General features: G+C 45.9%; 1 protein-coding gene across 1 annotated transcript; it reads left to right on the forward strand.

The window, feature by feature from the left end:
* The first annotated feature begins 42,119 nt into the window (after positions 1-42,119).
* Positions 42,120-44,064, forward strand: NKX2-2 (NK2 homeobox 2). The gene is made up of 2 exons (XM_039222283.1): positions 42,120-42,429; positions 43,377-44,064. Exons 1-2 carry the CDS (start codon positions 42,171-42,173, stop codon positions 43,937-43,939), a joined length of 822 nt encoding a protein of 273 aa, XP_039078214.1. The 5' UTR covers positions 42,120-42,170; the 3' UTR covers positions 43,940-44,064.
* Positions 44,065-70,006: the final 25,942 nt, after the last annotated feature.

The following is a 70,006-nucleotide window of genomic DNA, read 5'->3' on the forward strand; positions in this document are numbered from 1 at the left end:
ATCATGATGCCATCAGTGTGTCTTTTCTTCTTCAGCTGGGGTTAATTTCTCTACCACCCAGCAGCCTGGCTTGTGCCAAAATTCACTTCTGGTTCCTGATGCCTCCCGTGTCACTGATTGGTGCTCCAGAGTGCTGATACTCTAGTGTCTTGACTGTCTACTGCTCACTCCCCTCAGGCTAACAACACTCTGAGTTCACTCAGCTGGTCAGGTCTAGAGAAGGTAGAATTTTCCCATTAAGAGCTGAGGAGCAGCTGTAGGAGCAAATACCTTGATCAACGAAACAGAACTCTTATCAGGCCTTTAAAAAATTGTTTTTACATTTTTTTTTTTGAGAGACAGAGTGAGACAGTGGAAGGAGGGGTTGGGGGGGGAGGAAGAGACACAGAATCTGAAGCAATCTCCAGGCTCTGAGCGAGCTGTCAGCACAGAGCCTGACGCAGGGCTCCAACCCACAAACCGTGAGATCATGACCCAAGCTGAAGTTGGACTTTCAACTGACTGAGCCACCCACGTGCCCCTGACTAGGCCCTTTTATATATGAGCCTCTTCTGTGACAAAAGGGGCCGGTGGACCTTGCCAAACTACCAACTAGACACAGTTCTGGCCAACGGGGTAGAAGTGGATATTGGCTACAGATTGCATTAGTTAGGAAATGTTGCTTTCCTGAGGCAAATATGGCTCCTGACCTAATTTTCCTGATGTGAAATGATGGGAAGCAAGATGTGGTGCTGCCATCTTTCCCCAGGGGGCAACAACATTCCATCCAGAGCATGGAAAACCTGATCCATCTGGGAAAGTGGCTCTGTGGAGCCACGGCTCTGTGGAGTCTGAGTTTCAGCCCCAACAGCCTCTCTGTGGAACATGGGATCACCTACAGGTGACACCATAGACCAGCCTACCAAGCCAAGCTTATTTTCCTCTTCTCTTCTTGTTGACTATTTAGTATGTATCCAATTTTGATATTACAATTATTGCTCACATATCTGTGAACTTGTAGTTTTGGGCACATCTCTCTTAGGATAAATTCCTAGAAATGGAAATTAATGAATGAAAACTATTGTTAGAATTTTAAGACAAATGCCAAGTTACCAACTTATATACACCACGGTTTATGAGAAGGCATATTCCAGTGATGTCCAGGACTATTGCCAACATTTAATCCGAAGTGCATGAGGCACTGCACAGGAGATTAAAATATAGTGATAAATGAGTACTTTGTACTTTTTAATAAAGAATAACAAAAATGTCAATTCTTTATATTTTTAAGGTTTATTTATTTATTTTGAGAGAGAGAGAGAGGGAGGGGCAGAATGAGGGAGAATCCCAAGCAGCTTCCGCACTGTCAGCGCACAGCACGAACCATGGGATCATGACCTGAGCCAAAATCAAGAGTCAGACACTTAACTGACTGAGCCACCCAGGAACCTACACTCTTTATATTTTTTTAAAAAATCCACAACATTGGGGCCACTGGGTGGTTCACATAGGTTAAGCATCTGACTCTTGATTTTAGCTCAGGTCATGATCTCACAGTTCATGGATTCGAGTTCCATCTTGGGCTGTGCACTGACAGCGTGCAGCCTGCTTGGAATTCTCTCTCCCTCTCTGCCTCTTCCCCTCTTATTCATGCATGCATGTGTGCTCTCTCTATCTCTCTTAAAATAAATAAATAAACTTAAAAAAAAAAAGCCTTTTAGGGGCGCCTGGGTGGCTTAGTCGGTTAAGCGTCCGACTTTCACTTAGGTCATGATCTCGCGGTTCGTGGGTTCGAGCCCCACGTCGGGCTCTGTGCTGACTGCCGGCTCAGAGCCTGGAGCCTGTTTCAGAGTCTGTGACTCCCTCTCTCTGACCCTCCCATGCTCACGCTGTCTCTCTCTCTCTCTCTCCTAGAAATAAATAAAACATTAAAAAAATTTTTTTAAAAAGCCTTTTAGAAAAATTCACAGCATCATTTATGAACAGCAACAGAAAAGATGGGTCACAATGTTACAATAAAGCATTACATGGATGTTTTGCCTCACTGGGTTTATTTAGATCTCTGGCACCAAGCACAGTGCTCAGCACATAGTAAGTGCTCAACAAATGTTTATACAATGAGTATTACTTACAAATAACATATATATGCATGAAAGTTATAACTCCTTACAGCTGTGTCAGAAGTTGAAAATGGTTTGCAAAGGAGGCACATCCATTCACAGGTATCATGCATCCATAGATAAATAAGCAGCTGCAGAATGCATCACAATTTTCAAAGCAGCCTGCAACAAGAAAGGTACCACCATTCCATTCTCCAGATGGGAAAAGTAAAGCCTCAGAGTGATTAAGTGACTAGTGAAATATATTTAAAATTTAAATGTCCTTAAAATGACTTGTTCACTCAATCCAAGCCTCCCTGCTCTCCTGGCGGTCTTGGAAGTGGGTTTTCTCCACCTATTCCTTAAGTTGACGAGATTAAACCAGCCAGCACCCCACCTCCACTGGTTTCCATCCTGGCCTCCCCCACTGTCTTCTCCCACATGCCTCTGGCTCACCAGAACCCCACAGCAGTAGACATGCTCTTTTGAATTCCCTTTCCTTCTGCATCCTGAGTTACTCCGCCTTGCTATTCTCCGAACTTAATTTGAGAATATTTGTTCAATTTGAGTATGTTTTTGACCTGCCAGGTATCTGTGAAACAAAATAACTCCTACTGATAGCTTCTTATCAAGGGTAATTTGAAACATCCATCATCGACTGCTGAATGTCAAAATAAAGGTTGAGAGAAATTCCTGTTTCCCTAAATATGTTTTCTTTTCACTCTTGTCAGCAATGCTGCCAATCCTGAAATTACAGTGTGCCATGGAAGCCCTCAGAAATTGAGGCTTCAGAAACTGCTACAATGAGAACATACAAATCAGCCTGTGGGTCCTTGAGGCCCTAGGTGAAGTCACCCCTGCCAGGCTGCTCTGCAGGCTTCCGGGCTCATTAGGATCCAGAACACAGTGAGTGTCCTGGGGAGGTAGCCGTCCCTCCTTGCAATCTTGGTTAGAAGTTTAACTCTAAATTAGCTATTCTGTGCTTCTGTCAACATACTCTTCTGTATGATGATGGTTAAGCAGAATAAGGGAGATAGAGATAAATATACATTAATAACACTTGCTGTTTAAACAACCCCATGATTTTCATCAGAGAGAAGTTAGAGTGTGTGTGTGTGTGTGTGTGTGTGTGTGTGTGTGTGTTTAGTTCATTCTCTCAGCAAGTCAGCTACGAAGAGTATCTGGGTACACCTGCAAACAGAGACCCAGTAAGAGATGGAGGTAGGGACAGAGATGTGAGCACAGACTTCCAAGCCCTAGGAAGGAACTTCTATCATGGTGATGTTACTCTCTCTGCCATCTTGAAGAAAAGTCAAGTGCTTCTGTGTTCCAGCAGAAGCTGTCTCCTTGTCCATTGCCAGTGATCAACCCTGGAATAGTTCTGGAATTCTCTTTAGACAAGACAGGAAAGAAATCCAGTTATTTCAGAAAATCAACAAATATATATTAAACACAAACCAAATGCAAGGCCATTGCTATGCCTGAGGGTATATAAAGATATGCAAAATATCGCCGCATAAAGTGAAGGGAATTGTGGGGAGCAAGACTCAGGATGGGATGGTAGATATGGCTGGCCCTTCAGAGGGGCCCCATAGCCCTCAGGATGGGGCTCCATTTCTGGCCTATAACTGCCTGGAGACAGTGGTGTGGGGAGGATGGCCATTGGACCTCTGTGCATCCCTTTGAGAAGGTCACTGACTTCAGTCAACTTGCTGACTATGAGCCACTCCAAAGGCCTACTACTCCCATCACTCTCATCAGACGTGGTTCTGGTTCTGGCCACTGAGACTGACATCTGTGAGGTAGGGCTCAAGGCCAGTTTTGCATTCCCAATAAATACACAAATCAGCTGGTAATGTGTTTGCCCTGTGGCAAGTTTCCCTTCTACAGAACTGAAAAGCAAATGTGAGGCTGAAGAGGGGGAGCAGCAGCCATTCAGTAGCCATGAGGCACTATGAATGAAATCAGAATTCAAAGGAACTGAGCCAAAGAAGAGACCTCAGCTGGGCGCCTGGGTGGCTCAGTCAGTTAAGTGTCCAATATCGGCTCAGGTCATGATTTCACAGTTCATGAGTTCTAGCCCCACAGCAGGCTCCACACTGATGGAACGGAGCCTGTTTGGGATTCTCACTCTCCCTCACTCTCTGCCCCTCCCTTGCTCTTGCTCTTGCTCATGTGTGCTCGCTCTCTAAATAAATAAATAATAAACAAACAAACAAACTTTAAAGAAATAAAAAGAGAGAGAGAGAAAGACCTCTGCCAATCTCAACTACCTTCTCAAGACTTCTATGACAAGGGGACAGGGCCCGGCTGTCAGCTCTTATTTGCAGCACAGTTCACCCCTGACAGAGACACCAATACACTTAGGTTACGCAGCCAGTGGAGAGAAAGGGAGAAAGCCCCTGAAAAATCTTCCATTGTTCTACTCAGGAGGGGACTTCAACAATCACACCTCTCTCTTCAGCCAACAGCCAATGGAACTTTGGGCCAAAGGATGAAGACTTGCAAATTCTCAGGGCAAAAACTGGAGAAATGGCTGGTGACTGCAAGGCTTTGATTTCATGTCCTACATGCGGCCTCTAGGGCACTAAGCTCAGTGTGGCAGCTACATGGTGACGTGGCTGAATCAAAGCAAGCTCTCTGATAAACTCGGTGCTGCTTGCTAACTAAGCCACTCCAACCAACCTGAACAGACTGCATTTGGGCATTCCTAACACAGGAGCCCTTTCATCTCTGGATAACACTCAACTTCCTCTTTCTCATGAGTCCATTCTCATAGAGAAGCAAGGCTCCCTGGGCTCCAGGCACAGAAATAGGCCATGGGTGTGAATTGCACTTTGTGACAATAGCTCTGAACAAGAGCATTACGTTTTTCTACACTTAATCAAATTTTTTAAAATTGTGGTAAAACACACACCCACATACACACACAATTTATTTTTTTTAAAAGGTAAGCCTTTATTTAAGATTTTTAAAGTTTATTTATTTATTTTTACTATAATTTATTGTCAAGTTAATTAATATACAGTGTATACGGTGTGCTCTTGGCTTCAGGAGTAGATTCCTGTGATCCATCACTTATATGAAATCCCCAGGGCTCATCCTAAAAAGTTCCCTCCCCAATGTACATCACCCATTTTCCCTGCCTTCCTGACCCCCACTCCCTTCCACCCTCAGTTTGCTCTGTGTATTTAAAAGTCTCTTATGGTTTGCCTCCCTCTCTGTTTGTAACTATATGTATTTTTTTCTTTCCCTTCCCCCATAGTCTTCTGTTAAGATTCTCAATTTCCACATATGAGTGAAAACATTGTATATTGATTTTTGAGAGAGAGACAGAGACACAGAGAGAAAGGTAGAGAGAGTCCCAAGCAGGCTCCACACTGTCAGTGCAGAGCCGGACATAGGGTTCGAACTTACAAACGATGAGATCATGATCTTAGCCAAAACCAAGAATCGGACGCTTAACTGACTGAGCCACCAGGTGCCCCTCAAGTAAGCCATTTTTAAGGGTGCGACTCAGTAGGGTTAAGTGTATTCACACTGTTGTGCAAATGTCCAAATTTTTCATCTTATAAAACTGAAACTATATACCCATTGAACAACTTCCAGTTACACAACACCCAAGCCCCTGGCAGCAACCATTCTACTTTCTATTCCTAGGAATTTAACTACTTTAGTAATAATTCCAACTATATGAAGGGGAATCATGCAGTATTTGCCTTTATGTGCCTGGCTTATTTCAGTTAGCATAATGTCATCAAGTTTCATCCATGCTAGAGACTGTGTCAGGATTTCCTTCCTTTTTAAGGCTTGAATAATAGTTCACTGCATGTACATACTACATTTTCTCTAACTCTTCATCCATTGGTGGATATCAGGATTGCTTCCTTGATCAACTTCTTATTTCTCTTATCTTTCAAACCATCAACCCCTCCTGAAAAGATCATTCAGAGGTCCTTCCCTTGGATACACACTATTGGTTTCCATCTATTATTTCCACTTGAGCATAATCATTTAAAAGTAAAAAAGCCTGGACACTTGAATGTGTTCAACATAATGTTTTAGTCATACAGGTGAAAGACAGGATGTATGCAAAAGTGAGAACATCGTGAATGGCAGCTGTGGTCATTCTAAATAAATCATTCACAGACCACAAGGAAAATAATCTAGCATTTCAAGACAGTATTTGAGACCCATAGACTTTCTCTGCCCTTATTCCACGAATTTAAATGCATACTTTACATGCTATCAACAATAGCCAAAATGGGGCACCTGGGTGGCTTAGTTGATTAAGCATCTGACTTAGGCTCAGGTCATGATCTCATGGTTAGTGGGTTCGAGCCCCGTGTCATGCTCTGTGCTGAGAGCTAGCTCAGAGCCTGAAGCCTGCTTCGGATTCCATGTCTCCCTCTCTCTCTGACCCTCCCCTGCTACTCTTTCTCTCTCTCTCTCAGAAATAAATAAAACATTTTTTAAAAATTAAAAAAATAGCCAAATTATGGAAAGAGTCCAAATATCCATTGATTGATGAATGAATAAAGAAGATGTGGTACATATATACAATATAATACTACCTGGTGATAAAAAAGAATGAAATCTTGCCATTTGCAACAACGTGGATGGAACTAAAGTATGTTATGTTAAGCAAAACAAATCAGTCAGAGAAAGATATCATATGATTTCACTCACATGTGGAATTTGAGAAACACAACAGATGAACATAGGGGAAAGGAAGGAAAAATAAGATAAAGAAAAAAAAAAAAAGAAGGAGGAGGAGGAGGAAGAGGCAAACCAGAAGAGATTCTTAAATACAGAGAACAAACTGAGGGTTGCTGGAGGAAATGTGGGTTGAATGTGGGGTAAATGGGTGATGGGCATTAGGGAAGGCACTTTCTGGGATAACCACTGAATGTCATATGTAAGAAATGAATCACTAGGTTCCACTCCTAAAGCCAAAACTACACTGTATGTTAACTAACTTGTTTTTAAATTTTTAAAAATTTAACAAAAATAAACATAAAAGAAGAAAATAAATGCATACTTTGTTATGAATGGTAGATTTTTAAAAATTGTTTTAAGTTTATCCATTTATTTTGAGAGAGTAAGAAAGAGAATGGGGAAGGGGCAGAGAGAGGGGGAGAGAGAGAATTCCAAGCAAGGGCTCCCCGACGCAAGACTCAAACTCACAAACCAAGAGATCATGTCCTGAGGCAAATCCAAGAGCCAGGTGCTTAACTGACTGGTCCACCCAGGGGCGTCTATGAATGGTAGATTTTAAAACATGGCTGTCATATTTTGCAGCTCTCCCCATCAAGATCTAAGGTCTAGTTTCCCAGCCCTTGAATCCAGGCTGACTTTGATAAATAGAACATGGCAGAAGTGACAATGCAACATGTTCCAGAGTTGAGGCCTCAAGAGAACTTGCAGTTTCCACCCTTGTCCTCTTGGAACACTGCCCGGAAACCACTATGTGAGGCAACAGGTGAAACCTCCCGGCTGGTGGGAGCCATGTGGGAGAGTCATCACCAACTGCCAGCCATGTGAATGAGGCCATGGTCGACCTTCCGGCTTAGCCAACATCCAGCTGAACGCAGCTGCACAAGTGATCCCTGCTGAGGAAGCCAGCAAAGAAACACAGCCCACCCACAGAATCATGAGAAATCATGGTCCAAAAAACAGCAGCAACTCGATGCAGGCACTGTTTTCTCTGTGCACATATTAAATTTTTAAGAAAAGTTTGTTTTCTTGAATAAACAACAATATATATTGTTTTTTTAAAAGGAAAAAACCCTCTACTCCTACTAAGTGCCATTCACCAATGTTAATATTTTGTCATTAATATTACTTTCCTCTATGTATAATTTATTTTTACTTGTTTCTGATCATATGATAAAAACCATACTTTAAAAAAGTGTTTATTTGTTTGTTTGTTTCCAGAAACTAATATATTTGTTTGATGCAATTTGTTCAATCAGCCAGTATCTATTGGACATCTGCTAGTTTCTAGATTAAAGTGTACACTTAAGAGCTTTGGAATGTGACCCAAAAAATCCACTGTGCTTCCCCAAACTTGAGCAACTTTACGTGACTAAGTCATGGTGTCCTCATCTGTAAGAAAGGGATACTACTAAAAGATCTGCAAATCGTTGAAAATGATAAATGTGATAATGTAGTGAAAGCATGGAGCTTAGCACCTATAATATTTGATAAAGAATACTTTATCTATTTTTTAAATTATTTTTTAAATTTTTATTTATTTTTGAGAAATAGAGCGTGACCAGGGGAGAGAAAGGGAAACACAGAATCCAAAGAAAGCTCCAGGCTCTAAGCTGTCAGCACAGATCCCAACGTGGGGCTTGAACTCAAGAGCTGTGAGATCATGACCTGAGCTTAAGTCAGACACTTAACCAATTGAGCCACCCAAGGGCACTGATAAAGAATACTTGCAAACATGGAGAATCCTTCAGAGAAAAAAAGACATCAAAAGCAATTATAGAACAGAATCTCGACCAAATACACTCCCAGCCCAGAGCTGAATTCCTCCAAAAACAGAAGACTCATTATCTACAAAGGTAGATATGGATAGGTATTGCTGTTCAAAATTTTTTCCTAATACAAAGCTAAAATCTATCCTACCCCAATTCTCAACTATTTATCATCATTATTTCAATCCTCAAGTATAGACAAAGGAAAAGTGTGGTGAAGCTTCTTCCATATGAGAGCCCTTCTAGCACAGACCAACAACACTTCCTGGGTTGATGTAAACATTCTACATCTATGCCATCCAATATGACAGCCACTATGCACTGATGACTACTGGCCATTGGAATATGCCATCTGCAGGTAAGGAAATAAATTTCATATTTGATTTTATTTTAATTAATTTTGAAAAATGAAGTTCCCCTTAGAGACTCTGACTCACACTGACACTACAGTCTATGTGGGCTTCTGTGTCAGTTGGAAATGCATCCCCCTCTGGCTGGGCTCATGAATTGGCAGGGAACAGTCAATCCCTCTAGGAGAATTATTTGGGGGAGAATCATTAGATTTTTAGATGCTCTAAAAAGAAGCCACCCTAAAGATTTGCCACATGAATCTCATGTCTATGAGAAGAAAAAGTTACCCTTATATTGAATGGATGACCTGGGTCCAAAGAGCTCAGCTTGGTAATGAGCTCAGAGGCTAGATCCCAGCTTCCTATCCAATGCCTGTGGCTCCAATTCATTGATTAGCCACCTCATGTACCATGCACTACAATGACAACCTATAACAGCACTTCCCAAACTATGTGAGGAGAAAGATCAGAGTTTAAAAATGCTTTCAATCAGCCTTACATCACTACTTTTGTAAAATACAATAAAAGTAAATTAGCGATCCTTGGGTGGCTCAATCACTTATGTGTCCAACTGATGATTTCAGCTCAGGTAACGATCCCACCCAGGGTCATGGGATTGAGCCCTGAGTAGTGCTTCACACTGAGCACAGAGCCTGTTTGAGATTCTCTCTCTCTCCCCTTCTTCCCCTTCCCCACTCGTACATGCGTGCTCACTCTCTTTCTGGATAAAAATAAATAATCAGAGAAATAAAATTAAAAAGGACAAAGTACTAGCCTGAATTTTATTTTTATATTAATCAGACAGAAAATTGCTTTTCAACAAATACAATCAAAACAAACATTTTGACCAAAACAAAAGAATTACAAAAACTTGACATGTTCTTTCAGAGGTACGTGTAGGTGATTATTGTATAAAATGGCAATTATACTCATAAGCTGTTGCTGTTTGATGTTTGGAATTGTGGGACAGTGAATCTGGACCACACATTTTCTGACACCTCTCCCACTGGAATGTAAGACTACTGTGTCCTCCTCTTAGATTTGAGTAGTCTCTATCACCACATTGACCAACACAGTGTGGTAGCAGTGACACTGCCCCGGTTTCAAGGTCTAAGCCTCAAAAGACAGGAAAATTCTACTTCCTGTCTCTTGGAACCTCACTCTTGAATCCCTCAGCCACCATGTAGGATATCGAGCTACTTTGTTAGGAAGACTCTGAGTCTACCTAGAATGAGTCCAGTCTCCAGATGTCCTCTCTAAGGCACTGGGCATGTGCATGAACATGACTTGGACCTTCTAGACCAGAATAGCCACAAGTTGAACAGCATCAGTGATCCCAGTAAATGCCAGGTGAGCAGAACCACCCAGCTGCATCATGCCTGAATTCCTAACATAAAAAGCCATGAGATATGATAAAATGCTTGTTGCGTTTAAAGTACTAAGTTTTGGGGATAGTTTGTAATACAGTGATATGTAACCAAAATGAAAACTAAACATTATATTTAAAGTTTTGAATATAGTGAATAAGTCTTCTCACTTGCCCAATTTGAATTAATAACAATTCTACACACAGGACACAATATATAGTTACTCTGTTTCTTGGTTGGCTTTAATAACATTTACAGCAGAGAAACCAGTCCACAAAAGTACATTCTTTAGGAATGGAAGAAAGGATTTTTCAACAATTTCAATAGACTCATATTTGCTTTTAATTTCTGTTCCAAATGAAGGAAATAAGGCTATCTTTTTTCTCTATCAGCCCCTATGTATAAACCAACATACCTACATACCTATACACAGACACAGAGATGTACATGCCTCCACCACACACCCATATTTTTTATTGTGTTATTTGTTTATCTTTCATTAAGGATAAGTGCATTCCTTAATCCCCATTACCTATTTCACCCATCCACCCACCCTAACGCCTCCCCTCTGGTTACCATCAATTTGTTTTCTATAGTTAAGAGTCTGTTTCTTGGTTTGTCTCTATCTCTCTCTTTCTCCTTTTCCTTTGCTGGCTGTGTTTTAAAAATTCATTTTCAGGCCTTCATCAGAAGCCAGTTACAAAAATTTATCCTACAGAGAACAAACTGGCAGTTGGCAGAGAGGGGGTGGAGGAAGGGGGAAATGAAATGGTGTATGAAGAGGAACAAGTTTCCAGTTGTAAAACAAATCTCATGGGGATGAAAAGAACACCACAGGGAATATAGTCAATAATACTTTAATAACGTTGTGTGCTGACAGATGGCAATGACACTTACATTGGTGAACATTTAGTAAGGTATAGAATTGTGGGATCGCTATATTGTACACCTGAAACTAATATAACCTTAAGTCAACTGCACTTCAATGATAAATAAAGCGTTATTCTATAAAATTATAAGATATAGCAAAGGTGATGGGATATTACTTCCATGATTAGATTATATGAGTTTGTGAGTTTGTCTTGCTCACAGACACTTTTCCTTGACTATTTTGACAAAGTCAGTTGCCATGATGGGGAGACCCACATGCTAAAGAACTGAGGGTGGCCTCTGGCCAACATCTCATAAGAAATAAGGCCCTCAGTACAACACATTAAAAGGAACTGAATCCTACCAACAACCATGTAATGAGCTATGAGACAGATTATTCCCTGGGCAAGCCTTCAGATGAGACACCAGCCCTGGCCCACACTTTGTTTACAGCTCATGAGGAAATTCAGAAAGCACAATCCAGCTAAACCATGCCATGGAAATTGTTAGAAAAAAATGTGTGTTATTTCAGGATACTAAGTTTCAGGCAATTTGTAATGCAGCTATAGATAATTAATAGAGATTTTGATTTCTGGAAGTGAGGTGCTGCTGAAACAAATAACTCAAATGTGGGAGTGGCTTTGGAACAGAGAGTGTAAAATAGGCCAAAACAGGCAGGTTTGTGGAAATCTGGACTTTGACTTGCCAGTGAAGGATCTAAAGGAAGTAAGGAAATTGTTATTGGAAACAGGCTTTTGCTATGGGACCCTTGCTATGGAGTGGCAGAAAGCTTAGCAAAATTGTCATCTGCAGTAACACAAAAAGCATATGTCCCTGATGGACTTGATCATCTAGTTAAAGAGATTACCAAGAGAAGAGCTGAAGCTCCCATCTGATCTTCTATTGCTGCTTATGGTAAAAGAGAGAAGAGATAGAGAAGTTGAGAGAAAGACATTATCAAAACCACTTTTTATCATTGTCTTCCATTGGCCTTGCAAGCTTTATTTAATGGCAGAAATCCTTCCCTACCATGGGAAGAAACCTGACCTGACTTTCTACCTCATTTTTAGGGAGCAGAAGTCTTAGGACCACCTTAAGCCACCAACACAGTCTTATTTTCAGAAATCAGCATGCTCAGTGAAAGATGTCAATCAGAGCCTTCACTTAGGTAAATATAAATTTTCACCCACCTTTCTTTTGCTCCCTCTGCCCATTTATACTCACATCCTCATCCACTCATTAGGTGCTGGTATGGACCCACCCTTCCTCCCCTCATACACAGGTGTGAGTGGGGGGGGAGGCAGGGGCCAAGCCACCAACAATTTTTCCCCAGCAAGTGGACTCTTGCCTCCATCTAGCAAACGTTAACTTGGACTTCCTCATCTTGGTACTTGCTTGAGTTCTTGAAGATTCCCACTTCTTTGGAGGACCCCACCCCCATCTCTCTGCCCTCTATTTTTCTTGGCTCAGGAAGTGATATCCTAAACTTGGTGACTCCTTGAAACTTCTTCCTCAGCCTCTAGGAATCCAGAGGTGGCTATAGGTGGATTTTGCACATGACTAACAAAACTGAAGCCTGAAGACCTGTTACCTACAAAGAACATTCAAGTTTATTAAGTGACTTTTCACAACTCTGAGATTCTAGCATAATGTTTCTTCATTGTTTTACTAATAGGATAAGCTATATAAATAGGTTTTCTATCACTCCATAAAATGGGATTGACCCATAGCTTTGTATTTTCAAATGAAACCAGCCATAGTTTATCTATGTCATAGGTTGTTTCAAAGGACCAATGCCTGGTTTTATTGTTTAATACGATTGGCTTTCTGTTTTCTGACTCCCTTATTTCTTTTCTTTTTTTTAATTTAAAATTTTTTTTTAATTTTAAAAAATAGATTATCGTCTTTTTAAAACTAGTTTATTGTCAAGCTGGTTTCCATATAACACCCAGTGCTCATTCCCACAAGTGTCCTCCTCTATGCCCCCCACCCCCCTTCCCATCCCCCCACCCCCATCAGCCCTCAGCTTGTTCTCGGCATTCAAGAGTCTCTCATGATTTGCCTCCCTCCCTTTCCCCCACTATTTTCCCCCTTCTTCTCCCCCATGTTCTTCCATTAAGACTCCTTTATTTCTGATTTTAATTTTTTAGTTTCACCCTTCAGCCTTATTTAGATGTTTTGTTACTCTGTCATTTTTAACTTCTGGTGTGGAATACTCAATTTGTTTGCTTTTATTCCCTTTTTTAAAAAGTTAAAGGGGCGCCTGGGTGGCTTAGTCGGTTAAGCGTCCGACTTTCGCTTAGGTCATGATCTCACGGTTCGTGGGTTCGAGCCCCGCATCAGGCTCTGTGCTGACTGCCAGCCCAGAGCCTGGAGCCTGTTTCAGAGTCTGTGACTCCCTCTCTCTCTGACTCTCCCCTGCTCACGCTCTCTCTCTCTCCTAGAAATAAATAAAACATTTTTTAAAAAATTGAAGTGTTTATTTTTTTCTTTTATAGTTTATTGTCAAATTGTTTTCCATATAATACCCAGTGCTCATCCCAACAAGTGCCCCCCTTCATGCCCATCACCTCTTTCCCTCTCTCTCCCACCCCCATCAACCCTAAGTTTGTTCTCAGTATTTAAGAGTCTCTTATGATTTGCCTCCTTCCTTCTCCTTAACCATTTTCCTCCTTCCCCTTCCCCTTCCCCATAGTACTCCGTTAAGTTTTTCCTGTTCCACTTATGAGTGAAAACATATGGTAACTGTCATTCTCTGCCTGACTTATTTCACTTGGCATAATACTTTCCAGTTCCCCATCCATGTTGCTACAAATGGCCAAATTTCATTCTATCTCATTGCCATGTAATATTCCATTGTATATATAAACCACATCGTCTTGATCCATTCATCAGTTGATCGACATTTAGGCTCTTTCATGATTTGGTTAATGTTGAAAGTGCTGCTATGAACATTGGGGTACCTGTGCCCCTATGCATCAGCACTCTTGTATCCCTTGGATAGATTCCTAGCAGTGCTATTGTTAAGTCATAGGGGAGTTCTATTGTTAATTTTTTGAGGAACCTCCACAATGTTTTCCAGAGGGGCTATACCAGTTTACATTCCCACCAACAGTATAGGAGGGTGCCACAAAACGGAGTCTTTAAAATATAGAGTACAAACTGGTGTTTTTGAAAGGAGGTTGGTAGGGGGATAGAGGAAATATATTAAGGGGATTAAGAGTACACTTATCCTGATGAGCACTAAGAAATGTATGAAGTTGTTGAATCATTATATTGTCCACCTGAAATTAACATAACACTGTTTGTTAATTGCACTTGAATTAAAAATAAATAAATAAATAAATAAATAAGACAAGAAAAAAGGAGGGAGAAGGAAAGGAGGAAGGGAGGAAGAGAGGAAGAAAAGAAGTTTCATAGCTCAGAAGGGCCTAGAAGCCATTAGCTCCTCTACTGCCTACATCTTGGTTTCTAAATACCATTCCTCTTTGCAACAATGTGGATGGAACTAGAGGGTATCGTGCTAAGCGAAATTAGTCAGTCAGAGAAAAACAAATGTCAAATTACTTCACTCATATGAGGACTTTAAGATACAAAACAGATGAACATAAGGGAATGGAAGCAAAAATAATACAAAAACAGGGATGAAGACAAAAACATAAGAGACTTTTTAAATATGGAAAACAAACAGAGGGTTACTGGAGGGGTTGTGGGAGGGGAGATGGGGTAAATAAGTAAGAGGCATTAAGGAATCTACTCTGAAATCATTGTTGCACTATATGCTAACTAACTTGGATGTAAATTTTAAATAAATAAAATTTAAAATTGGGGTTGTAAGTTTGAGCCCCATATTGGGTGTAGAGATTAGTTTAAAATAAAATTTAGGGGCGCCTGGGTAGCTCAGTTGGTTGAGTGGCCGACTTCAGCTCATGTCATGATCTCACGGTTCATGGGTTCAAGACCCACGTCGGGCTCTGTGCTGATAACTAGCTCAGAGCCTAGAGCCTGTTTCAGATTCTGTGTCTCCCTCTCTCTCTGACCCTCCCCTGCTCACACTGTCTCTCTTTCTCTCATAAATAAATAAAATGTTAAAAATATTAATTTAATTTAATTTTAAAAAAAGAAAAAAGGAAATGTTCAGTCCATGGAAAGTACAAGATGAATCTGGAATACCTTGTGCCAGGACACACAAAGAAGTGCTCAAAGAAAATGAAGGAATGGGTCAGAAAGACACAGGGGTCAGCTTGAAAGAGCATCCACTGGGAAAATCTATGACAATCTGAGGACCAAAATGATAATGATAATAACAGCTCATAATTCTTTGAATACAATAAGAATCCATGAGCCCACACTGACATGAATTAATTATTTATATCTTGGGAAAAGTCAATTAAATAATTTAAAACTTCTAGAGTAACAAAAATCCCTAAGAAAGGCCCTTTAGGCAGCTGGTCTAAGCTCTAAGCACCAAGAAGGCAAAACTGGGTTTTTTTTTCCACAGAAGTCTTCCTAAAGGACAGGACTATGGACTGATGTGTCCACCTATGTCTCCAGAAAGAGGCCCGTTGCCACAGAGCCTTGGGATCACACCTCATTTTGCCCCACCTCATCTCTGTAGAGGGTGGGTACTTGGGAAGGGTTCATTTCACCAGATATGATGGCTACACACAAAATTCAGAATATGCTGGCAGTATCCTGCCTCTGTCTGCTGTGCTATTAGTTTTCTATTGCTGTGTAATAAATTACCACAGACATAGCTATTTAAACAAGACAAATTTAACCCAAGTATGGATTGGCTGGGTCCTCTGATCAGGGGTTCACCAGACTGAAATCAAGGTGTCATCCTGGGGCTGCAAATCTCATTTGGGCTTTGGAGTCGAGTTTCAAACTCACTGGTAGAATTCAGTCCCTTGTGGTTGTAGGGTTGAAGTTTCTGGCCAGGGACCCATCTCAACTCATAGAGGCTGCTCAAGGTTGCTAGCCACATGGTCTGTAGGCAGTTCCCAACATGGTTGTTCACATTCTTCTTGAACAACAGGAAAGCATCTCTCTAACATTTCATACTTTCTTTTAAAGGACCCACCTGGAGCACCTAGTTGGCTCCGTCAGTTGCGTATCCAACTCTTGATTTCGGCTCAGGTCATGATCTCACTGTTTGTGACTTCAAGTCCCATGTTGGGCTCTGCACTGCTGGTGTGGAGCCTGCTTGGGATTTTCTCTCTTCCTCTCTCTCTCTCTCTCTGCCCTTCCTCCCCCACCCTTCTTCCTCTTTCTCTCTCAAAAAATAAATAAATAAGCTAAATTAAAAAAAAGGGACTCATCTGATTACATCTAGCCCAGCCAAATAATCTTCCCTATGATAAACTTAGAATCAACCGACACTAACCCAATCACAGGAAAGATATCCATCATAGGCACAGTCCTGCCCATACTCAAGGAGAGGGATCATACAGGCAGCTGAAATTGGGGAAACCTCCTTAGAATTCTACCTACCACAACCTCTGGTGACAGGAGAAAGTCAGCCAGGAATTCAGTTTTACCATGGATAGATCATGTGGAAAATTGAGAGTGACTTATCCTCTAAAATCTAAGTATTTTGCTTAAAACTTTTTAGGAAAAAAAATAGCAATAACACCTGTGGTAGTTTACCCTAAGAATATAATTGGAAAAATATACACTAATGTATGTACAAAATAATGGCTGGAATGTTGGTTTAGAAAAGTGGAAAATTGGAAGCAACTAAATATCTGTCAGCAGGGGACCAGTGGAATAAGTGCTGGAACATCTTATTTAATGCCAGATCTATATTTACTGATTGAAAAGCATCCTAGAGATCTAGTCAAATGTAAAAGCCATGGATACAGAATAACCCCGTTTGTTTTATTTATACTTATTTCCTTGTGTCTATGCATTTAAAAGCCAAGAAAAATATAAATCAAGCTGCCAATAGTTGTGATGCCTATGGGGTAGGATTACAGGGGTGCCTTTACCTTTTACTTAACATTTTTGCTTATTTAAATTGCTTTAAACAAGCATTTAATTTTCTTATAATTAGCATAAAATTTAAAAAGCTATTTCATTTTGAGACAAGAGTATGGAATTTTAGGGAAGGATATTATTTTCTCCTTCAGTCACTAACATTACAATCCATTTTTTCCCTCTCTATCTTCAACTTTTCATACCATCTTGTCAAACAATACTAAATTGAGTGTTCTTAAAAATTTTTTTGAACAAGCAAGAAAGCTGATGAATGACAAGTCCCTGAAATATATCAGATGTGTGCAGCTCCAGGACATGTGGAATAATTTGAACACAAAAGAAAAGACCATAATATATTTTTCTAGAACAATATGGTGATAATCACAAGCGAAACCAAAATCATTTATGTACTACAAATGTATTACTTGCTTATCAGTTTCTGATTCATTTACTTTTGAAATTTGCTTATTCCTTCTGTTAAGACATTGTTAAAGCCATCAGCCAGTTCATCTTTAAGAAAATGCACACCAGCTCTCGTGTCATATTGATTTCTCAATGTGTCATTACGGTTAAGTTATTCTACACCAAACAATGCTAATACTCTGAAATAATAATAGATTGCAGCCTTGCTGGAGTATTAGCTTCCAACATGTGGCTGTCTTTGCATGTTAAGAATTAATACAGCCCACCAGGAGCTTCTTGTCATCTTGCTTCCCAAGTTCTCACACACAGGCTGTGTGCTTGTCAGTCAGTCCCATTTCATCCAGACAATTTTGCATAGTTATAGTTTCGAAATAAATTTTAAAATATATGATCTTCGTATGTGCAGATGGCTGCTGTAAGCAACAGAAACTCAAGCCCTGGGCCCCCGTGGCAGTCCTCCAGGAAGGTCCTAACAGGCAGCTAGAACAGCACCAGGCTGCGGGCAATGCCCTGCAAATCATCCATTAAGGGTCATTACATGAATCACTGTGTCTGAAAAATATCAGCTGTCCTCGCTTCCTCTGAAGTTACTTCCTCCCCTGAAGAGGAACCACACTTGACACTACCATCCTGGGGGATACAATTCCCTGTTTAACTGCAAGAGTCTACACGCTGTCCTTGACAGTTCAGTTTGCCATTCAGCCGGACTGTAAAATAACAATAGCACCAGGGCACCATCTGTTCCACCCAGGTGTTTGTGTTCTGCGGCTCTGCTCAGCTCACTAAGGAAGACAGGGGGTGGGGAGTGTGGTGTCTCAGCTTCTGTTGGTTTCTGTTGTGGAAAAAACAAGCTACTTCTAAGTAGCTTGACAGTACATTGTTGTGTCAGGTAGTCATGTGGCATTATGTGCCACTTTGGAATATGGTAAACCACTATCTGTGTTTGTGCCTGGAACAAACACACCATTTTCACCTAAAATAACTTAGTTCAGGTGAGTTTAGACCCAGCTAAGGGCTGACTTTGCTCCTGGTCTAAGGAGCTACTTCCCCAAGAAGCCCGAGACTCATTCAAAGAACCCTTTCCTTTAGGTGTTGTTGCTCTTCATAGAGATCCCCAGCTTCGTGACAAGCAGGACATGAGTGAACATCTGGCCAACTTGAGAAACAGTTCAAAAGCCAACAGGTCTCCAAGGATCTCAAGCAGGCTGGTCTTCTCCCAGTTTTCCTTAAAGAAACATGTGTGAGCCAGCAGATATCATGGACTGAGAGAGAATGAATTCCGTAAACCATGCATGGGTCCTCATTGGAAAATGCCAAAGGTAGACATTGCAATGATTATGTAGTTATTTTTAAAAGGTAGTCTAGGTAACCCCACTTAGCATTCCAGATGGAAAAAAGATGAAAATCAGTTTAAAGTACATGAAAATTAAATGTTTGGCTTATTTGGCTAGTACAGTTTGAAGAACTAGCAGGAGGTTTGACACTTCCCAGAAAGCTTAAGTTTTACCATAAAAATTCACACAGATTTTGCCCTCTATTCCACAATATATCTGTATTTTTCATACTAGAAAAAATAATGATACCAAAATTTTAACATAAGGGGATAGAAGAGTCCCCTTACCTACTTTGTTGCCTAGATGGCAATAAGTTACATTTATGGATATCTTTGGTTTTTGGAAAGCTGGTCACTGGTGAGGACAGCTGCCACTGCCTATCAAAGTTGGCAGTTTTTCTTCTGTTTGGGCCCTGCTATGTTTTGAGAATCCAAACTTACTTACAAATGCATTAAAATAATCCTCGAGAAAATGTGTGTACTTATAGACACACACACACACACACACACACACGCATACACACACTATTGTGCACAGCAAACAGTATCTGCACCCAGTTGAAAAGCCTGCCAATAAATGACAACAGGGAGCTGCATTTGAGTTAAGGATAAGTGCACTCAAACCAAAGGGACCATATTGATCCCAGATCACACCTGATTATAGTATTGCCATCACCCTGTCTTCTGGTATTGTCACTTCCTTTTACCTCTTGACATGCTTTTCTGGTGCCTCCAATCCAATCTGATTCTTCTACCATTTCTAAGCTCTCTGCTTTCAAAGAAATGCCTCCCCCTTGGGTTCCTCACTGTTCCTGGCATCTCATATATGATTCTTGCCTACCTTCTCAGGCCCCCTCGCTCCACTCCCTAATGTCGCATCCATCCCTTGTTCCCTTGGTCCAGAGAATTCCCCACAATTAGAGAACTCTGGCCTCAGAGTTCAGGCACAAACCTGGTGGATGGAACCTTACTCTACCACCACCATCTCAAGATCCTCTTCTTTTGGGGAGAACTTAAGAAACTACTTTGGAAGGGCAGTGAAAGTTCTTGCCATCTTTTATCCCATCAGCACAAATACAGTAGGATTGGCTGTCACAGGGCAAGTGCCAGGAGGTATAGATAGGAGTTAGCACCTCCATCTCCTGCAAATGCCCCAGCCCACTGTCTGTGGTTGTTAAATTCTTGTCTAGGCAACAAAGAGAGGGAAAGTGTGACTGACATTGTCTTGGGAAGGAGGAAAGGTAGTTCTTTTCAAATGCTACTTAGAGATGTTTGGAACAGTTGACGATTTAATTATCCATCTCTTTTAAGATCCACTTTCTCCAGGAGCTACATCACTGACTAGCAGGTTGACACATCGACAAATGCCTTAGATTGGCACCATGTTTAAACATGTTAAGGAAACCTTTTAACTCAGAAATTCTTCTAGGAAACTATTCTAAATAAATACTCTCCTATTAGTTTGAAGATTGGTACATTCAAGGGTTTTTGTTTGTGTTTGTTTGTTTGTTTTTGGTGCAGTACTTAACACAGTGAAAATGGGGAAATAACTCAATGTCCATCATTTGGAGATATGTTAAATAAATTGTGATTGGTTGATGTTGTAGAATGTTATGCCACCATGAAGAAGAATGAAAGAAAGACATGGAAGGATCTTCAAGATATATTGGTAAATGAAAAAAGGCAAGACAGAGCAATGCATATAGTATGGTTTAATACATACATAGTATATAGAGGCAATACATGGGAACATATGTACATTACATGCTTGTAAATATAGCCCCAGTGCTACCCACACGGGAATTCACACAAATTAGAAAAGTCATCCTCCTTCAAAGCACTTTACTTCCACCTATTGGAGAAAATGTCATAATAAAATTTTAAAGTCTAAAAAACTCCAAATAGACAAAGGCATTTTCCCTCTAAGACCATTTGGAAAATGATATCCTAAGTGGTAGTCCTGTCTCCAGCACAACATTAATTGACTGGAACTGGATTAATCAGAACCCCAGCCAGTTCTCAACAAGGCACCATCAAAGGGATGAATTTGCCCAGAGCAGGGGCTGAGAAATCTACTCCTCACTCCAGGAGGGATGAGGGAAATTCACACACCCCCTAGTGCTAGAGCACAGTCTGACCACTCACACTCTGTTTCCTACAACTGTACAACTCCAGAATCTGCCAGATCCTAGAACACTTCTTAAAATACTCCACTGCCTTTAGTATACTTTGACCACTTGGGAAGAATTTGGACAAATACACTCTAGAAATACTTCCAGCTATAGAATGAAACCAAAAAATCATATTAGCTCTAAATTAAATTTGAAGTGCTATAACCATAAAAACCCATTCCTCAAGCATTTATAATTTAAAATTGTAGTGATATAGGCTAGAAGGGTATCAAGTGAACATTTGGTCCCAAATCCACTAATTGTTTACAGTTTGGGTACTAAAAAATTTTCGTAAACAAAAGCCCTGAACATTTCTAAAAGTAGTTGGTAGTGGTGAACTTCACATCATGTTCTCTCAGGAAGAACAATTAAGGACCCTTAATTGATAAAGCACCACACAAGGTGCTCTTTTCCCCCCTTGTCTCACACTTAGGCCATCTGAGATTTTTGGACATCATTTTCCAAATCAGTATTTATTACTCACCCTGAAGGAAAAGACCATGGGAACACATTTTAATAGTTATCAACAACATTGGAACATCTTGTCACCTCCATGTCCTCATGCTGCCCCAAATGAGTGTCCTTTCCTTCTGACTGCACCAGAGGTGGAGAGTCCCCATCTTCCTAATGGAGGTCTTTTATATAGATAGCGCTTGCAAACCACTGTTTCCATTGCTCCCCCTGAAACGCCATATTACAAGGAACAGGGATAGATTGTAAGTTTTCTGAGTATTCCCCAAAGCTCAAGACATGAAGAGTAAGCTCCTCCATCCTCCATAACACAAGTAAGAAGCATCTGCCATGTCCAGCTGGAATGAATAGTACTGGATGTCCTCCTAGACAAATGGTCCCTGCAAATCCCAAGGGGACACTCTACATATGCATCCCTATTGGAGTCTATCAATATTGATGCTGTGCTCACGAAACAAGTCATCACCAACCACAGTCTCTTGTTTCCCTTCTGGTCTGCTGTTTGTAAACACTTCTGTGACTCTAAGGGTGGGGTTATCAGAAAGCAGTATATCTAACTCTTTCCTTGTGCATAGCACACATCATTCCTGCCATGAAGAGGCTTCTGAGAAGTAGCGCAAGACTGGCATCATACATTTCCCCCATGAAAACCGGGGCTTTCAATCTAAACAAACTTCCAATTTTGCAGACTTGGGCCAAGAGAAAAGATGCATTCAACCTCTGGCTGCAAAAAGCCCCACTGCTCTAACAATGAAGTGGTATTTCCCCCAGGATGGAAACACGTGCTGGGGAAAATAAACAAACCTCTGAATGCTATCTGTAACAGCTCCATCTGCTGGTTCCCAGATAATGTTACAGATCTGACAGGTGGACATCGATCATATTGATCCAATAATAAACAGTGCTTTATAATAGAAGTCTTGTCGTCTTTCTTCTCAATCCATCCAGAACTGCCCCTGCCCCAGACACCAGCCAGCATACACAAGCAGCAAGTGGGGATGCTAAAATAGAATGTACGGATAGCTTTGGAAGACAATCTGGCTAAATAGAGAACTCTCCAACATAAAGGATATAACAAAAGGACAGTCCTGCCCTCTTTGTGGTGTTAACACAACTTCCTCTCTTGTTCCTTGGGTTTTCATCCCCCAAGATGGAAGTAGTGATACTTGCAACTAGGTCCAAGTGACTGTAAGAGGATTATAGTAATGAGGCCGTGCTTGGTATGCTGTGAGCTCCTAAAAGCCATGAGTCATATAAAGATCAAGGCATTACAATTACATCTTAATATTCACTGGCAGTTATTAGAAATGCCTAAAGTCTCCCATTAATTCAGTGAAAATTAGATGTCTATCAGAGTTAGATGCTATGATATTAAAAAATGGGGGGTAGAGAAAAAAGATGTGACAGAGAATTAGTAGGTAGAGCTCAAATATACCAAGTTCATAGTTGCCTCATCAGCAGAAAGAACAGTCTTAGGTAACTTACTTGCTCTTCTGAAGCTATTCAATACATACATGCCCATTTTCCTAATGGGAATGCTATTCAAAATTATTATTTTCATTATTTTAAAAGTCATATACCTTAAATACCAGATCCCCACCATCAATTGCACACCAACTCCAGAGCCATTATACCAGACACAGACTATACTCTAGACACAGACTAAACTTTGGCATTATAGGGTATAGATTGGGGCTTTGGAGCCTCCATAATCTTAATTGCCCCTGCTCTAAACTCATTCCAAGTGTTACAAATTGAACTGTGTCCTCTTAAAAAAAGATATATTGGAATCCAGATCCACATTACCTTCTGAACATGGCCTTATTTAGAGATGGGTTCTTTACAGAAGTAATCAAGTTAAAATGAGGTCACAAGGGCAAGCCCTAATCCAGTATGACTGGTTTTCTTATAAAAAGGGGAATTTTGGAAATGTGAACAGACATGTGCAGAGAGAAGACAATGCGAAGAGACAACAGGAGAAGAAGGCCACCTACAAGCCAAGGAGAAAGACCTGGAGCAAACTTTCCCTCACCGCACTCAGAGGGAGCCATCCTTACTGACATCTTAATTTTAAACTTCTCCTCTCAGGAACTGTGAGACAATAAATTTCTATTGTTTAAGCCACCTAGTTTGGGATATTTGTTACTGCAGCTGTAGCAAACTAATACAACAAGTAAAAACAATGAGTTTGTTAATTGATGAGTTAATTGGTTAGTTGATTAGTTGATTGAATAATTGTAGGACAAGAGTCATTCTATTTCCTCTATGCAGAATGGAATAACTGGGATAAATGGAAAATGCTATTTCCTCTGAAGGGAAATCCTCACGATATAAAAAGTTCATATGCAAATAATTTTAAATCTTAAGCCTAACAAGATTTAGAAATTCTCAGATGATCTTTAAACTGACAAAAGAAAAAAAGAAACTTTTCCCTGATTGCCAAGTCCTTTATCAAGTTCACTTCCATGATGCTTCCCAATGAAATTGAAAACTGTCAAAGAATCACCGAGATTTATGATAAGTTGTTTCTTTCCCCAACAGCAACATCAGCATCGGTTAAAATTTGACAACCATAATCTAGATGACAATTTTATGATTGGGTCTGAGTGTAATTTGTTCTTCCTCCACTGCTGTAATTGTCCAGACCTTACCACTGACTTTATTGTGTTATCAGCCATGATACCTTTTTTCCCCCCAAAAGATCTCCCGAAGAGCTAAACTCACCAGAGTCAGATAAATATTAACGTCTCCAAGAAAACCCTAGAGGGCTCAAAAGCAACCTTGTAATTCAGCCGATGGATTGTCCATCAACTATGGAAAGCTGCTCAGGATGGGAAAGTATAAACCTGTATAATTTCCTATCTTTATTCTCTTATTTCTAACATGTGAATGTATCAGGGAGTTGGTGACCATGAATCCAGATTAATTAGACGAAATGTCAGTTCACTTACTCTCTGTGTCTTCTTCTAAGTGCTTTACTTCCAGTATTGCAGTGGGGCCAAATGCCTGCTAGGAAAATCTAAGCCAGTTGTTTCTTCTCTAGGTTGTACAAGCCCAGGTTGTATATGCCCTCCCTAAGCAATCCCTTCCTTAGTGCAGACCTCATATCTCCATGAGAAATACAGGACAAAGAAGTGAGAGAGGGCATGGATGATGATAAAAAGCTAACCTATAGGGAACCCAATGTGATAAGCCTGACTATCCCCACCCCCTAGATGACCTTGGGCCTGGCCCCACTTAACCACAGGATTTGATTCAACCCAGTTCTACTCCTGTCTAGTGACTTCCTGTTGTAAGGGAAATATACCATGGAGACACACCCCCTAACCAGAAACCAATCAGGCTTCACTTACATTTAAAATGCAATACTTCTCTAAACCAGTGTTACCTGAAAGTGACAATTGATCTTTCATCTCAAACTTCCAGTCGTCTGCCTCATCCTGTTACTAGAAAGCAATAAAACAATCTATGAATCTGTTGTTTATTTAGTCCTGAATGCCAGCATCCAAGACAGTGTTCCTCATTGACACCAACAGAATGGACTACGAATCAAAGAGAAAGAAAACACTACAAGGGGGAAATTTTTAAGAGAGAAGGAAAGGGAGGAGAAAGACCAAGAAAGCTTCTTCTGGGTAGGGAAATACTCTCCAGAATTTCAGTGACAAAGTCATGTATCATGATGTATGTGATGGTCAAGAGCATGGCTTCTGGGGTCAGATAGACCACGATTGGAATCCCAGCTTTTCTATAACTAACTAGAGCTAATAATAATGATAACTGATATGAGAAGTTAAGAGTGTCTACCATGTGTCAGGCACCAGGAGACTCTGTGATTTACATACATTATTTCATCGTATTCTCACAGCAGACTAAGAATAGGTTCTATCATGATTTCCATTTTACTCAAGGGAGAAATGAGGCACAAAGAAGTTAAGTAATTTGCCCCAGGTCATAAGAAAGAGGAGACATTTATATCCATGCACGCTGACTCCAAAATCTATGTGTAAATTCCTTAAATGTCAGGTTCCTTAACTTTACAATAAAGGTAATCAGGGGCGCCTGGGTGGCTTAGTCGGTTAAGCGTCGGACTTTCGCTTAGGTCATGATCTCGCGGTTCGTGGGTTCGAGCCCCGCGTCGGGCTCTGTGCTGACAGCTACTCCCTCTCTCTCTGACCCTCCCCTGCTCACTCTGTCTCTCTCTCTCTCCTATAAATAAATAAAACATTAAAAAAATTTTTTTAATTAAAAAATAAAATAAAATAAAATAAAGGTAATCATTTGGAGTGCCTGGGTGGCTCAGTCGGTTAAGCATCTGACATTTGATTTCGGTTCAGGTCGTGATCTCATGGTTCATAGGTTCAAGCCTCACATCAGGCTCTGCACTACAGTGCTTGCGATTCTCTTTCTCCCTCTTCCTCTGCCCCTCTCCCTGTGCGTTCTCTCTCTCTCTCTCAAAAAAATAAACTTAAAGAAAATAAAAAATAAACATAAAGAAAATAAAGGTAATAATTGGTGTTCCCTAACTCATGAGGTTATTGTGGGAATTATATGAGGTAATTGTGGGAATTATAATAATCATATAATTTTACATGTAAAAGACCTTAGAACAGTCCTGAGGATATAGTAAGTGTTCAATAAAATACATGCTATTAAGTTCCAATCCACTATACTGGCTAGAATTTAAATGGTAACTACTCTGAATGTCCCCAAATGGTAGTTGATTCCTATTTTATTGTTCCCCTCATTCTCTTCTAAGTATTAGCTCAACATCAAACATGGCTTACCCTAAATTTGCATGGTTCTTGGAATCCAATATTCTTATTTGGAAAGAAAACAAAACAATCCTATGGTCTTAAAAATGCCAGCAGACCTCTTAATTCATTTCAAGGAATCAGAGATCAATATGAACAATATTCCACTATTTCAAAGTACACTGCAAGCTTATGTTTATTCTGGGAGGATTAAAGACTTAAAGATCTTGTGTATTTGACCTTAACAGGGTTCATTTTACCTTCAAAATGCAAAACAAGTTCCTTGATTTTCCTACCATCTTGAACTGCAACATCAGTTCTTCCCTGGGTTTCCAACTTGCCAGCCGGCTCTGCACATTCTGGATTTGCCAATCTCTATAGTCATGTGAATCAATTTCTTACACTCTCTTTCATCTTGTTTTAATGCTGTGATTCTTGAGTTATGTTGAGTATTTTGATTGGTCTTAATCTGTAACACATTTGAACTCCCTGAAACTGTATGAGATTTTTTTTGTAGCTGGTAATGAGCCATTCATTGTTGGTCAGAAGTTTACACGTAAGTCTTCCATGATAACTTGGGATTACTAAGAACCACTGAGAACTACTAACTCTGCAGGTTCACAGGCTCCTTCAAGTTTCTCATCATTTCCTATGTCTGACTTTTCCCACAGCACCTTCTAGTGCATTGCTGTGCCATGAACAATTTGGATAACTCAAACACTAAAAGAATGGTGTTGGGGCGCCTGGGTGGCTTAGTCGGTTAAGCGTCCGACTTTCGCTTAGGTCATGATCTCGCGGTTCGTGGGTTCGAGCCCCGCGTCGGGCTCTGTGCTGACTGCCAGCTCAGAGCCTGGAGCCTGTTTCAGTCTGTGACTCCCTCTCTCTCTGACCCTCCCCTGCTCACGCTGTCTCTCTCTCTCTCTCTCCTAGAAATAAATAAAACATTTAAAAAAAAAAGAATGGTGTTAATTAATTGTAACATATTAAAAATTTTAATTCCATAAGTCTATGATGGGGACCAAGAGAAAGGAAGCTCCTCTTTACAGAAAAATACCAGCAAGTATAGGTGGGAAGAGCAATGGAATTCAAGAACTGGATGCCAAAAACCAATGGATGGAAATTACTGAGGAATATGGTGACAAAGAATGTCAAAACAATGCCAAACTATTGCTTACCCCTCAGATTACTTACTAATCATTTACTAATTCACATGGGGCAATCCAACAATCATCACTTTAACCAAGTAATCAAATACAGCCTCACTAATGGAGGGATTTACTTCTCAACAAGCTGCAATGTGACATACCACACATGTGATGCAGACTGTAGATCTACCATCCAGTTTATGGCTGTGCAGGACATAGAGGAGCAAGGGAAATGACACCAGGAGAAAACAGTGCGGCAGATCCAGAATGGGGGTGGTATTCTACAAATGGTCTGGGTCTTTAAAAGTTGATGCCAAAAAGGAGGGAAGGAAGGAAGACAGCAAGGACTGTTGTAAATCAAGAGCATAAGGACATTTAGGTGCCTGGGTGGATTGGTCAGTTAAGTGTCTGACTCTTGATTTCAGCTCAGGTCATGATCTCATGGTTTGGGAATTCAAGCCCTGCATCAGGCTCTGTACTGGCAGCATGGAGCCTGCTTGAGATTCTCTCTCTCCTTCTCTCTCTCTCTCTGCCCCACTCCCCTTCTCCTTCTCTCTCAAAATTAAAAACAAAATCAAAGCATAACGACATTTAAAAATATATAAAATGCAGTAGCACAGCATATGAACCTTGAGTAGGTCCTGGGTCTGGACAAAATCAATTGGCTATAAAGATACATTTTGTCTTAGGTTAAATCTGAGAAATTTGAGTAAGTTATGGAACAACTGCTGATTTTCAGAAGTATGGCAACAGTGTTGTAATTATGTTGTAGAATGTGTGGAAGTATCACAATGTCTACAACCTTAATTCCAAATAGTTTAACAAAAATAAAATGCCTTCACATAGGGTGATAAAGTATCTGTGCCAAAATATTAACAATTGTTGAATCCAGGTAGAGGATGAACAAATGCTCACTCTACTATTTTCAGTATTTCTGTTTGAAAATATTCAGAAAAGGGTGGGGGGTGAAAAAAGTTTTTAGAATTATTTGTCTTCCCCCAAGTCCTCCAGCTCTTCCTAACTTCTAGCCTAGCACCTTCTAGCACTGATGAAAAAAGGGGATGGATTTGCTATTGTTAAGCAGCTTTATTGAGATATAATTTATAGACCATACAATTTGCCCAATTAACTGTTTACAAATCAATGGTTTTTAGTATATTCATAGAGTTGTGTGACCATCATCCCACAATCATTTTTAGAACATTTTCATTACCCCAAAGGGAAACCTCCCATCCCTTAGCCATCACTTAGCCTTGCCAAGGTCCCCACCCTAAACAACCACTAATCTAGTTTTTATCTCTAGATACATCTGATTTTTTTTCTTAAATAGTTTATTGTCAAGTTGGTTTCCATATAACACCCAGTGCTCATCCCCACAAGTCCTCCTCCATGCCCATCACTACCTGTCCCCTCTCCGCCACCCCTATCAGCCCTCAGTTTGTTCTCATCATTCAAGAGTCTTTCATGGTTTGCCTCCCTCTCCCCAACTATTTTTCCCCTTCTTCTCCCTCATGGTCCTCCGTTAACTTCCTCCTAATCCACCTATACGTGCAAACATATGGCATATGTCCTTCTCTGCCTCGCTTATTTCATTCAGCATAACACCCTCAAGTTCCATCCATGTTGCTACACATGGCCAGATTTCATTCTTTCTCATTGCCATGTAGTATTCCATCGTATAGATGAACCACATCTTCTTGATCCATTCACCAGTTGATGGACACTTAGACTCTTTCCATGTTTTGGGTATTGTTGAGAGTGCTGCTATGAACATTGGGGTCCATGTGCCCCTATGCATGAGCACTTCTGTATCCCTTGGGTAAATTCCTAGCAGTGCTATTCCTGGGTCATGGGGCAGTTCTTTCGTTAATTTTTTGAGGAACCTCCACACTGTTTTCCAGAGGGGCTGCACCAGTTTACATTTCCACCAACAGTGTAGGAGGGTGCCTATTTCTCCACATCCTTGCCAACATCTAGAGTCTCCTGATTTGATCATTTTAGCCACTCTGACTGGTGTGACATGGTTAGATACATCTGATTTTTACTTCTTGAAGATTTGACACATGTTGCCAAATTCCCCAGCCACTGCTAATGCTTTAACAAAATGATCGGTATCCGGCTGCATTTGTTCACCCAGGTTCTCTGCAGGAGATAAGAGGGAGTTGGTATCATTCTTTTTTTTTTTTTATGTTTATTTAGTTTTGAGAGAGAGAGAGAGTGTGTGATCAGGGGAGAGTCAGTCAGAGAGGGAGACACAAAATCAGCCTGGAGCCTGCCAGGCTCTAAGCTGTCAGCACAGAGCCCAATGCGGGACTTTAACCCAGGAACCGTGAGATCATGACCTGAGCCGAAGTCAGCTGCTTAACTGACTAAGCCATGCAGACACCCCAAGCTGGTATCATTCTTGACTTCCAGGGGCCCAAGAGTCTCATAAGACCGTGGTTTCTGCCTTCTGGCTCTGCTAAGGGGTGCACTGGAGGAAAAGAAGTGAGTATGCTTTCAAATAAAGTGAACCAGGATTCCATGTCAGAGGAGTTCAGTTGACTCTTTCACTGGTTGAGGGAAGGTGGAAGGGACATTGCCCATCTGCAGTCTCTATCACACCCCATTTGCATTCTGACATTTTCTACAGATACTCAGAGCTTCCTGACAGCATCTTCTCCATGGTCAGGCATGGTGGTCACTGACTTTCCTCCATCTCAGCCTCCATGGAGCCACCCTGGCCACTATGCATGATGCCCAGGTGAAGCACAAGCAAGGCAATTGCCTTCCTTGATTGGCTGGACTGCATAGTAGCCTAGGCAGTAGTAAGGAGCAAAGAACTCTCTCTGCAAGAAGCATAGTAGAACTCTTCCTGAGACCATGCAATTATATCCTAGCTAAATTCAAAGCAGTCTAAAATTTTGTTTGGGTTGATTTTTATTTGTAAGTACCAAGCTCTCTCCCAGAGGGGGAACAGCACAAGCACCTTGCAGACAATGATGCCTTTGGAAAACCTAATGGAAGAAAGTTTTTCCAGTGTGGAAAGTCCATGAATTTTGAGTCCATGAATAGAACAGAAATGTCTCTGAAGTAATAATACTATAAAAGTCTATGGAATTGGGGCACCTGGGTGGCTCTCTCAGGTAAGCATCCAACTCTTGATTTCAGCTCAGGTCATAATTTTACAGTCATGAGATTGTAAAATCAAGCTCCATGCTTAGCTATCTCACTCTCCCTCTGCCCCTCACCTGCTCATGTGCATATACATGCTTTCTGTCTCTCTCTCTCTCAAAAAAAAAAAAAAAAAAAAAGGACTATGGAACCAAGAAATGACACTGCATGAAATCTGTGTAGGTCTAAAGGTGTTTATCAAGTTTAGCACCGGAATGCTAGATAAGTTCAATAAGAAGACAAGGGAGTTGTACCTTAAAAGTTGTATTTCATTTATATCTTGCTCCCCACTGCATCTCTTTTGTAATAGATTTTTATTAGCATTTACCTAGCTGATGCCCTGGTACATTTGCTATTTTTAACTAAGTTTTCCTAAGTGGAGAATGGTATGAAGGCTGATTTGATGTACTCTTTGTCTCATCTCTTAGTTTTCCACTTGGAGACCACCACACACAGACCTTATAAGCTTACTCTGGCCATCTCTGTTCACTGTGTACCAGGTGCCAGCAATATGGGTAGAAATGCCTCTCCCCACGGCACTTGCTAGACAAAGAGACCCATTCCCATAAGGGCTACAAATGTGAAGGTCTGTCTTCAAATCCCCTTGTCCAATTTTGGGCACAAAGCAGTATTTTCACCCAAAGAATCTATTCATTGGTGATCAGAGTTAACATTTGGAGGTGATGTAAGCCCAAAATACACTCTAGATTTGGGGTTTTAACCATAAACAAAGACTTAAAAATCCAAGAAAAGAGAATGAAATGCAGTAATAATTTTCCAAGATCACCAGCTCCCACAGGCTTGAGTGCAGCCCCAGACTTCTCTGCAGTAACTAAAGATTTCTGGGAACTCACTCTACAGCCCAGCAGAGCAGACTGGAGAGGCACTGTTTGTACTTGGCACTTAAGGTTAAGAGCTTCATTTTATAGCTCTTTTTTGCACCTGTTGAATGGGTTCCTCTACCCCACCTCCACCCCATATCCACTCTCCCCTTCTCTCCCACCTTCTTCCTACAGCATCATTTTTCCACCCTTAACCGCCATCTAAGGACCATTATCCAGTGAACACAGACCCAGGGTAACTTGTAATAGTCAAGTCAAATGCTTATGTTTTTCCCTGCAGTAGGGCAACATTTTTCATCTCTTATTTTCCTTGGCCAGATGGAAGATGTCATTCAGGGAACCCCAGGTGTTTTGAAGATGAAAAGGAACGTAGGGGGCCTGGCTCAGTGCTTATTAACCACAGAGAGAATTTGGTTCACTTCAAGAAATAGTAAAATAATGGCACGGGAGAGACAATGACTCTTAATGAATTCATGGGAGTAAAGTGTGAGGTGACCAGTCTGGGCACATGTAGTCCTGAGGCCTCCTTCTGGAGGAGAAAAAACAAAACAATTGTTTTTTATTACTACACAGTATTTACCTCCCTTTCCTGAAGCACACAGGGCAGCTCCAATTTCATGTCCAATGCCAGGATTGCCTCTGTCTGAGTGCCTTGGCTCCCATTTAATTTAAATAAGCTGGGTGACATCTGACACTGGAGTCCACAGTCAGGTTTGAGGTAGGACTAATCTCAGGTGCTCCCTCAGCCAGGTGGACTGTTCTGCTTGCATCTCTGCCCCGTTCAAAACCCCCTCCCTCAGGAGTCAGGGATTCCCCATCCTCCAATCCCACAGGGCCGAATATCTTCAGCTTTCAAATGCCACCCTTCCTGTTCAGAACAAGTCCCATGGAACGTATCCACCGCCTGGAAAATAAAACAGCCTCCCAGGCCCAGAGAGAGAGAGAGAGAGAGAGAAGGAAACAGAAAAACTATAGAAATAAATCCCAGAGGCTGCCTCTAATCCTGGACAGGTGGCACCTTGGCACAAGTGCACTGAAATCACTTTCTTCCTAGGCTGCAGAGAGATGAATCTCTTTCCCAGAAAGACCAACACCCCTCAGTCTGGGGGAGGGGGCGTCCTGGGGGCGGAGCCTGCAGCCCGGGGCGAGAGGTCTGTGACCTCCCGCGAAGTCGTGCTATCTGCCTGGCCTTGGGTCGGCGTATCTAATGTAAACGCTGTTTCACACATAAATAACGTGCCACATCTGGCCCTTCGGTTTTATGGCGTCTTAGCGACCGAGCAATTTATAGATGGCGACCTTGTTAACCAGCAGCCCCGGCTCGGGGCTGCAGGGTCCAAGGCACGGCTGCAACCAAGGAGGGGCGAAGGAGAGGAGAGATCTGAGCCCAGATCTCTCCTCCACCTCAGAGGGGTGCTAGGGAGAGAGCATCTACCTGCCTGTTTGGGAGACTGGGGGCCGAGGCAAAGTGGCAGCCCCCTCCCCCCCAAGCCCGCCATGTGGCAGCTGAAAGAGCCATCGAAGCCCAAGTGTGTTTGCGCTCATACCCAATTTATTACCGCTGAACATATGGCCAATATTTTGACTCACGTCAGTCGGGCAAGGAAAACAAACAGAGCGCGCGCGGCGCGGGGGAGCGGCCCCCTCCGCCTAGGCTGCGCGGCTGCCTCGGGGCCCGGAGCCGGGAGGGTGGGGCCGCCGGGCCGGGAGCCGAAGCCGGGAGGGGGAGCGCTCGCCGGCCGGCCGCGCCGCGCCACTGCCCGAGCGCCCGCCACTCCGCAGCTTGGGATAAAGAGCTGCCGGGGACCTGCGCGCTCGCGGAGCCCAGTCCCCAGCGGCCAGGCCGCGCTCCAGGTGAGCCTCCCGGTCTCACGCGGAGCGGGCATACTGGGGGCCGTGAGGGACCCGGCGGAGCCCGAGAGCCGCAGTGGAGCCGGCGTCGCCCCTCACCGTCAGGCGCGGGCCTCCGCGGCCGCTGGGGACCAGAACGCGCTCAGGCCGCTGTCTCTGCGGCGGGCCAGGGTAGAGGGGTCTCGGGCACCGCCGTCCCGGCCAGGCTGCGCCAGGCTTTGGGTCCTCCGCGCGCCCTCTGGAGCGCCCCTCCCTCTCGCGGCGCCCGACTGGGCTCTGTCCCCAAGCCGTGGAGTCCGGAAGCAGCAGGTGGGCAAGTGCACGGCGTCCGAAGTCATCCGCGGACTCTGCTGGTCTAGGGAGGGCGGGGGCACTCGGGGAGGGGCCGGTCCCGCCCGTCGCGTTCGCAGACGGTAAAAGTTTTACCTGCTGACTTAGGCCAGGTGCTCCTGACGCCGCGCGCTTTCCCGCGGGGCAGCTGAAACACGACTGCCCGGTGGGGCTGGGCAGGTGCGCGGCCCAGAGGAGGGGCGGGAGAGGGCCGCGGCGGTGTTCCAAGCCCCGCCCGGGAGGGCGCGCAGTGGGGGAGGGGCGCCCCAAACGGGAGGGGGGTCCGAGTAGGTGGAAGGCTAGATAAAGACGCGCCTTGAAATGCTGCGGGGCTGTCGCCTCGGCGCCGGGGAGTGGGAGGCGGAGCGGGCGCGCCGGGCGGCTCGCCAGCCCGCTCCCCACTGCCGGGTGCCGGATGCTCCGGGGCTGCCCTGTCCTCGGTAAGGGAGGGCGCGCCTCTGCACACACCTCTGCCCGGTGAGTGTCCCCCTGTGAGCCATGGGTACTCGGAACTGGGGGGTTAAGGCAGAGGCAGAAGTCCCGAAGGTAATTTGGAGGTAGCGCCTAGTGGAGAAAGGGGTTCTCCGGAGGAACCGGGCCGCGAGGTCGCAGAAGGAGGGTAAGTAGCGGGAGTCGCAGGCAGGAAGGCCCAGGGCTGGGGGCGCGAGCATTGGTCGCGGAGTGGGCAGAGGAGGCGGCCTAAGCTTGGACTTTGAGGGGGCGAGTGTCGCCCGGGCCTCGCCGGGCACCAGACAGTTCTCGTTTGCGTCAGTAGAGATCGCCAGAGGATCAAATATGAGCTTCTGTGGGTTCTGCTGAGGTCGTGGGCTCCCAGGGGCGACCCCTCGGCTCCAACCCCTTCCCCCAGCCACATACAAACACCGCACGGAGCAAGGCGCCCTTTGGCGCGCCTCTTGCGGCTGCTCCACGCTGGTGGCTCTGGGAGGTGGTAAGGGGGCGTTGCGTCTGGAGGAGGGTCGTAGACCTCTGGTGCTCAGATTGCAGACCTGAGAGGGAGATTCCCCAGGACCCTCTCCCTCGAGTGCCCTCGCAGATCGGTTCCTCGTCCTGCCCGGTCCCAGCCCGCCTAGCGCGGGCTGAGAGCTTGGCTTACCAGCGCCGGCGATGACTGCATTTCACATCAGCCCGCCTGACCCAGCGTTGAGTGCTGAATACTAACCCGTTAGAAGAGGCCGCTTGTTTTTCGAAGTCTTGTAGTAGTGATTTTGTCACGTGCTAAGAAGAAAATTCAGATAAGAACGTGCTTTCAGCGCCGTGTTTCCTTGAGAAACCCAAATCTCCTGCATTGAAATCGCCCTTATCAGGGGAAGGTCGGGCTTGGCTGGACGAACGTTCCTGAAGGCAACACTGACGCTGCGTAATCTCATTGTAACATATTTAATCATCAGAGCAGCGCGAACGAATAAAGCAAAGGGGTTCGCCCCGGGGGGACGTGGCGTTTGGTTCCCCAATAAACCAGGGACAATGGATTGGCTGAGACAGGCTCATTTGGCCCAAGGGGGGCTTAGAGCTGCGTTTTTAAAGAAAATATTGGAGGGAGGCCGGTTCCATTTTGTGGCGTGCCCCGAGCCACATTTCGTGTTCAATTTAACATCCATGAAAGTTAAACGGCTTTTCTCGCCTTTTATTTTATTGGATGCATTTTCAAAGATCTCATTAAAGTGCATTTATCAAAGTCCTAACATATGTCCGCGGGGTTTTACGCCCACACAATGAGGCTGATTAATAGAGAAATCCTAATTTCTATTACAATTTATGTCCTCAGGAGATAGTTGCTTTTCTCTCTTTCTTTTTCTTTCTTTTTTCCTTCCTTCCTTCCTTCCTTCCTTCCTTCCTTCCTTCCTTCCTTCCTTCCTTCCTTCCTTCCTTTCTTTCTTCCTTTCTTTCTTTCTTTCTTTCTTTCTTTCTTTCTTTCTTTCTTTCTTTCTTTCAGCAGATAATTGGGAAGTGTTGTATATTTCACCTTGGGGGAAAAAAAAAGAAATAAGGGAAGGTAGTCCACTAAGATGCCTGCTAGGTGCACCCACAATTAATTGCAAGGGAAATCCAAGCTCTAGGTGCCAAGATCAGGTCTCCTATCCAGGGTTTCTCAGAGGGGCTACTGAGAGGGGGGAGGGGCTTCCCCCCCCCCCCCCCCCCGACACAGAATCTGAGCTCCTTTCCCTGGGCCTGGAAAACTTATCTGCCCAAGTAGTCACCTTCTTGGTGACTTAGAAGGTTTATCATTCTGGGTCAATTTTAAGAGTTAACATACTATTAACCAAAGAGAGAAAAAACTCACCTTATACTCGAACCCAAAGTGGACTAAGATTTTCTTTCCCTTCTCCTTAGCCCCCACTTTCTGACCATCTGGTCCAATGGCTGTGGGTCTCTCCTGCCAGAAATTTGCCCGTGTGGTGGCCTGGCCTCAGAAAGTTGCACACTGACTGGGCTTTAGGCCTCCCCAACATAGGCTGCAAGGACTCACTTTCCTTCTCCCAGGAGCAGAAAGCGATGCCAGTTGGTGCTTGGACCCGCCAGAGACAAGCCTGACTTTCAGTTTTCTGGTTAGGAAAGGTCCCCCCTTGGGGTGGTGCCCTGGGCCACACTCCTCAGCTTCTTTCATCCGGGATGCCAGAGCTCACACCTTGCCTCCTGCAGCCCGTGTTCCCCCACCTGATATCCGAGTCACCATGGGTTTTGGAGGTGTGCATCTTAAAGGTGAGCGTCTTTATCTCCAGGCTGAGGGACCAGACTGGGCGACATTTTCCTTCCCCCATCGATTTCGAGTGCATGCCACGCTCTGAGTCTCCAACCCGCGATAAAATAAAGCTTCCCCCTCTGACAAAACCTTTGTGTCCATGCCGCTAATCCTCCCGGAGCAGGAAGGTGCAACGTGCTTTGTTTCGGGAGTGAATGAAGACAAGCGCTTGCACCTTGGCGCTAACCAGACAATAAATTAATCCACTTGAAGGTTGTTATCCGAGATGGGATGTGCGGGGGACTGAGAGCTCAGCCACATTCTCTACCGGGGAAGGAGTTTCTTTTCAACCTCTTTCACTCCAAAAAAGAAGAAAACTAATGAAATCAAACAAATCAGTGTTTCCAAAAAAGGGTAAAGACCTTGCATTTTCAATGAGTGGAAGCGATTTGTAGGTAGGGAGGGTTTGGGCTCCTCAAGATCCCTCCCTCCCTTTAGAGCTGGCCCACAAGGTGCTCCCCAGGACTTTTTCTGCCCTAAAGTCTCCTGGAGGACGCACCTAAGTTGCAAGTTTTCACCAGCCAGAAAGGGGAAGGATGTGAGCAGAGCGGGCTCCCAAGAGGCTCTCTAGCCCAGAACAGAGATGGAGAGGTGTTGGGGCGGGGCCTAATGACACCCCAGAACTCCCACTTCACCCATGGGCACACCAAGACGGGCTCCGGGCATGGGGTGTGCCCAAGCTTCTCCTCACTTTCCAAAAGTATCTTCCTTTCTTGCCTTGTTTCCTGTGGTTTGGACCTTACCCCTCCCCCAACAGGGGGCGTAAAGCTGCGGCGTGGGGCAAATGAGAAGCTGGGACGAAGGGCGCACCAGGGCCATCCCCGTGTCCCAGAGCTCAGAAAAGGAGCTTGTTTGAGCTACCTGGGAAAGTAAACAGGTAAACACTGGGCCGACTTGGAGGGCCACTTGTCCTGGAGTGGGGCCACTTAGCCTGTGTACATTCACCTCCCCTCCTGGGCCTCCGGCGATTGTTCAGCTCCCCAAGCCGCCCTCTCTAGCCGCCTGCGCTTCAATCCTTCCGGAACCCAGAGAGGCAGAGAGGAGCTTAGCCGCCTGAGAAACCTCCCAAAGGAGGTTACCTCCAGCCTCTAAGGAGAAAGATTCCCTTGCTCTTCTCCTCCACTTCCCATCGGGGCCTGCGCCTCCCTTTGCTCCCATACTAAACGTAGGAAGAAGGAATGCAGATTTGTAGAGCACCTGGAACCCCAACGCTGACGATAAACACCAGGGACAGGGGACCTCTAGCTGTCCTGATAACCCTGGCAGGGGGTGCTAGTTGGTGCTGCACACCAAAGACGCCCTAACTAGTCTCGGGCCTTGAACGCCCTACGGATCAAACTTCCAACACCCACCTCAACTTCTTCCCAAGTTCGCAGCCGCAGAAGGCCCCTAGCAAAGCGCTCACCAGCTACCTCGCCTTCCGCAAAGGTTAAAGACCCAACCCAAACGTGATGGAACCAGAACAGTGTCTTCTCCTGGCTGCAAGATGGAACCTGGAGAGAATTTACTAAAGAGTCTCCAGAGCACATCCAAGTAGAGCTGAAACTGCTGTGAGGCCACACGGATTGTTTAGAACTGACAGGATGGGGATGGTGGGAACATTAAAATAGGACTCTAGAGATGAGACGGCGGCGTGGAGCTGGGTCTTCAGCTTGCTGGGCGCGCGGGATCTCCCTGGACAGGAGATCTAGGGCTGGAAAAGGCTGGGCAAGGCCAGGCTGCGGGGCTCCCAGAGAGACCTCTTGAGGAGTCCTTGGAATGCAATCACCTGTTTAATTTGTGTGGGAAGGTGCGTTTGGTGTTGGCCCCGGCTCTCCCCTGCGCACGAAATCGGAAAGAACGTGGAGCGTGCTTCGGCACAGGACAGGCCCCCGGCCGCCAGCTGGTCCCGCGCCGGCCTCCCGGCGTCCTCAGGCCACTCCTGGGGGACTTGCATTTTATGATCTTCCTCTAACAAGCAGAGTTTCTCCCCTTCAATTATGAGCCTCCCAGCGGTCTCCCTGTGCCTTTTCAATTGCAAATGTCAGCGCTCTGGAAGCGGGCGCGGGAACCGCAAGGCGACGAAGCGATGGGGAAAATGGACTTGCGAGGTCCCAGGAGAGAGGCCCTGAGCGCGGCGGCTCCGGCTCCCGCTCCGCACGGCGCGGAGCGCAGCGGCTGGAGGCGCGGCGGAGGTTCCGAGACCAAGGGAAGGAAAACTCGAGCCCGAGCTGGGGTGAACGTGGAGGAGGAAGCCGATATCCAGCCGTGGGCCTGCGCTGGCAGGCAAAGTGTGGCCCCGCCAGTGCTCCTGGAAGGGAACCCTGTGACTTGACGCTTGGAAGGTCTCCGCTCCTGGAGACCAAGGGGCAGGCACGGTGGAGAGCTCGACGTTCCAGATTTGCGCTGGGGGCTTCCTTCTTCAGGCCCCATTGTCAGCACTCAGTCTCCAGGATGAAGTCCCAGGAGCCCGATTCCTGTGGGAAAACAGTGGTCTCTCAGGTGCTGGGCCACACTGAGGAGGCTCCCAGGGAGAGGGGAGGGGCCCACACAAATGTGGGCAGGATGATTGCATCTCGGGAGAAAGGCCCTGTAAGTTCGAGGAAGGGAGAAAGACTTTGGGAATGGAGCTAGGTGGTTCCAAGGTGAAGAAATGAGCGAACTCGGAGAAGGAGGTGACACCCCCCCCCCCAGGATGGCTCTCAGGATGTGCAAAAAGGGACACTTCTTGCCAAAAGACCATTTTTCACCTAACCCAAGAATCGTTTGACCTGGCCCAACCAGACTCATTTCTGGCCCTTCCCCATCCCTGGAGACTGCTCTGGTCCCCAAGACACCCCCTCCTTGGGGGAGAGGACTAAGGGGAAGAACCGCAGGAGGGTTCTTTTCGGCAACGCTTGGGTTGAGGAACTTTCTCTCACCAGTTATTTATTTAGCAGCAGACTAACAACGGCTGGGGCAGACCCAGCCTGGCCCTGTTTCCAAACTCAGCCCCCTCCCACCCCCAGCTCCTGGAGAACCAACTTCCTTGCTCCGACAGGACGGGGCAGAGAGCTCCCACGTGAAAGGGGGAGGGGGAGGCAATGGGGAGAGAGGCTGGGAAAGACAGAGACTGGGGAGAGAGAGAGAGAGAAGAAAAAAGCACGAAAAGTAATGGGTTCGAGGAACACGATTCAAACCAGTTTCTAATTCTTGCAGGGAAAAAAGAGGAAGGAGGGGGAGAAAGGAGAAAAGAAAGAGTAGCAGGAGAAAGAGGAATGGGGAGCGTCGACATGAAGGGGTTTCCTTAATATTGTGGACGGATTCAGAAATGAAGAGATAGTCCATTGAAAAGGGTTGAACGCCATGACAACTAGGAACAGCCTTAGATTTATTCCAAACAGTTAGGACACGTTGAAAGAGAGCGTCAATCATGTATTATTTCGCCACTGAAATAAATGCAAAAACCGAGCCGGGACAAAGGCTTCCAACGGGAGCGGGACATTTGTCTACATTTCGCTCATTGTCCGCAGCTTAGCAATCGGTTTGTATTTGTGTTTGCCCGGGTCCGACCACCCAGGACGCGCCGACGAGGGGCTCGCTCTAACCTGGGCCATTGTCACCCACGTCACATACTGGGGGCAAGGCAGCCGGGGCTGCAGAAAGCCGCCGGGCGGCTCGGGGAGAGGCGCCCTCGCCGGTCGCCGGTGGCCAGGGGGCGGCAGGGGCGCGGCGGCGGTCGCAGCTGCGCGCGGGGCAGACGGGGCGTCCGCACGCCCCTCTCGCGACGCGCCACGGGCGCTGGGGATGCCCGGGCTAAGGGCGGAGGGGAAGGCGCCAGCCCGGCCTCCGCGCGCGGCCCTTTCTGCTCCATCCCCCCACCTCCCACCCCCGGGCACTGCACCTTCACGACGCTTTTCTGGGACGGCCGGGAGCCTCAGGTAGCAAACCCTCCCCTCAAATACTCCCTCCCCCACAAAGACCTGGAAAGAGGGGCGAGAAGTACTGCCCTGACTTCTCATCCCCAGCGCCCTGGAGAAGGTGCTGTCCCAGGAAAGTTCAGTTCCCAGGCTGGCGAGGGGCTGAGAACTTCAAACAAACCTAATGCAAGCTAGGAGCCGGGAGCTCTTGCTCCCATTGCACCTCTGGGGTGACTAAAGGAGACGAAATTTAAGGACTTGCTTGGGAGAAGGAAACTCCGAAGGAAACACAGCAGCATCCGCCTGCCCTGCGACCCCCTCCCCCACGGCTTTCGGGGCCCTCACCCGGGCTGCATACGGCGCCCCTGTCCCCCCAACCCCTCCCCTCTCTCTTCCCGCCGCTCCACCCCTGCTGGAGGCTGGAGAGGGAGGGGGCTGGAGAGCGAGGCAGAATAAAGGGCAAGAAGGGCGCGGGGCCGGCTGCCCTTCCCTACAGCCGGAGAGCGCGGCCCGCGGAGCCCGGAGGTGGCTAGGCCCGCGGAGCCCGGCCCAAGTTCGAGTTCCCCAGCCCCCCACTCGGCCCCTCCCCGGGCCGCCCGCAAAGCGGCGAGGGGACTGCACAGTCCGCCCCGGCCGCTGAGACAAGGAAGGGGGTTGGGTAGGGAGAGGCGGAGTGAGGGAAATAAATAAGTCTTTAGCAAATAAAGGGTGGCTGGAGGGGGTGGGGTCGTTCGGTGGTGGCTCCGGCCAGCCCCGAGCCGATCCCTCTCCTGGGTTTCGGGCTCTTTCGGCGTTAACTAGAATCAATTACTTGCCTTGTCATTTCTAGTACTCATCCTTAAGCCTCAACCAAAATATTGACCTAGGAGGCTTACAGAAGTTGGGCTCTTGCCATTTGAACCGGATCTTGTTTAGGGAACCGCCAGCGATGAGGAGAAGAGATTTCCGCGGCTCAGCCTTCGCCTCCTCCCCTTTTTCCAAAGCACCACAAATCGCCAATTTTATGGCTTGCTGGGGGCGGGCGCACGGGGGCGGGGAGATGGGAACCGGTGAATGTTAAGGAGGTTTTTTTTTTTTTTTTGCTCTTCTTGGTTTCTGTTTTGTTTTCTCTCCTCCTCCTCCGCTTTTTTAAAGATGCAATTTGTTAAAACGGCCTTTTCAAGTGTGTGGACTCGCGAGCGACGCGGTGGTCCTTTGTATGTAAATACTGGGTAAAAAAAGGCTCGCCCCGTCTTTGCAATTAATTGACACGTTACACCTCTCATCTTGCTCTGGAGGGCCGTTGGCTGGGAGCGCGGAGCTCCCCAAAACCCACAATTTCACATCTGCAAATACTGTCTTCATCCACTTGACTTCCAAGACCCGCCCACACGTGTCCAACCTTTGCGTTTTAACGTCCCCCCCCCTTTTTTCCACCCTTCTCTCGCTCCCTCTCTCGCTCCCCCTCCCTCCCTCTCTCCTTCCCTCCCTCTCTTTCTCCCCCTCGGCTCCCCCCCTCTCCCCAGGTTCGTGAGTGGAGCCCAGCCTTATATGGACTGATCGCTCGGGCAATGGCCCATTTTCTCCTCGCCACCAGCCGCCACCGCGCGCCCAGCCGCCGGAGCCCGAGCTGACGCCTCCTTGGCGCCCTCCTGGAGTTACAAACTAGAGCCCGGCCCGCGGCGCTCCGCGCGCCGGCCGCCCAGCGCCCGCGTCCGTCTCCGCGTGGATTCCGAGGAGGCACGCGCGCTGCGCTTGGGCTTCCCCCCCACCTCCCCTTCCTTATAGTTTCTCTTTTTTAAAATAATTATTATCTCAATAATTAAAGCCCACCCCCTCCTCCCCTCCCCCTATCCCTCCCCCCACATACCCCTCCCCGCCCCAACTGGGGAGCGCCACGAATTGACCAAGTGAAGCTACAACTTTGCTGCATAAATTGCGGGGTCCTGAGCCATGTCGCTGACCAACACAAAGACGGGGTTTTCGGTCAAGGACATCTTGGACCTGCCGGACACCAACGATGAGGAGGGCTCCGTGGCCGAAGGGCCGGAGGAGGAGAGCGAGGGGCCGGAGCCCGCCAAGAGGGCCGGGCCGCTGGGGCAGGGCAGCCTGGACGCGGTGCAGAGCCTACCCCTGAAGAGCCCCTTCTACGACAGCAGCGACAACCCGTACACGCGCTGGCTGGCCAGCGCCGAGGGCCTCCAGTACTCCCGTAAGTAGCGAAGCGCGGCCGCGGCCGAGGCGCCTCTCCCCTGGGCTGAAGCCCGGGCTCCACACCGGGGGAGACACAGGAAGGAGCCATTTACACCCAGACGCCTCGCCCTGCGGCTCTGGAAAGATGTTTAACACTTGTTAAGGATGCCCTAACTCTTTCCTCCTTTTCAAACCCAACTCCCCGCCCCCCCATCCGTCCCCGTATCGGAAAAAGTCTTGGTCTCGGATATTTTTCAAAGCAAGAAATTGGGGGAAAGAGGGGGAGGGGAATATCTCCCAAGGGCTGGTTACAGAAGTCAACCCTGGACTGATGGCTCCGGTCGGACCCCCCCCCCCACGTCCCCACCCTGACAGCCGGGAGGGACTGGCCTGGAGCACTGGAGCGAGCCAGCGAGCCTCGGGGTACGGGTAGAGGGTGGGGGAGGCTCCCGGTAGCTCGGGTATAAATAGCTCACCCTGCCCCCTTGCAGGATCATAGAGGACGCTTTGTGCGGTGCAGAGGGTGTCCAGAAAGTCCGAAAGCAAAAACGAAAGCCCCCAAAAACCTGCCTTAAATGGCCGAGACGATCAATGCCGGGATTGTGGGGGTTTTCTTTTAAAAATCTGCCCACGTCCCTCCAGAGAGGAAACTGCTTAAGGGGGCCGGAGCCCTTAACCTGCAACGATCTTCTCCGCGCGCCACTCCCCCCAAATACGCACCCACACTGTGCGAACCCCTAGAAACGCGAGTCTGGAGACCCCCCATTCAAGTCGCTTTTCCTCTTTCCCCTGGGGGAAGCCAACGGCTTTGTCGTGCAGGGATCAGGGCGGGGGTCAAGGCGAAGGCAGAAGGGCCAGGCTTCGGGGCGCGGAGGGCCGAGGGCGCACGGAGCATCCCGGGCGCTCAGGGTCTGGCCGTTCCGGTGCGCGGCCTCCAGGCACTTGACGCGCTTCTCTCTCCCCCAGTGCATGGGCTGGCGGCCGGCGCTGCGCCCCAGGACTCAAGCGCCAAGTCCCCGGAGCCTTCGGCCGACGAGTCACCGGACAATGACAAGGAGACCCCGGGCAGCGGGGGGGACGCGGGCAAGAAGCGGAAGCGGCGGGTGCTCTTCTCTAAGGCGCAGACCTATGAGCTGGAGCGGCGCTTCCGTCAGCAGCGGTACCTGTCCGCGCCGGAGCGCGAGCACCTGGCCAGCCTCATCCGCCTCACGCCCACGCAGGTCAAGATCTGGTTCCAGAACCACCGCTACAAGATGAAGCGCGCCCGGGCGGAGAAAGGTATGGAGGTGACGCCCCTACCCTCGCCGCGCCGGGTGGCCGTGCCCGTTTTGGTCAGGGACGGCAAACCGTGCCACGCGCTCAAAGCCCAGGACCTGGCAGCCGCCACCTTCCAGGCGGGCATCCCCTTTTCGGCTTACAGCGCGCAGTCTCTGCAGCACATGCAGTACAACGCCCAGTACAACTCCGCCAGCACCCCCCAGTACCCGACAGCACACCCCCTTGTCCAGGCCCAGCAGTGGACGTGGTGAGCGCCGCCCCCCGAGACTCGCGGCCCTAGGCCCAAGCCCCACCCTGGCGGCGGCGGCGGCGAGGAGGACTCGGTCCTTACGGTGGTTGTTGTTATTATTATTATTATTATAATTATTATTCTGGAGTCGAGTTGACTCTTGGCTCCGGTGGGGAGGCGCCGGGAGGTTGCCTGCGCCTCCTTGGAGCCGCAGATTCCATCCACGCAACTCTGCCCCATCCCTCTCTCCTATGGAACCTTTGGAGAGGGCTGAACTCTAAGCCGTGTTTACAGAATGTTTGCGCAGCTTCGCTTCTTTGCCTCTCCCCGGGGGGGGCGGGGGGGGACCAAATCGTCCCAGCGATAACGTCCTCACTTGAGAACGAGAGAAAGACCAACACATCCCCCCTCCCCGCTTTTGTGAATTTTGTAAAATATGTTTGTGTGAGTAGCGATATTGTCAGCTGTCTTCTTCGAAAGCAAGTGGAGAACACTTTAAAAATATAGAGAATTTTTTCTCCTTTTTTTTTTTTATAAGAACATGCTTAATATTTATGGCCATGTAAACGTTCTGACAACTGGTGGCAGATTTCGCTTTTCGTTGTAAATATCGGTGGTGATTGTTGCCAAAATGATCTTCAGTGCGGGCCTGTTCTCCCTCGGGGCCCAACTCCTTTCTTTGTGGTTTGTTTTTGGTTTGCTTCTGTTTGGTTACTCCTGCTTTCTTTTCCTTTTATATTTTGTTCAGTGCAAACATCTCTCAAATATGAAAAAGGAAAAAAAATGTGTAGGCGAGAAGCCCCCTGCCCCAGATCCGGGTCCTGAGCCCCGGAACTTGGAGCTCAGCGGTTCCGTGCGGTTCCCCAAGAGCGCCGGGCGCTGAAAGCTTTCGATTTTTTAAATAAGAATTTTAATAAAAATCCTGTGTTTAAAAAAACCAAGCCCGGCCCTCCCGTTTGTCTTACTTTGTCGACCTGCGCCGGGCCTGAGGCCTCATCCGCGCTTCCCCTCGGGGCCGGGAACTGGGGGCGCCCTGGGCGCTGGAGTGGCTCCCGGAACAGGCCTCGTCGGGGCAGGCGGGCCAGGCCCCGGGCCTCGGGTCCCGGGTTGGGGCGGGAGTGCTTGGCCTCGGGCCTTGGGCCTTCGAGCTGTAGACCCGAAGCCCGAGGTCGCCTGCCCTCTCCCAGGCCTCTCTCCTGGTCTCTAGCGCCGCTTGAATCGGGGACCGCAGCGTCCTGTCTTAGGGAGGAAAACTGACTTTGGAAAACGCCATGGCGAACGGAGCAAGCCCCCCTCGCTCGCCCAAATCTACGAGTGGCTCCTTCAGCCTGAGAAGCTGTTGAAGCCACTACAGTCGATGACTTTCACTTTGTTGATTTGATTTACCTCGCGCAGAGAAGGGGGGTGGGGACGCTGAGGTTGAGACTGGTCGGCTTTCTCTCCACTCCCCACCCCTTCTTCAAAATCCGCTGACTGGAGGCAACCCAGGAGAGCGTTCCAAGACCGGGGCGTGGAACGGAGAGGGGAGGAGGGTTTTGGGGTGCTCGAGGCTTTGGCAATAAGAAGGAGCTCGGCGAACGAAGCGTGGGGGAGGAGGGAGCTGCTGCAGCCTCCTCTAGGCTATTGGGCCCGGGAGAGCCGAGGAGCAGGAGTCAGTGGCAATCCCAACAAGTGGAACCTTTCCAAACTCTCCCTTTCGTCCCCGACCTTTCTACGTTTCCAGCCCCCAAACCTGGGTCTGGAACGCACGCCTCCTCCCCTCCTAGCAATTGACTGCGCGCGGCCCTCCAGGCCAACCCTATGGCGTGAAACTGAGCGAACTGCTTGCTGGAAAGTAGGGGTTTGGAGGTGGGTGGTGCGCCCTGGCCGGCAGGGCTGTGGTGGGGGGAACAGGCAGCGAACAAATAGCCCCCGGTTTGCTGGGGGAGGGCACATCGGCCCTGTATCTCTAATACAGATTCGATCCCACCCTGGTCGCTGGGAGATCTCTTTAGCGGATGCTGGCGCACACTTGCCGGTGCGGGGGAGCGTCTCAGGGGGTCCTGCTTAGGGGGAGGGGGCGCTTTTCTCCTCCATCTCGCGGATTTCCGAAAATACCCGGGGCTGTGTAGCTCAGAGCCCAGCGGGCGCTGAGATGCCTTGGGATTGAAAGTCGGCCCCATTCGGAAATTGTATCTCTCGTTTTCTCTTGAGCTCCACCTTCATGGCTGGGGAGTGGAGGCGGGGGGCGAGGAGGCAGAGCAAAGGGAGCGGTCCCAGCTGACTTTCTCGCTCCCTCTAGTTGATGATCAGATTTAATTCAATATCTAAAGTAAACATGATTATCCGTGTGACCAAATCTGCGCGTCAATAGCACTCAGCGCAACACGCCCAGGGACGTGATTACACGTTATTCCTGCGTTGCGCACCCGCCCCTGGATAAATGAGGGCGCTGGAGTCTTTCTAATATCCTCCTAAATGTCCTTTCCCATCTCCAGGTTCATCCGGGTACACCCAGGTTTTCCTAAATGCTGACAAGTCTCCCTTTGTTCCCCACATTAGCTTAGAAACGTTTGAGGTTTTCATTCTTGCTATTTGTAAAGGCCAAGAGAATTCTCCGCAAATCATTTATTGTTCAATAGTCAAATGCCCAACTTGCCCTGATACCAAGCACTCAAGACCTCTCCAGTACCTTCCCTGTAACCTTCAAATCCGTCAGGAAGGGAGGTAAGACTTCTTGGAGTGGGTTTGTCAGGAGGCCTGAGGCACAGCCCCAAGACTCCAGCTGATTTTGACTGTTCCAGGCCCTAGGGCTTGCGGAGGGGCGCAAGAATGATCATAGGAGCCCTTAGGCCTCCAGGGAGGAAGGAGGCAAAGTGGAAGGTCCAAATTCTCCAAGGCTTCCACTGAGTGCGCGTTGGGGGCACATTGAGGGTGCATTTTGGGCGGTGGCCAGGACTGCAGGCCTGCAGTCTGGGTGTGCGCTTGAGCGTCTGGGAGCTGGGGAGGTGGGTCCGGCGCCCGCCTCTCTCTGTCCTCGGGTCCCCATGGAGTCAATAAAAGCGCCCGCGGAGCCCTGTGTGGCCCTAACCCCAGCGCCCTGGGAGCGCACCCGGCGCGGGGTCCGCTTCGGCAGTCTATCTTCGCCCAATCTACAGCGGGCCGCACAAAACGGCACAATGGGAGAGCTGGGAGCGGGGATGTTAGAGGCGTGCATATTAAAAAGAGACAGAGAAAGGATCGCAGGGGACAGAGAGAGGGGAAGAGGGAGAAGGGGCCCACCGTCCCTCCCCCTCTACCCCGCACCATTCAGCGCGCTTATCTCGGGCAGTGAATCCCGGAGTCAGGCAGAAGTCTCCTTGGGGTTTTGTTGGGCCTGTCACTGGGTCCCTTTGTCATCCGCGGGCTCCATGCTGGATTCCATATGGCCAGCTGGGCCGAGGGAGCGCGAGGAGGGACCCGCACAAAACCCAAATTGTGTCCGGCTTTCAAACCCTGTATTGTTGTCTGTGAAAGGAAGACGCATTAAAAATTCGTGCTATATCTATTGGGGAGGAGGTTGGAGGAGGGGAAAACAGCCACCCCTGTCTTTGATGGCTTCAGAGGGCGCTTGCCCCGCCTAGGCCCCGTGACACACTGAGAGCTGGATCTCTCTCTCTCTCTCTCTCTCTCCCCCCCCCCCCCGCCTCTCTCTTCTCCCTCTCTACTCTTTCTCTCCCTCTTTCTTTCTCTCTAGTCTATCTCTGTCCTCTGTCTCTGACTCTTCTACCAAACATTGGCTCTAATGCTCAGGCTCGGGTATATAAACTGCCTTCAGGGTTGGGGCTCCTTGCGCGCACTTTGCTGCTCCTACGCGCGGGAACTGAGAGCTAGGCTTGGTCTGCCTGGGAGCCTTGCGTGGAAGCCACCCGTCAGCGCCGGGCTCAGGAGGAGTTCCAAGTGTCCAGGGCTCAGGGATGTTCCGGTCCCGCGGACTTCAAGGTTCCAGAGTAAATGCTTCCGCCAAGTCGCGACGCCCAGGCGCGTGGAGCCACCCTTCTGCGCACTGCAGGAAACACTTGGAGAGGCTCAGGGGGCTTCTCAGTCCTGGCAGCTCCGTTTCAGCTGCAGCTGGTTCTGAAGCCACTTTTACCCAGCCAGACCCTTGTGTTACCAACCCCGGGTTCGTCGAATTATAGGCGGGGATCCTTCTGGCATCTCGGTGCGACGAGGAAGCCGGTTCAGAGACTTCTTTCACCGCCACCCCTCCTCGAGTTGGGAGAGGAACTTGCGCTTTAATTCTCAGTTATCTCCTGAATCATTTTGATTAGTAAAATTAAGTAACGGGGACACACAGCAGAGCTTCCAAGGAATTTGCCGGGTTTCGCTTCACCCAAGCAGTCTGAGTTATCGGGGCAGTTGGAGAGCATATGGGCCATGTGCCTCCCGGCTCCGCCCCCCCACAGCCTGGTCAAAAGCTCCCATAAGCAACCCCTAAACAAACAAACAAAAAAAACCCCTATGTGCTAAAACAGAGAGCTCACGCTGTGGAAATAAGCACGAAACCCACACACGTTGCCCCCTTAGGCAAAGTCACTCAGGCCTTAGTGAGTAACTAAGTCGGTGGAAAGTCCAGCTAATCCCAAATGGAGGCCTCCCTTTCCCATTTAGGACTACTGTCATATTTCGTAGAATCAGATAACTTGCTAAGAGGAGGAATCCCCTTGTCAACGCTCCCCACCCCAGCCAGGGAAAGCACTTATTTTCCTTACCTATTGACTGTTAGGCTTAGTGGAGACCTGGTGTGGATTTCTCGAGCCTTTTTCAAGAGCCTGGTCATTGAAAAGCTAATCCAATATTTACCAAGCATAAGGACAGTTCTCGGACGTATTTATTACGGCCCATCACTAAGTGATTACTTGGACTGAAGACAAAGGCGACGGGAGGGCGCATCCAGGCGCACCAGAGCCTGCCCGGGTGGGGTCTCCCCACCCATAAGTAGGAAACCAGGCGCAAACTTGTGAGATGCTGAGGTTCCCCTCCCGTGCTTAAGTGGCGTGTGGATTAGATATTGTGTTGGCCGGTATTTCAGGAAATATGTACTTGTGGCTTCCTGAGAGGCCAGGCGCAATGACACTCTAAACTGTGTCGATATATCATCTTTTATCCAGGATCTGCAAATAAACCCCTGATCCCCCCAGCGCATTATAGCGGCTGCTATCTCTCCAAGGAAGCGATCTGAGTTTTATTGCTTCTACCAACGTCCCAAGTCACACACACACACACACACACACACACACACACACACACACACACACTCCCCTCTTCCACTCAGTCTGGTTTTTAAAGGCTCTAATATTTTTTTCTCCCGGGGCATCATTATTAATAAAGAGGCGATATAGGCCTCGGCGCCGCCACCCGAACAAGTATGGAAACGCAGGCCCGCGGGCCACCTGCCCGCGCGCGTCTCGTTACCAGAAGACGCACAGCCTCGGGCGGGAGAAACTGGCGAGGCCGCGCGCCGCCGCCGACACCAGGAGGCGCCCGAGCGCTGCGTTCCGGCCACAGCGCCGCGCGCGCTGCCCTAGTGCCGGGAAGTGCCGCCAGGCAGCCCGGCTTCTCGGTCCCGGGCTGTATTACCGTGGGAAAGAGGCCGAAGCCCGGAGAGGGGGCCTAGGGGGAGTCGGCGGCTCCGAACCAGGACTAGAGCGTGCAAATCAGACGGCTCCATCACAGCTTGCTGGTGCACAGGCGGTTCAGAAAGTGCGCATGGACAGAAGCAATCTGCCCTTGAGGACACTCTTGTTCCTCGGTCGTAGTTCCCCGTACGTACCACCTGCAGTCGCCGCCCCAGCTGCCCATCCAGTTGGGCCACAAACAACACAAACTGGTCCAATGGTCCAGGTGTGCGCTGGCCACTGAGACGGCTCCACGAAAGACACGGCGATCTCTGCCAACCTGAGCGGTACCACGCACGCATCCGCCCCTGTGAGTGATGCAGACCAGGCAGTTCTGTAAGGGAGCGAGAAAATGCTTCCAAAGAGGACCCTGAGTTTGGTTGGGGGCTGAAGTAAGGTTTACTAGAAAGGAGAGACCCTCACCTCTCGTTCACCTGGATTCAAAACTCCTGCTGTTCCTGCCCATATCCAGTCCCGATTCCAGCGCGTGCCTCTAACTGTGGCGAAAGGTGACTGGAGAAACCCTCCACCACCATGCGCCTTTTCCGCGCCCGCCAGGGGAGAGCGGTGCAATGGCGCCATCTGGCCACCAGGAGGAGACACCACGCCGACGCCGGGGGTCTGGGCGAGGGAAGCAAGAATGCACCCCACCCCAGCTGAGAGCACCTTGTACTGAAGCATCGCCTGGGGCACAGGAGGTATCTGAGAGTGGAAAGGACACCGGACTGTAGATGCCTCTTCCACCTGGCCCTGGTGCCTTTCTGAGAGGCTAGGTCTGGGACAGTGGACTAGGGGCTGAAAGGGTTAAATTCTTCATTGTGCACCCCCTAAAAAGGGGACCCGCAATTCCAGTTTGTTACATTGATTTTTACCGTGGATCCCCGAAGTAGAAATACCTCCCATTAAAGGCATTCGTGGCTGCAAACGTTGATCCTTTTACTTTTTTTTTTTTTTAATTTCTTTTAACGTTTATTTATTTTTGAGACAGAGAGAGACAAAGCACGAGCTCTGGGGAGGGGCAGAGAGAGAGAGAGACACAGAATCTGAAACAGGCTCCAGGCCCTGAGCTGTCAGCACAGAGCCCGACGCGGGGCTCGAACCCACGGACTGAGAGATCATGACCTGAGCCAGACGTTCAATCGACTGAGCCACCCCGGCGCTCCGATCTTCTTACTTTCTTAAGAGACTGCCCCCCACCACTCCCAGTGAAGCAGATTAGGGAGTCTGCAATACCCAAGTTGTCCGCAGGGTGGCGCGATTGGATAAGAAAAGGTTTCTGAGCCGGTCACTGTCCCTGGTGATGGAGTGAGTGTGGACACCTGCAGGATTTAAGAGATGTCTCAGTGAAGTATTCTTCACACCAGGACTAATGTGTGCGTGTGCGTGTGCGTGTGCGTGTGTGGGCTCGCGTGCGAGCACGAATGTGCAGGTGTTTTCCACTTTTTCTGTAGAATGAAGGACAGATTGCTCAATCTTAATTACAGAAGAAAAAACTTTGCCTTTGAACTTGGCACCTGGAACCTGAGGAAGAGGCTAAAGGTATCCCGCCCAGCCCAACCTCTTTCTTCCTCCCCCACCTCCCAGCTCTTCCAGCTGCTGATGCTGACACCATGTGACCACCACAATCAAGACAGAACATTTCAGTCACCCCAAAATGTTCCCTCCTGTCAGAATGCTTGCAGACATCAGTCGAAAGCCTTAAAAGAAAACATCCCTTTCCTTGCTGCTTGTTTCACACTTTCACCTTGGTTCATGAAAATGGTACAAAGAAAGCCACAGTTCTCTGTTCCCAGCCCCCATACCTGAAGATGATGATCACTACCATCATTTATTGAGTATCCACTATGGCCAGGCACCTGTTAAGCACTTCTCTTACATCCTCCTATCAGATTGTCAAACCCAGTCTATCCTTATACAGATGAGGAAACTGAGTCTCAGAGAAGTACCCTGAGTATGGACAAGGGAGTGTTCTTACAAAGAAAAGTCTTGGGGTGGAGATAGGATTTGCCATGTTGTTCACTCCTATTGCAGAGAGCGGGTGTGGGCATGGACTCCCTTCTGTTCTAGAGAAGGCAGCTGGGTGGCAGGCTTCTCCACAGAGCAGGGCTCTGCCATTCCCGTCAGCAGCAGGAGCTCAGGTAGCAGGCTGACTGGTCAGGACAATGCCAGGCCCGTGACCTTTTCCAAGAAGCTTGCACACCAGCTCTGCCACTGGGTACCATGTAGCTGTCCTGGGCCAGCGAGTGTTCCTGAGAAATGAGGGGAAGAGGATGAAAGGGTACAAGAAAAATCAATTTTCAATTGCTAATTGGTCTTATATCTTTAAACAGTTACCTGTCTTTTACCTGGTATGGGGGAAATGGAAAATAAGTTAACATATTCTTTCAGGTATAGTGCTGGGAGATTCACCACAACTATTTAAAGGAGTTTTACTTAAGCATTTGCTTCCAGACCTCTGTAGTTACAACCTGAAAGGGTTGCTTCGGCATAGACTGATATTATACAAGGGAGAAATAGGTTTTTGAGGTCAAGCCAAAGGAATCTGATTGTTCTGTCGATGACAGTGGATCAGACACCTGAAGGATTGACCACGAAAGACACCTTTCAGAAATGGCCAGTCCCTCTCAACAGGTGCACGCAGCCAGCTCCTCCAAGTGTGAAAAGACGTGGCCTTAATTCCCGCTGGCACAGCACTGGGTAGGAGGAAGTGTCCATAGCAGACAGCAGCATGGTGCCCACAGCCCCTGGGCACTCTCTGTACCCACATGTGCCAATGGCTGTCTACTTCCAGCACTTGTGGGTCACTGCCTGAGGGAGGAACAGGGTGAGGGGGGTGGTGCTAGACACCTGGGACCGTTGGTAAGTACTGGGAAGTTCATGGTCCTCAGCCAATTTTAGGTGGCAGTTGATGGCCAAATAGCACAGCTTCCTTGCCCCAGGTAGAACAATGGGGACTCGTGTCCTATGCTATCACCCAGACTACAGTGCGAGGGAGCCCCACTGCTCTCAGTGACAATCTGCTCATTCACACACCCTGCGGTGGCTTCTTTCCCTTCCCTGTCTCACTTCCCCACTTCCTTGCTGGTCCTTCCTGGGATTCTTGCCCTTATTAACTACTTGCACATGAATCCTTGTCTCAGGCCCTGCTTCTCTGGGAACCCAAACTGAGATATAGATCCTTGAAATCTCACTTCAACCTTCATCTTAGACCTGTTGGTTTCTCAGAGGTCACCCATGACCCAATGGGGCATCCCAGTGACTTCTCACCCCATGTGTTCTCTGGGAATGTCCACCGTTTAGGCATCTTTCTGTCCTAATTAGTTTGGGGTGGCAAAGAATCAGTGAGCCAAGCCACTGTATAATGAGGGACACAGAGACTAAACAGCAGCTGGCCAGTCTCTTTATCTGCTCAGGGTCAAGCCTGGGACATCCAGCTGCCCTCATGCAGACTCAGAGCTCTGGCTCTTGCTCCTTCAGAATTCATCCTCAAGGCCAGTAACTTGGTCTTTTCCCATCAGAAAGTGGCTCCCAGCTTCTCTGAGTACAGCTTACATTCCTGCCTCCCAAGAGGAAGAATTTGATTGGGTCAGGGAGGCACTCTTCAGTGGGCAGAATCCCCTCTGGTCACATTCCAGGTCCCAAACACCTGATGGGCAGTCTGCTTCCCTGAAGTCCAATCTACATGGTGACTTTTGGCTTGGGAACACAGGACACAGGAACCCACAGCACAGGCACAAGGTGTGACATCCCCATGCGGAAAAAGCCACTTTCGTCACTCAGAAGATGCTGCAGAGATAGCATGTTATGGGCTGAATCGTGTCCCTCCCACCAAATTCATATGTTGTCACCTTAACAGAGTATATGACTGTATTCAGAGACAGGGGCCCTAATCCAGTCTGACAGGTGTTCTCATAAGTAGAGGAAATCAGGACACAGACACACATGGCAGGAAGACCATGTGAAGACAGAAGACGGCCATCAGCAAGCCAAGGAGGGGGCCTCAGAAAAACCCAACCCTGCAGACTCCTTGATCTCAAAGTTTCATCCTCTGGAATTGTGAGGAAATACATTTCTGTCATGTAAGCCCCCCTGGCTGAGGCACTTTGTTGTGGCAGCCGGAGCAGACTAATACATGGAGACTTGGAGTCTCATGGCCTGGACATTTTCTTTCTTTCTTTCTTTCTTTCTTTCTTTCTTTCTTTCTTTCTTTCTTTCTTTCTTTCTTTCTTTCTTTCTTTCTTTCTTTCTTTCATTCCTTCCTTCCTTCCTTCCTTCCTTCCTTCCTTCCTTCCTTCCTTCCTTCATTCTTTCTTTCTTTCTTTCTTTCTTTCTTTCTTTCTTTTTTTAATTTTTTAAATGTTTTATTTATTTCTGAGAGAGAGAGAGACAGCATGAGCAGGGGAGGATCAGAGAGAGAGGGAGATACAGAATCTGAAACAGGCTCCAGGCTCTGAGCTGTCAGAACAGAGCCCGACGCAGGGCTTGAACCCACGAATCATGAGATCATGACCTGAGCTGAAGTCGGAAGCTTAACCGACTGAGCCACCCAGGCGCCCCTGGCCTGGACATTTTCTACCACGAATGTCCCCCTGTCTTAGACTTTTGTGTCCTGAATCCCACCTTGTCCCCTCTTTGAGGCTGAAGTAGCCACTTCCCAGGGCTCTGGTCTGATAGAACCCTGCTCTTACTTCCTGGTGGTGAGAGGCAGTGTTTCTCTGAGCCCCTAGCTCCTGGGATGTCGAGCGGGTCTTCCCTTGAACCATTCAGTAACTCAGCCACGTGCCCCAGCATCCACTTAAGTCCATGTGTTATCCTGTGGACCCACTACTATAATTCCCCCCTCCACAGCCCTTGCAGAATCAAAGAGTGTGGGTGACAAGCCAGAGAGCTTCAGTCAGTGTTAATGAGACAGAAGGAAGAGGTGCCTGGCAGATGACGAATCCCTAAGCAGGTGGACTTTAGAAGCCAAGTGTTCTCCACGAGTTCTCTCCTATTTCTGAGGCAGATGTCAGAGACAATATGTCCTGCCCAGGGAGGGAGCTCAAATCCCAGCTGGAAAATCCCCAGAAGAGTGGCTGGTAGGGTTTGGAGAAATGACAGGTTCCCTGTGCAGATTTCAGGTCCCCTTGAGCAGGTTTCTTTTCTTTTCTTTTCTTTTCTTTTCTTTTCTTTTCTTTTCTTTTCTTTTCTTTTCTTTTCTTTTCTTTTCTTTTTTCTTTTCTTTTCTTTTCTTTTTCTTTCTTTCTTTCTTTCTTTTTTTTTTTTTTACATTTATTTAATTTTGAGAGACAGTGAGACAGAGTGCAAGCAGGAGAGGGGGAGAGAGAGAAGACACAGAATCCGAAGCAGGCTCCAGGCTCTGAGCAAGCATTCAGCACAGAGCCTGACACGGGGTTTGAACCATGAACTGAGAGATCATGACCCGAGTCGAAGTCGGATACTTAACTGACTGAGCCACCCAGGCGCCCCCAGATTTCTACATAAGTGACTTCATCCATTCTTGTCTCCCCAGGCCCTGGATCCGGGTTCCTCAAGCTCTGGGTTGAAAATGAATCACTTGGCCTTTTGAGAAAATGCAAATTCTGATTCAGCAGGCCAGACGTTCTGCATTTCTAACCATCCATGGGGTAGTGAAGGCCAAGATGACAATCCAAGTAAAGATGACCCTACTAAATTATCAGTAGATTCCTGCTAGAATGATTACCACCTCCCAAAACAAGGGCACAGAAACTTTTTAAAATGGTCTTTAAATCATTTGAGAAATAAATAATCAAGAGCCATATGAGTAAGGAGTATTCCAAAATATATGTTGACTATTAGAATAGAAAAATATTAGCAGCATTTTGTAACAGTGCCCTCCCTAAATTTTCCAGATGGAGAAACTGAAGTCCCTAGAGGGAAGCATAGGCTCGGTCACACAGCCAGGTCCCCTGCTCCCATGCCCACGTACCTCCCACAGTGACAGCTGCTGGAGACACTATTGACCCTGAACTTACCCACCTTTAAAACTGGACCATGGGATTATGACACGTTTTTTACAAAGCACAGACCATGAGAAGCCTGTACCAGAAATCAGAAGATGCTTTGTATTCATGTGCAACCTTGGACAAATACCTTATGCTCCCTAAGCCTGTTTCCCCACTGGTTACAAAGACTTAAAAAGGATACACCTGCCCTTTGTAATTCAAAAAGCATCACAAGGGGGTAGTGGGTGTGTTGTTGAATCATTTGAAAGTAGTGGTGTCAAACTCCCAGTGGAAATCCCATCACACACTTCTCAGGCCAAGGACTAAGGTGAGGTGAGGGAGGCAGGGGTCAGACACTCAGACAATGAATGAGGTCAGAGTGGGTAAGGACAGGCTGGAGGAACAGGCATGGGCTGGGCTCTGGAGTGAAGGGAGAGCAAGGTAAAGAACTCAGGTGCACCATGCACTGGATATTTCTGCAGTGATAGAAATGTCCTGTGTCCATGCTCTGCAATATCGTGGCCACTAGCCACACGTGGCTATCAAGCATTGGAAATGTAGCTAACAGAACTGTGGAACTGGTTTTTACATTTTATTTAATTTTACTCATTTAAGTTTAAATAACCACGTGTGGCCAGTATTGGACAGAGATCTTGACCAAAACCAACATTGGTTTGGAGCTATAAAAGGAAAATACATGTTAGCCCTTCTTACCTCCCTATAAAATGCTAATTAACATCATTGCGGCTAACCCGGATTCACAGCTTCTCAATTGCTTTATACATTTTATTTATTTTATTTTATTTTGATTTTAGAGAGAGCATGTGCGCAAGCAGGGGAGAGGCAGGAGGTGGGGGAGAGAGTCTCAAGCAGACTCCACGCTCAGTGCAGAGCCCAAAAGAGGGTCAATCTCATGACTGTGAGATGAAATCAAGGATCAGAAGCCCAACTAAGCCAGCCACCCAGGCACCCCGAATTGCTCTTATGAAATCAGTCCATTCAGAAATGAAGAGCCACAAGTGGCAAGGATTGGGGAGTGGGGTGAGAGTGAAGGATATGTTTATCCCTTCACACACTCTTTCTGCCCTCAGTCATAAATGCCTCGGTTTGGATGAAATTCCATAAAGTATCAAGAGGTTCTTAAAGAACTATGAGGAATCTTGGTTGATTCCTGACACTGTCTCTCGATAGACAGACAGACAGACAGATAGATGATAGATAGATAGATAGATAGATAGATAGATAGATAGATAGATAGATACAGGGGGCTGTATCTATACTGCCTCAGATACAGGGGGCTGAGGTGGGGGATACTCAGAAATGCCCAATATTAGTTAGGTGGAGGGAGGAATACAGCGACCTCCCGCACGTTTTTAACCTTTCATGTGCCAGCAATGACCTCTTTGGCAGGCTGCAGAACCCTCCAGAACCCTTCTGAGAAGAATGCATTTTTTTTTTAAGAAAAATGCATTTATAAAGGAAATTTGATTGAAGTATAATTAACCCCTTGGGAATGAGAAACTGCAGATTAAGAGCTTCTGAATTTCCCCAGAGTGACAGTCCCTTTGCTGTGCTCCCTTGTCCCCTCTCCTACTGGGCTGCCTGCTTTGCCAACGCAGGGCGAATCAGGACAAGACCAGTCAGGACTTGCCTTTTTCCCTGGAAGGTGTGACACTGGAAGACATAAGGAGTGCCTTCTGTGCCAGGGAGGGGTGTGGAATCACTGTAGACCAGGTCATAGTGAGACAGTAGAGGGACAATATTGCCCCGAGGCAGAATTTGGGTATTAAGGGTACATGATGGATGAAGGACTAACAGACTGGCTACTGGGTTTGCTCCCATGTTAAGCCTTCCTGACTCCCATATCACTCCTTTCTGCGGACAAAATACCATTTTGTACAATTAGACATGATATTAGCAACAGAAGAAAATAACAAGGCAAATTGAATACCACTTTTTTTAAGTTTATTTATTTATTTTGAGAGAGAGAGAGAAAGAGGATCCCAAGCAGGATCTGAGTTGTCAGCACAGAGCCCCACCAAAGGGGCTTGAACTCACGAACCATGAGATCACGACCTGCGCCAAAAACAAGAGTCAGATGCTTAACCAATTGAGCCACTTAGGCACCTCTGAAATACCACTCTTGATGCAAACAGCCTTTTAAAATTAACCACCCTGATCCATGCAATTAGACAAAACAATTAGGAACGCTGCTGTCAAGCACTGCCAGACCCACCGGTTGGGATGAAAGGCCCTAAAGGGGACTTGGGTGATGCTCTGGAGAGGCTACCTGTGTGGGGAGCATTGGAACAATGACCGCAGCAAGGTTAATTAATCAAACAGGGATAACAGATAAAAATTCACCTTGCGGCAGGAGCTCAGAGCCTTCAAGTGCAAAGGGTGCAAAAAATAAACAGGGCAATCAATTCTTATCTGGATCCTTACTTTTCTTCTTAATTTTTAAAAAATGTTTATTTTTGAGAGAGAGAGACAGAGTGTGAGTGGGGGAGGGACAGAGAGGGAAGGAGACACAGAATCCGAAGCAGGCTCCAACCTGTCAGCACAGAGCCCGACTTGGGGCTCGAACTTATGAATCATGAGATCATGACCTGAGCTAAAGTTAGATGCTTAACAGACTGAGCCACCCAGGTGCCCCTCTTGATCCCTATTTTTGATGACAGTAAAGTTGGAGGATCATGTTCTGACTGAGTTCAACTATGTGGTTGAAAAATGAGAGAAGGCAATGCTAACATTGTTTTCAGAAAGATCCCAGGATAGGGGTGCTTGGATGGCTCAGTCGGTTAAGCCTCCAACTTTTGATTATGGCTCAGGTCATGATCTTGCAATTCATGGATTGGAGCCTTTCAGCATGCTCTACACTGACAGTGTGGAGCCCGCTTGGGATTTTCTATCTCCCTTTCTCTCTTCCCCTCCCCCATTTGCGTTCTCTCTCTCTCTCTCTCAAAAATAAATAGTAAACATTAAAAAAAAAAAAAAAAGATTCCAGGATAACAAACTGGTAATATTATATCCTACAGGAATTTTTCCATTCATGGATTGTTCTTTTTCCTTTTGGATCCCCCACCATTTATAGAACACATACGTATGCCATAATATAACCTTCATGGATTCTGATAAAACTGGTCTTAAAAGCAAATTGATTTTTTTAAACATTCTAATACCACATCAGTTTAAAAGCTTCTTCAGACTTTGCTAAGCATGAAAGTTATTCAAATAGAATTTACATGAATATTGTAATGTATGTTTAGTAATGGTTGCAATGAAGCTGTTCTTGGCTGTGTCAGATACTGAAAACATACTTTTACATTAAATATCAATATTTTAGAGCTTTCTGCTGAAAATTTCAATGAGGTCTGTTTCTAAAAGGTATGATGGGTCAAATCCTCTTAGTAAAAGTAACACAATATGCCACCCTAGTTTGTACACAATTCAAGCTTTTAATAAGCCTCATAATATTACCCTTTCTGCAGAAATAAACAATTTAGATGCAGTGTGAGTAGCCACCAGAATCAAAAATAGACATGATCATATGGGCTCTCTGAGGCACGTGAGGAGGGTATTTTAGGTTTTCATTGTGTCCCTTCTATACTCTTGAATTGTATTTCTACATACATACTGAAGCTCTCACAACTCAAAATGATGGCTAACTATTCACCTTTTCAAATACACAGTTGAGCAAAAAAATAAAAGGCAGCAGTTTGAGACATAAAATTACCAAACTATTCCAAATTATTTTTATGTGAATGAAAATTCCCCCCTTTTTATAAATATTTTTAAATGTTATTTATTTTTGAGAGAGAGAGAAGAGCGGGGAAGGGGCAGAGAGAAAGGGAGACAGAGGATCTGAAGCAGGCTCTTTGCTGACAGCAGAGAGTCCAATGTGGGGCTCCAACTCATGAACCATAAGATATCATGACCTGAGCCAAAGTTGGACGCTTAACCAACTGAGCCATCCAGGTGCTCCCCAAATTCCTCCCTTTTACAGGACTTCAGAAAATTAAGGATAATTTTAACTAAAATCTACCCATCTTTTTAAAAATTGGACTATTGGTTTTTCATGATTTTAAACTCACTGTGTAACATACCCTTCACATATTATACCTAATTCTATCTAGATATTTAAGGAAATAGTAAATATTTAAGTTAAATATTAAATTTAAAAAATAAATTTAAATTTAAGGAAATTCACCCTTTTCTTTTAATGGGTACCCTTCTCCCCTCAGCCTCCGTCCCTAAGACCAGGAATCAGTCTCCAGCTTACGAAACAGAAAGCGATGTCCCCTCCTCCCTCTCCACCAGCTGCCCCACGGCTTCCTCTGGTCCTTCAGCCACACAGGTCTGATGTCATATTTTACTTCTTTCTCTCCAAGGAGCCCCATATTCATAACACCAACCCCACTTCCCCAGCCACTCCTGCCCCTTTACGTTTTTTGGCCTTTTTTTTTTTTTTTTACATGTAATCCACTGTTTAATAGGGATACCAAAGTTTAGTTTAATTTTTAAAAGTCATCATGACTTCAGACATTAAATTTTAATTTTAATTATAGGTAAAATAAACTAAGGATTTAAATACAAATGGAACCATTTACAGAAAGATGGCAGTTCTTCTAAATTATTTACTCATATTTAAGTAAAATTTAATTTAGCAAGATGTTTTCCACTCTAAATGTCTTTATGTAACTTTTCCATTGACTTTTTTTTTTTTAAATGTTTTATTTATTTCTAGGAGAGAGAGAGAGAGACAGCATGAGCAGGGGAGGGTCAGAGAGAGAGGGAGTCACAGACTGAAACAGGCTCCAGGCTCTGAGCTGGCAGTCAGCACAGAGCCCGACGCGGGGCTCGAACCCACAAACCGCGAGATCATGACCTAAGCGAAAGTCGGACGCTTAACCGACTAAGCCACCCAGGAGCCCCACTTTTCCATTGACTTTTAGGTGTATATGCAGGCTCATTATCACATGGGGAAAGTAGGCTATCAAAGACCATTATTTTATATGATCATCACTGAGACAAAGGAGACAAAGGAATACAGAATCCAAATCCTTATCATAATCTAAACTTTTATGTTGGAGTTTATTCATTTTCTAGGATCACTTTTATCAGGGATATATATTTTATGTATAAATTTTAGCACAATTTACTGTCAGTTCCAAATACTTTCCCAAAACAAACTATAATAAAGGGAAAAAAAGATCTCCAAGAAAATAATTATTGAAGAATATAGAATTATCAATATGGTGCTATTATCTTTATTGCTTCTTTTTCTGAAGGGTATTTTGGGTTAGAAAATATTTTGACTTTTTCTGATTATATTGGCCTTTAAATATATTTGTGAATCACAATCTGCTTTCTCAAAGAAGAGAAGGCTCACCTGACAACACCATACCTAGAATAGTGCCTATTTGTCATGAACACTTAATGCATAGTTGTTTCCCTTGATATTAACTTACTTTTACCATCAGTCTTATTATTTAAATGCTGAGTACTGGCTTTAAAGTCCCACTTCTACAATCAACTTTACTGAGATTAGCTCAAACTTTCTTTTGTCATGGTGAAGTGATTACTCAAAATCTCTACCTCTACTTTTTTTTTTTAAATCTCTGAAATGCTTTAATTGTATAGCGTGTGCACATACTTAGTAGACTTAATAAAAAGCATTTTAATGTAATATTTACTTACATGAATAATTCTATTGTGGTTACATAAGATAATGATCTTATTCTAGGTAAAGGCACACTGAAAAAAAAAAGCTTCAAGATGCAATTTACAACTTAGTTTCAAATACAGCCCAAGTGATAATGAGATACAATATTAATAAATCTGAGTCAATAAAGTATAGGTTTGTTTTTTTGTTTTGTTTTTTGTTCTTTTTATTTATTTATTTATTTATTTTACAAATAGTTTATTGTCAAGTTGATTTCCATATAACACCCAGTGCTCATCCCCAAAAGTGCCCTACTCCATGCCCATCTCCCCCCTTTTCCCCCCACCCATCAGTCCTCAGTTTGTTCTCAGCATTCAAGAGTCTCTCATGGTTTGCCTCTCTCCCTCTCCCTCACTATTTCCCCCCTTCTTCTCTCCCATGGTCCTCCATTAAGTTCCTCCTATACATGCAAACATATATTTGTCCTTCTCTGCCTGACTTATTTCGCTAAGCATAACACCCTCAAGATCCATCCATATTGCTACACATGGCCAGATTTCATTGTTTCTCATTGCCATGTAGTATTCCATTGTATAGACAAACCACATCTTCTTGATCCATTTGTCTGTTGATGGACACTTAAGCTCTTTCCATGTTTTGGCTTTTGTTGAGAGTGCTGCTATGAACATTGGGGTACATGTGTTCCTATGCATCAGCACTCCTATATCCCTTGGGTAACTTCCTAGCAGTGCTATTGCTGGGTCATACGGGAGTTTTGTTGTTAATTTTTCGTCTACCTCTACCTTTCTTGATCTGTAGAATGGGGGTAGAAGTGACCTAGTCCCCAGGAGCCCTGGTGCATTAAGTGTGATTATGCATATAGAGTCTTTAGAATGGCTCCAGTTAAATGACCACTCAATGAATGTCAGTCATATCACCTTATCAACTACCAGTAGGTTTTCTCGCCTTCAGTCCCCCCCACCCCCAGTCCTAAATGGCCAGTCCTAAATGGCTCTATAAATTGTTTCAAATAAATTATCATAAGTCCAAATTCACACATCTGGCTTTAAAAAGTTGAATGTCTCCTCACTATCCGTACAAGAAATATCCATACAATAATATACTAGTTTTTAAATTTTTTTTAATGTTTTATTTATTTCTGAGAGAGAGACAGCATGAGCAGGGGAGGGTCAAGAGAGAGGGAGACACAGAATCTGAAGCAGGCTCCAAGCTCTGAGCTGGCTGTCAGCACAAAGCCCGATGCAGGGCTCGAACCCACAAACCATGAGATCATAACCTGAGCTGAAGTCCGACGCTTCACTGACTGAGCCACCCAGGTGCCCCAAATAAAATACTAGCTTTTTTCCTTGGTTAGGAGGCCTTCCCCACTCTCCATCTGCTTCCCCACTGCTGGCCTCCACAGGCTTCTGCCTTAGCCAGAAAGTTTTCTCATCATCTCTTTCCTGCCCTGTTGCCCAATTTTTAAATTTTGTTTTGACTGATGCGGGGTTTGGTCCTTTTTGTCCATTCCAATCTTCAGCTAGTCTGGCCATGACTCGGCAGGATCTGGAGTCCCCCTCATGATAGGCACCCAGTCAATGTCTGCTGGTGCTCTTGAAACAAGAGGAGAAAATGCTGTAGGACCCACAAAGCATGGTGGAAATTGAAGGTGTTAATCAAAACGTTGCTTTTGGGCACCTGAAGGATTCAGATGCGTAAGCGTCCAACTCTTTTTTTTTTTAATATTTATTTATATTTGAGAGAGAGAGAGCACAAGCAGGGGAGGATTAGAGAGAAAGGGAGACAGAATCCAAAGCAAGCTCCAGGCTCCAAGCTGTTAGCACAGAGCCCAACGCAGAACTGGAACTCACGAACTGTGAGATCATGACCTGAGCTGAATTCAGACACTAACCAACTGAGCCACCCAGGTGCCCCAGTAAGTGTCCAACTCTTACTTAGGTCTTGATATCAAGGTCATGAGTTCAAGCCTCACACTGGGCTCCACAATGCGCTTGAAGCCTACTTAATAAAAAATGCTGTTTTACATAGATTATTCACCAACATCTTGATGAAAGCGGTCTGAAGTACAACAGTGGATCCAGGATTCTCACAGGTGATTGAGCTTTTCTCCCTGGCCTTTGTCACTGAGTGAATCTTAAATGTTTGGTTTGTGGGGTCTCTAGCTTAATATGAATCCTAGGAATAATGTGTGCTCAGCTCTCCTGGAGGAACTACTGGGGGAAGGGGAGGAGGAGGAACACTCTTTAAAAAGCTTTGGACCAACTTCATAAGCAACAGTTTCTAAGATAAAAATGCACACATTTTCCAGGCTCCTCCAATGTCAGTACCCAAGTGAATCCTAAAACTTCATAACTAGATTGTATCAGCCTTTGCATACCTTGATTTCTGGATTTAAGCCAGCTTTAACCAAAGAAAACACCAGTAGATTTCCTACTGTGCTTTCAAAAGTCAGGACTGAGGGGCACCTGGGTGACTCAGTCAGTTAAGCATCTGGCCTTAGCCTAGGTCATGATCTCCTGGTACATTAGTTCGAGCCCCGAGTCGGACTCTGTGCTGACAGCTCAGAGCCTGTATCCTGCTTAGCATTCTGTGTCTCCCTCTCTCTCTGTACCTCTCCACTTGTGCTCTTTCTCTCTCTCAAAAATAAACATTAAACATATTTTTTAAGTCAGGATTGGGGATATTCCCAATGTCTGTGAGAGGAATCTAAAATCATCTGCACATAGCTCCCACTACATTTGGCCACACAACCAGTGTGTGTTTGCTTTTCACCCAGTCAAACAATGACATTTCATCATCAAGGAGAACTAATTTTCTGGCATTTCAATCGGTAGCATCAATGAAAGTGGGAAGAGTCTGTTTTGGATAGTTCTATATTATAATTCTGCAGAGCACTTTTAAGGTTTTATGTCTTGCCAGGCCAATGAAACCTGTTGAAGCAACGATCTGTATCTGGAGATTTTGTTGAAAAGGACATTTTTAATTATTTTTTCTTTGACTTTGTGTTTTGAAATTATTTTAGACTTTCAGAAAGTTGCAAAAATAGCTAAGAGTTTCCATCTGCCCCATTCCACCCCCCCCACCTAGATTCCCCTGAGGTTAGCCTGTTACATAATCATAGAATGACCAGCAAAACCAAGAAATTAACACTGGAACAACAGTCCCAACTACAGACATTTGGATTTATCAGGTTTGCTCATTCAGACTGACTCCAGGATCCCACTTTCCATTTAGTTGGGCAGTTGCTCAGTCTTCTGTTGTCATTCATGACCTTGACAGTTTTATTTTTTTATCATTTTGTTGTATTTTAGTTTTATTTTTTTGCAGAGCACAAGTGGGGGAGGGATAGAGAGAGGGGAACAGAGGATCTGAAGGAGGCTTTGTGCTGACAGGATGACAGTACTGAGTCTGACGTGGAGCTCAAACTCATGAACTGTGAGAACATGACCTGAGCCAAAGTCAGATGCTTAACCCACTTAGCCACCCAGGTGCCCCTCATGACTTTGACACTTTTAGAGAGCACTGGTCAATTACCTTGTAAATGTCTCCATTCCAGTTGTCTGATATTTTCTCATGATATTGTAATTGTGCGTTTGGGGTAAGAATACCAGAGAAGTGGGGGTCCTCTCAGTGCATGATGTCAGGGGTACATGATGTTGATGTTTCTTATCACTGGTAATATTAACCCTCATCATTTGGATAAGGTGGTGTCCGCCTGGTTTTTCCACTGTAAGGTTAGTATTTTCCCCTTTGTCACTAACAAATATCTTAGACCATGCAGATATCCTATTTCTCTTTAAACTTTTGTCCTCTCTTGTTGGGATAAGCACTGGGTGTTGTATGTAAGCAATGAACCACCAGAATCTACCCCAAAAACCAAGAGCACACTTTACACACTGTATGTTAGCTAGTTTGACAATAAATTATATTTTAAAATAAAAATAAATAAATAAATAAACTTTTGTCCTCTGATTTTGGCATCCAGCAAGGGGATTATTGGGGTGACTTACCTTTCATAATTGTTACTGGGGTGACTTAGTGGAGATTTTGTATTTCCCTCATTCACAGGGACACTTTTGAATAGATATGCAGACTTCAAAACAAAGTTCATGTATTTGGGAATTTCTTCCCAGTACTAACTTCCAAAGATATTAAAAGCTATCTCTAGCGTCTGCTCTGGGTATCTATTCCCCTCCTCTTACTCCAATTGTGATTTCTCACAGTGGAAGTTTGGTCTCATTAAATCAAAGGTAACTTCAAAAATTAAATGCTACAAAAATGACATTATGAATGGGGTGTGGGGCATAGAAGGAAGCAGAAGTGTTGATACTAAGCAACTGATCCTAGGACCCTCACCTCTCCACCCCATTTTTATATGTTCTTAGGAAGCAGACACAATTTTTTTTAAAAAGTAAATTTAAAATGTGCTGGTTGGTAACAATAGAACTCCCCTATGACCCAGCAATAGCACTGCTAGGAAGTTACCCAAGGGATACAGAAATGCTGAGGCATAGGAACACATGTACCCCAATGTTCATAGCAGCACTCTCCACAATAGCTAAAACATGGAAAGAGCCTAAGTGTCCATCAACAGATGAATGGATCAAGAAGATGTGGTTTCTCTATACCATGGAATACTACATGGCAATGAGAAACCATGAAATCTGGCCATGTGTAGCAACCTGGATGGACCTTGAGGGTGTTATGCTGAGCGAAATAAGTCAGGCAGAGAAGGACAAATATCATATGTTTGCACGTATAGGAGGATTAGGAGGAACTTGACGGAGGAACAAGGGGGAGAAGAAGGGCGGAAATGGTGGGGGAAAGGGAGAGAGGCAAACCATGAGAGACTCTTGAATGCTGACAAAAACTGAGGACTGATGGATGTGGGGGGGAGAGGGGGATGGGCATGGAGGAGGGCACTTTGGGGATGAGCACTGAGTGTTATGTGGAAACTAATTTGACAATAAACTATTTGTAAAAAAAAAAATGTGCTGGTTGGTATTTCTTTTAGTGTTTATTAACTGGAAACTTCTTTCAAAGGATATAGCAGCTTGTCCTCAAAACAACTAAGAATGCACTACAGGTGGCCACAAACTTCTGCTTGTTTCCATGATAGCTCTGAATATTCATGTTCAAGTGGAATACTTTATTCTTTATTTGGTTTCAGAAACAAAACATGGTCAAGCGGTGAGAGTTGTTTGCCCAGAGATGTAAGGTAAAGCAATCTTCCACTCTAAAATGTAAAAGGCATTATAAGAAAGAACTTCTAACAAAGTCAAAGCTGTCCAAGACCTGAGTTACTCAAATTCCACAGGGAAAGTAAAGATGTCTGTGACTGTAGGAAGTAGACATTTGGAAACAAAGGAGATTGAGAAAAGGCTTGTTCAAAACATGATGTTCCAAGCTCAGTTGGGATCCAAAGTCTTGATTCTGAAGTAATCTTCTTGCTGTCACAATGATCCTTACCTGCCCGGGTGAGTTTCTTAACACCAAGGGGGAAGTGATGAGGTGCTGATTTAAACTCCAGCCTTGTGAAAGACTGTTTCTTTATTGTCTTTGTCATGAGAGGTGGTGAGGTCACAACGGGTCAAATTAGGTAACAACTGCTCATCACTCTTTAAAAGAAAATAAATTTTAATAATCATAGTTCACATTTGCTTACCATTTACTGTGGTCAGACACTGTTCTAAGTGCTTTGTATGAATGAAGTCATTTAATCTTTACAACATCCCTAGATGGTAGGTATCATGCAGTGCACTCATTTTATAGATGGGAAGACCACATCTTGGGAAGGTTTAAGCTACTTGCCTGAAATTGCACAGTAAGAGGCAGACCTGGGATTCAAGCCCATACTATCTGGAATCAGTGCTGGTACCTTAAATTCCAGCTCTTCTGGCTACAAAATAAGTGGCTCACAGGTGGTATCATATAAAAGGGAAATAAAGAATGAAATCTGGTCATTTGTAGCAACATGGATGGAGCTTGAGGGTGTTATGCTGAGCAAAATAAGTCAGGCAGAGAAGGACAGACACCATATGTTTGCACATATAGGTGGATTAGGAGGAAGCTAACAGAAGACCATGAGGGAGAAGAAGGGGAAAAATAGTTGGGGAGAGGGATGGAGGCAAACCATGAGACACTCTTGAATGCTGAGAACAAACTGAGGGCTGATGGGGATGGGGGAGAGAGGAAGGGGGATGATGGGCATGGAGGAGGGCACTTGTTGGGATGAGCACTGGGTATTATATGGAAACCAACTTGACAATAAACTATTTAAGAAAAATAAATAAATAAAAATACTGTTACATAGAAAAAAATAAAAATAAAAGGGAAATGGCATCTTTCATAATGTGAGATGTCAGAGTGGATGCTTGGGGAAAAAGCACCACTAGCACCATCTATGACTCAAGAGTCCAATCTTAGGTGTTACAATTATATCTCATAAGCATTATACATGCCTATCAGACAGCTCCTCTGGGCCACGCTGAAGGCATGAAGGAAAGATGCACTTTCATACTTGGTGCAGGCTTATCTGAAACATAGCTCCACCCCCACCTTCCACCAGGAAGGGGCATGGGATCAGACAAGATGGATTTGTCATCAGCACTCTGTATTCCAGCTAGCTCCAGACAAAGCCAATATCAGGTAACATGATGGCTCTTTTATTTATTTATTTATTTATTTATTTATTTATTTATTTAAATGTTTATTTATTTTTGAGAGAGAGACACAGAGAGTGAGCAGAGAAGGGGCAGAGAGAGAGGGAGACACAGAATCAGAGGTAGGCTCCAGACTCTGAGCTGTTGGCACAGAGCCTGACACAGGGCTCAAACTCATAAACCAGAGATCATGACCTAAGCCAAATTAAGACCCTCAACCAACTGAGTCACCCAGGTGCCCCAAAATGATGGCTCTTTTAATGAAAGTAAACCCCAAAGCAGGCAAAAGGTCTTGAGTAATTATAAACAAGAATAGGTCAAAGCAATGCTACTACAAGGAATATGTATTCTTTTTTAAATTTTTTAAAATTTATTTATTTATTTTGAGAGAGACAGAGCACAAGTTGAGGAGGGGCAAAGAGAGAATCCCAAGCAGGCTCCACACTGTCAGAATGGAGCCCAACATGGGACTCGAACTTAGGAACCGTGAGATAATGATCTGAGCCGAAATGAAGAGTTGAGTGCTTAACCAACTGAGCCATGCAGGTGTCCCAAGAACATGTATTCTTTACATAAAACTGGAGTCTTTGGAAGAAAATGAACAGCCCCAGATGCGAGTAGGTATGTTTTCTCATAGGTGAAATCAGGGGGGAGCAGAGCTGCAGCCCCAGTGTGGAGGAGCGGAAATGGGAAGGGCAGTGTCCACTGCATGTCCCTAGTACCATGGGACCACTGCCTGGGGCCCCCTCACTCTCAGGAGCAGCAGAGCCCCAGGCAAGGAAAACTCCACCAACAACCTACTACTGAAGGAGCTGCTAGAGTTTGAAAGAAAGAAGGAATTGAAGTCTAAGGGCGTAAACATCCTAACTGGAGAGGGGAGACTAGACAGCAGTTAAAGGAGGAAAAGGAGCATGTGAGGAGAGAGTTGCCCTGCCCTACCTTCCAAAGGGCCATATCAATATCACCTATATTTGCATTCATATTTCTTACAAAGTTTTATTTCCCCCAGAGTAGCGGCTTTCTGCGTGTAAGGGAAAAGCCAGTATCATTGAATTAAGTCATATTATATACAGAACATTCCACCACAGAGAGATGCCAGCTCTGTGCAAGAACCTGTCCCTGGCCTGATCATATGCCACACCCGCAGCTCTTTCTGCTTTTCATGGGCTTCTTTTCATTATCTACATTAACCCCAATTTCTTTACACTGTCTTTCACATGCACAGGGTCACCAGTAGCTTTTGGGTTTGGGTTTGGAGGAGTGGGTTAGGGCAATCCAGTGACATTCTTTGTATGTGTGATCAATTTCTAGTTCAAGTGTTCTGGTCACCTATTCCTAGCATAACAAATCAGCCCAAAACTTAGTGGCACAAAAGACTGATCCTGCTCACAGTTTTTGAAGGTGAGGATTCAGACAGGGATCAGTACAGACAACTCATCTTTGCTCCTCAATGTCTGGAGCCGCAGCTGGTCCAAACTGGGATTGGAGCCAGTGGTGCTGGAGGACCTCTTCCAAGAGGGCTTCCATTGTTGATGGCTGTGAAGTCCGCTGTAGCACTAAGTCTGCAGGAGCACTTTGTAGATGGTCTCAAGGGCTCTTCCCTCTGGCTGCTTCTAAGATATTCTCTTGGTTGTTGGGATTTTGCAGGTCCACTACAATGTGTTTACGTGTGTTTTCTCTTCTATTTATCTCAGTAGACAAAGGTCACATTTTCTGTAGCTGTAAGTAAATATCTCTTGTCACTAGAAAGTTCTCAGGCACGATCTTCAGATACTGCCTCTAATTATCTCTTGTCTTTTTTGGACTTCTCATTAGATGTCTATTTTACCTACTCATTTTATCCTTCATGTCTCCTTTTCTCTTGTTCATAGTTTCTGTTTGTCTTTCTCTGCTAAATTTTGGGAAATTTCTTCAGCTCTATCTTATACTTTACTAAATTTTAATTAATTGTAAATTTGAGTTTAGCTCCTCCAATCAGTCTCCAGCGTTTTTTTTTCCCAACAAGTACATTTTTTATTTCTTTTTTTTAAATTAATTTTTAAAATTTATTTCTGAGAGAGAGAGAGAGCAAGTGAGCAGGGGAGGGTCAGAGAGAGAGGGAGACACAGAATCTGAAGCAGGCTCCAGGCTCTGAGCTAG

This window comes from Hyaena hyaena, unplaced genomic scaffold (genome assembly GCF_003009895.1).
Source record: "Hyaena hyaena isolate Hyena2069 unplaced genomic scaffold, ASM300989v1 scaffold_1103, whole genome shotgun sequence".
NCBI lineage: Eukaryota > Metazoa > Chordata > Mammalia > Carnivora > Hyaenidae > Hyaena > Hyaena hyaena.

What these genes read in the sequence shown, in the direction of transcription:
- NKX2-2 (XM_039222283.1), top strand. Translation starts at nt 42,171, where the DNA reads ATGTCGCTGACCAACACAAAGACGGGGTTTTCGGTCAAGGACATCTTG. An exon ending in CGAGGGCCTCCAGTACTCCC is followed by an intron (nt 42,430 to 43,376) that starts GTAAGTAGCGAA and finishes TCTCTCCCCCAG; the next exon opens with TGCATGGGCTGGCGGCCGGC.